At 41.6% G+C, this 72,089-nt stretch overlaps 2 protein-coding genes across 5 annotated transcripts in view; one reads left to right on the top strand and one right to left on the bottom strand.

The window, feature by feature from the left end:
- The window catches only part of jarid2b (jumonji and AT-rich interaction domain containing 2b), a 96,223-nt gene extending 76,411 nt beyond the window's left edge, over positions 1-19,812 (top strand). The window contains exons 5-17 of the mRNA XM_079655317.1: positions 1,248-1,489; positions 7,223-8,651; positions 9,709-10,256; positions 12,678-12,770; positions 12,936-13,054; positions 13,197-13,267; positions 13,467-13,581; positions 13,780-13,885; positions 13,974-14,156; positions 14,953-15,083; positions 15,616-15,802; positions 16,321-16,428; positions 17,323-19,812. Coding sequence (XP_079511443.1) covers positions 1,248-1,489; positions 7,223-8,651; positions 9,709-10,256; positions 12,678-12,770; positions 12,936-13,054; positions 13,197-13,267; positions 13,467-13,581; positions 13,780-13,885; positions 13,974-14,156; positions 14,953-15,083; positions 15,616-15,802; positions 16,321-16,428; positions 17,323-17,550 — 3,560 coding nt within the window. The 3' untranslated portion in view covers positions 17,551-19,812. The remainder of the gene's footprint in view (positions 1-1,247; positions 1,490-7,222; positions 8,652-9,708; positions 10,257-12,677; positions 12,771-12,935; positions 13,055-13,196; positions 13,268-13,466; positions 13,582-13,779; positions 13,886-13,973; positions 14,157-14,952; positions 15,084-15,615; positions 15,803-16,320; positions 16,429-17,322) is intronic.
- A 1,367-nt stretch (positions 19,813-21,179) lies between these two features.
- Positions 21,180-58,551, bottom strand: dtnbp1b (dystrobrevin binding protein 1b). 4 transcript variants are annotated; one of them, XM_079655314.1, is made up of 4 exons: positions 58,157-58,551; positions 28,607-28,774; positions 23,610-23,744; positions 21,180-22,475 (listed from the first exon to the last, which is right to left on the bottom strand). In XM_079655314.1, exons 1-4 carry the CDS (start codon positions 58,200-58,202, stop codon positions 22,156-22,158), a joined length of 669 nt encoding a protein of 222 aa, XP_079511440.1. In that variant the 5' UTR covers positions 58,203-58,551; the 3' UTR covers positions 21,180-22,155. The 4 variants fall into 4 exon arrangements, with proteins under 4 accessions (XP_079511440.1, XP_079511438.1, XP_079511441.1 ...); XM_079655312.1 differs by having other exon boundaries at positions 23,610-23,753; positions 58,157-58,550; XM_079655315.1 differs by lacking the exon at positions 58,157-58,551 and adding an exon at positions 34,001-34,158 and having other exon boundaries at positions 23,610-23,753.
- Positions 58,552-72,089: the final 13,538 nt, after the last annotated feature.

Below are 72,089 nucleotides of genomic sequence, written 5' to 3'. Positions count from 1 at the left end.
GAAGAGAGAGCTATTGAATATGTATGTTAATTGCGTCGCTCCCGTTTGACTCGTTTAGCATCATCCCAGGGGGCTCATGCAGTCCACCTCCATTTTGAACAGGTTCATTGACATGTAGTATAAAGACCTTTTCATCCACACCTTAAATCATGCATATTTCACTGATTGGTCTATATGTTAGCCAAAACCCTGTCGCTCCGATGTATGTGCGGGCCTTTCCACTTGGTGGTTGTGGTTCGGTGCTCAGGGGTAATATGACATTCTGCACTACAGGGGGGTATTGAGACCTATGTCTACATATTGGCACTAGCATAGGTGGACGGTAGCCTGACAAATCCTAAAAGATGTCCTAGAGTATGTTTGCCTTGATACCTGATAGGAACTTTCCACTCCTGCTTTCTCTACAGTGGCTTAATGTTTGCATTTATTTATTTATTTTGGACTTGTGTACATTAGGAACTAGTTTGCAGTACTTAAAAACAAATATATACACATATAAAATGTGTACATATACTAAATAATATATTCCTTAATCTCAACATTGACTTATGCAAAGCCTTACTTCACTAAAGTAAAAACAATTATATTTGCAGATTACTCCAGCTAACAAGTATTGGATATTCCCAGTATTACTTATATATGCATTTACTTTTTTCTTGCCCTAACTTTTATTTATTTTTATTTTTTTCAGTTTTCATTAGTTTTCTTTATTTCTTTGTACTCCTTAATTTCTATATGTTTTTGATTCAATAAATGCCATTATTATACTAATGATGATGCACGGGAGGGCTACTCCCCATAAGCTATGCTTCAGCCCTCCCGCTTCTACTCATTTTGTTCATTTGTGTGTATGAATTATACATTTTTGTTTTTGTATGATTTTAGTAGAATAAATAATTAATAAATTAAAAAAAGACTCTTCGCAGACACATAAACTAAGATCTCTTCTTTATCTTCAGGAAATACTTGAACACACACCTATTTTATATATTGAATGGAAAATGTAAGCCGTTAGCTTCAACATTGATTGCATTTTCAAGGAACATTACGATGTTCCAACCTCATCTATCTCTGAAAAGACTGTTGTGAAAAAAGAAAATTGTGTATGGAGCAACTTTCCTATTTTCTAATACATTTTCAAGCCTATTTCGAATCTAATTTCTTGTATACGAAAACCCACTTAAAGCTAATTAGAGATTCCGTAATAAAAAGCAACACACCCTAACTCCCCTGTTGTTCCTTTACAGTTTTCCACAGCCACGGTAAAGCAGGAACCAGGGAGAGTCCGAGGCCTAAGGGAGGATCTTACGGCAGGGAAGCGCCGGCCCCGCCACTGCCACCTCCTCCTCCACCACCCCCGCCCCTCCTGAGGGAGCGCAGTGAGCGGGCGGAGGCGCGGGAGCAGGCGCGGGAGCAGGCCCTGGCCAGCAGCAGAGGCTCCTCCAACGGGCTGTCGTCCAGGAGAGCTGCTGAGGAGCTGCGCAAACAGGTACTGTACCGGCAGCAGCACCTGTAACGGAGAGTTAAAGACCCAACATGCGATAATATTCAAAGATAAAGGGAATGGAAGAAAAGAAAACAGCTTCCCAAGGGGAGAGTGGGAGAAGCGACAGCAGGGAAACTCCAGTGGCTGGTGTGCATTAGCTGTGGTTCAACTGGAGATACCATGGAATATTCTTTAGAGATGGGCTCGAGGTGAAGCGTGCTTGTTGCCCGTTTTAAACCCTCCTCTCTCTTGGCTCTTATTTTCATAACCCACCCGTCACATCCTCTCTTTATCTTCTTCTCGATGATCTCTCCTAACTACTCCTGTGACTTTCTTGTCTTCCTCCTCTCCTTTCCCTTTATGGCTGGTTTCCTCCTCTGCTTTGCCTACTCTCTGCTCTTCCTTTGACTTTCCTCTCCTCTCCTTTCCTCCATCCAATGTGTCTGGGAGAGTAATGATTGTGTTTTGGCCTGCTGCGACTCCTGCTATATTTAGTAGTGCTGGCTAGGGGCTGTGAAAGCCTGCCTCCCTCTTCATGGCACTTAACCGGTTCCAAGCAACCCCACAAAGTGAAAAAAGATGAGGAGATGGAAGGGAGAGGGCAGAGGTGGCTTTAGTCGTCAGAAAGCTGGCATTTGTTTGATCACATTAGCTAGTCAGAAGCAGCTGTGTTCTGAGGCTCTTCATCTATGCCTTTTCCTCGATTTGCTTCCTTTCTGTCTTTTCTCCCATTTCCTCCCCTGCCTTTTCCTTCCTGTTGAATGCCAACCCTCTCTGCAGTAGGGCTGCTCAATTCATCGTATTTTAATCGCGACTACGATTATGGCTTGCAACGATTACGAAAACAACGTAATCGTAATAAAACGATTATTATTATTATTTTTTTTAAATAAATAATTTTTTTTCCTTTTTTTTTCAGTTGAATTATACTTAAAGTTCAGGGTAATCAACTGTTAAAAACATACTGTTCATAATCGAGCAGCCCTAGTCTGCAGTTTTGTTGTTGTTGTTGTTGTTGTTGTTGTTCTAATGCGCTGCTGCTGATGCAGACTCAGGCTTGTGCTTTGGGTTTTGAGAGTGGCTCGAATTGTCCAGTAAACCAACAATGAATCCCAATGAGAGTGACTGCCTGCCAATACGAACTTCAGCCTCACTTACTCACTAGTAGTGTTTGTTCTATCACTCTTCCTCTACTCTCCTCCTCATTCAATTCTCTGTTGGCATCCTGCATGCTTCCTTTGACTCCTCTCCCGCTGCGTTTTACTCCCTTTACCTTTCCTCTCGTTATACCTCTGTCTCCCTTTCACTCATTTTCTCTTCACGCTCCGCTCTCCCTGTCTTAGCTCCTGTGTCAAACAGACGGATCTTGCCCTTGACAACATGGCTCCAATCATTTGGAAGGATTAGTCCTTTTTTTTTTTTTTGCCTCCCTCTCGCTCTCCCTTCAATTAGCATGAACAGTGTGTGTGTTAACCGCGTGTGTTCAAGACTCACACACATTTATACACACTACCAACTGCGAAAATACAGGCTAAGCCATATAAAAGGTTAAGTGATTATGTAGCCGTAAAACCAGCTAGGGGTTGTGTGTGTAAAACCGAAGGGTAAGGGCATTATCATAATTCAATTCACCGTGATTCAGTTCTGCTTAATTCAATAGCGGCTTGTATCAACAAAATACATGCGGGACCTTTTTATAAAACAATATGATTCTATCCACTTTAATTAAATAACAAAAGAAGGTCTGTCAGCAAAGCAGCTGCACACATCAGCGAGCACAGGAGGAGTATCCAGGGCCAAAACATTTAGCCGACTCAGCAGCATTTAAAAAAAGGGCCCTGCACTTTCTTGTTTAGTTGCTTTAGACATCCTCAATTAAAGTGCTTGTTAAACAACATGTTAAAATGTACAACAAAGAAAGAAACAAGAACTAAATGAAGATAACATAGTGTGTTTCTCGTTCTCTTCCATCAGCTCCTGTATGTAGATCTTTCCCTGTTAGTTTATAAAAAGGGTTTTGCATTATGTGTGTGTTATTAGTACCAGGCCGTAGTGACCTTTCTCGAGCTGCTTAAAAATCAACCTGCCCAGGGCCGCATCGCATCGCTCCCTAATAAGACAGCAGAGGGGGGAAAAAAGGCTTAAGCCGGATTTATGCCTCTACATCAAGGTGTCCTGGCAGTCGCGCTGTAAATGACTCCGGCAAAATAATTGATTTATAGTTCGGCATAGGATTTAACCCGTCGATAGTCATTGTGCCGCTGTCACATTTGATGGATGTGTTGCACGCCACCAATCTGTGTCATGCGCTCATTTTACACCCAAAGTTATGGTGTTTACATTATGTCATGGCTCGGGTGATATAGGAGATCATGGGGCGGAGGAGGTGCGCGCTTTAAAATGTTTTTTCTAGAAAGAAACAAAAAGAACATCACGTATCTCTATTAGAAACATGTCAGAAAAAACACAAAATAACCAAAGCTGACCAATCACAGAGCTTTGTCTTTGTTGCCCTGTTGTGTAGTAACATCTTTATGGAGCTACTGCAGCAGGAAAAGGAATGTGACCATATGTGTTGAAAAACATCTCCTGCCTCTCCCTTCCTTTGTCAGTCAGCAGGGCTTTGCAAGGGTTAAACTTCCTCCTGTCTTCTTCTATCCTCTGGCTGGGCTTCTCTCCATGTCTGTCTTTCTCCCTCTCTCTCTCTCTCTCTCTTTATCCTTTCTCTCTCTCTCTCTTTATCCTTTCTCTCTCTCTCTCTCTCTTTATCCTTTATCTCTCTCTCTCTTTATCTCTCTCTCCCCCCCCCCCCCTCTTCTTCTCAGGGCCGGCTCCTGCAGATGTTGCCTGTTAAAAATCTTCCTGCCAGGCCTCAGCTGGGCTATAGCAACACATGATGTCATCAAGACCCACCTCCCTCTCCCTCCCCTTCCCCGCTCACTTGCGACCGAAATCCACTCGAGAAGTGTGTGTGTGTGTGTGTGTGTGTGTGTGTGTGTGTGTGTGTGTGTGTGTGTGTGTGTGTGTGTGTGTGTGTGTGTGTGTGTGTGTGTGTGTGTGTGTGTGTGTGTGTGTGTGTGTGTGTGTGTGTGTGTGTGTGTGTGTGTGTGTGTGTGTGTGTGTGTGTGTGTGTGTGTGTGTGTGTGTGTGTGTGTGTGTGTGTGTGTGTGTGTGTGTGTGTGTGTGTGTGTGTGTGTTCTTTTTTCCCCCTTGGCTTTATTGTCTTTCTTGTTCTGTTCATCGTCCTCCTCATTTCTGTCTGCCAGTGGCTGTTAGCACGAGCTGTTTCTGTCTGTCTTTTCCTGCAAAGTATCTAAACTAGCTCCTGCCTCTTTACTCTGCCTCCAATGTTCTCCTCTCATCGTCACTCTCTTGCCATCCTCCCTGCCACCAGACCGAATCATTAAAGAGAGAAAAGTGATGGAGACTTTCCGAGCTCCCCTGAAGAGAGCCGGTCGGCTGAGCCCTCCTGTGGCAGGAAGCTGTCATGACACTGTGTCTCACACATTCACTGCTTTGTCAGCAAACTGTGGCTGGATAAATACAGTAGCTATCTGGACAACTGCTTCTCAAGCAGTTGTCCAGCATCAGTGTTATATTGAATAAACAGCCTCATTGTGCCTTGTAGTGATTGTGAAACAATGTGAAACATGTTAGTTTAAGATTGGTCAATCATTCTTAGATCAAAAGTAACAATTATAACAATGGTGCAGAGCATATTTTCTTCAGGCAGTGTTTATGCTTGAGTTCTCTTTTAGTCTCTCTTTCTTCTCCTCACCCCTTCTTTCCTCCCTCTCTCCTTGTCACCCTTTGTTTTTCCATTGTGAGGAGGAGTGTGTGTGTTGGAGGAGAATGATTGACGGTGGCAGGCTTAGGTTTCAGTCCCCCCTTATCTTTTAATGGCCCGGTCTTTGTGTCGGCCCCCCCGCCACCTGAGACAAACACAATACAATACATTCACACACACACACACACACACACACACACACGCACACGCACACACACACGCACACACACACGCACACACGCACGCACACACACACACAGACACACACACACACACACACACACACACACACACACACACACACACACACACACACACACACACACACACACACACACACACACACACACACACACACACACACACACACACACACACACAAGTGTGATACGAGAGCCCTTCAAATGCAAACCTGTCAATGGGCCGGCTGTCACCTCCCTCCTGTGGCGCCCAGACTGTGATTGATAACTCCATCTCTCACATCCCTCCTCCTCCTCTCCTTCTTCGGGGGTTACCTTCCAGCTGGTCTGGACAGAAAGACGCACAGATACTGTAGAGGGATGGCAGTGAACATGATTGTACATTTTCTAATTACAATCATGGCTCTATGATGATGATATTGTTCAAAAATGTCAGTAAAAACATGGAAAAATAATATTTTCTAAGAGAATAAAATGATTATGTATGAGGTAGCCACTTTTCATGTTAAGACAACTACAACAACTTGACCCCAGCTCAACCCGCTGAGATATTGACGGCCAATTACTGAGCTTTAGAATATATCAATGCTGTAGCCCTCGCACATAAACAAAGACCAATCCGGGAGAGGGAAGAGAAGGAGAAAGAAAAGGGAGTGAGGAACTCTTGGCAGCACTGAAAGTGGGCCATGAAAACAACAAAGAGACGAAGAGGGAGAGGAGTAGATATTCTTAGAAATGCAAACAAGGGAAATATCATCTGAAGATACGGGATGGAGCGAAAGAGCTAGATGGTGTCCGATACACAATTTCATTTTACACAATGGATTTTTACACATACAGATCCAGCTGTGAAGGATTTTGCACTGAGTTTGGCCATGCTACTTCACCACAGCTGTAGCCGGTGAGTCAGGCATGGAACCAGACACCTCTGTACTCCAGCTGAGTGCTTCAAGACTTCACATTCATGCACAGATACACAGTCCCTTTCTCCAGCTCTCTCTCAAACACACACACACAAAGCAGCTTTATTCACAGCGCCAAAGATTTAATTATAGCATTTAAGGAAACCCATACCAAATAAAAGGCTGTTTTTATGTGCCCCGATGGGATTCTATTCCATCCCAATGACCCCACCTCCTACCTCATACTGTCCAGCCATCTGTTAGCAGAGACCATGTAGCCAACCCTGTTTTCCCTCATGTCATCGCTTTTTTCCCTATCCATTCCTAACTGTTGTTTATCTCGGGATGTTGTGGTTTTGGTTTTGGTTTGTGCATATCCTTTTCTAAATCTCAGCCGGCTGTGTTGACATCACTTTGAGCTGCAGTTTACAAAATCGCAAAGCATCTGAAAGTATAGTAATCAAGACAGTTGATCGGTTCTCGAATGAATAATGTAGGTTTCCACAAATACTTTTGGTCTATCGGACAAATGTTTTACTGCAGTGTTCTCAATCTGAATGTTTGGCATCTTCATTGTAGAGTGTGGGTGCACCCACACCCCTGCACATGTCTTGTGGTGCTTTCTTATTTATAGAATAATACATACATACATCAAGGGGAATGTGTTGCAATGGTATTTTTAACTTGAGCATGTAATTTTTTCAATATTCAGAGATCCGATCAATGATTCCGGTTTTCCCAATATTTCCTTCTTTTATATTCATGATTATCCCACATCATTCTGATCCTATTTGTTATCCGACTCCTTTAACATGTATTATCTCTCCCATCTTTTCTGTTGCCTCAGGTCTCTAAAGTGAACGGGTTGACGCGGGGGGGCTCGGCACAAGCTGTCGGTGGTGCCAAAAAGAGCCGCGACTTCCGACTGCCGTCCAAAACTGTGAAGAAGTACACAGCCACCGTGTCCAAGGGCCACGTCACCTACACCAAAGCCAAACAGAAAGAACTGGGCAAGAAAACCAAACTCAGCAGCAGCAACAAACACAACAGCGCCGCCTCGGCACCTTCGTCAGCGAACAATCACAATCACAATCAGCACAGCCAGCCAGCAGCCAGCAACGGGCTGGCCCACTCAGGAAAAGCAGCGTCACCAGCTCACCACAGCAATGCAAAAACCCGCAAACAGGTGCTACTATCCAATGGGCTGCACAACGCTGGCGTCCGCCTCAACGGCAGGCTGAACGGGCAGCGGCACAACTCCCTGGCCAAGGAGGACGAGCAGAGACAGAGCCAGCAGGGGGAGTGCATGGGTCGAGAGGGACTGCGTAACTCCAAGCGGCGTCTGGAGGTGGTCCTCAACCCTTTGGGGTCGGGGGTTGTTGAGCAGAAAGCCAAAAGCACTGTCGTCGAGGCCAAAAAGGCCAAGCTTCAACCCACGCCTCTGGAGACACGCAGCAGCAGCAAGAAGGCGGCCAATCAAGAGAGAGCTGCCACTCCAGTTTCTAATGGACATGAATCAGAAAAAGATCCTGAACAGTCTCCACCTGTTACCACTCTTCCACCTAACGCCTCTCCTCCTCAACACACCCAGCCTCCCTCTACACCAGCAGCCAAGGCCGAGCCGATGAACCAGCGACCCAAGCGGGCCTCGGCCGGTAAGCTGATGTTGATTCGACAAGCACAGCAGCAGCAGAGCAGGTCCCACGCCCGGAGCTCCTCCTATTCCTCCCCCTCATCAGGCCAGAATTACCCCCAGAACCCTAGCCGTGCCAGCACTACCTCAGACCCCCAACAGACCTCTGTGTCCTCCTCCACCTCCTCCTCTCCGCTTGCTTCCAGCAACAGCCCCGGACAGCTCAAACCGGCAGCTTTCCGGCCCGCTGACCGCGACAAGGAGTGGGAGCGCGAGAAAGAGATGTCCCGCCAGACGGAGCGAGGGCAGGAGAGGGAGGGGGACCGCCAGCGGAGCCGGCCAGAAGGCTGGACGGCGCTGGGTGAAGCCCCTGTCTTTCGGCCAGCGCCACGGGAGTTCCAGGACCCCCTGGTGTATTTGGATGCGGTGAGGGAACTGGCCGAGGGGGCTGGCATGTGCCGGGTGATCCCCCCGACAGACTGGAGGCCCGAGTGCAAGCTGAGCGAGGAGATGCGTTTCGTTACACAGGTGCAGAGGGTCCACATGCTGGGCCGGCGCTGGGGCCCCAACGTTCAGCGGCTAGCCTGCATCCGCAAACACCTCAAATCTCAGGGCATTACCATGGACGAGCCACCTGTCATTGGTAAGTGAGCCAGACGGACGGGCACACATGTATATCCTGAATTGATTGAATTAACCGAGCAATAAGCAACAGGTTTCTTCCTGCAGGCTGCCACAGAGGACCAGAGATATTGATTTGATGAGAGAAAATGAAACCCAGACACTCTTTGCCCGACTGAAGCTGTTTCTCTGTCAGAGCTTTTGTTGAATGTAAATGTAGGTATAAAGATAAATTAGATGCAGCAAGTTAAAACAAGAACACCTATTCAGTATCCTGCAGTTTTTAAACTGTTTTAGGTCGTGCTCTGAAAGATTCAGCGGTATTAACCCAATGTATCTACCTGTTTATATAAGTCAATAACAGTGTGGAACAACTTGGCAAAGAGCCTGATGAGCCACAAAAACTATATTTCCCACCTTCCCTTTCTCACAATGAAACAGTAGTTTTATGAGCCTCGACAGCCCTTTTTAAACTGCCCTGGTTCAGACAGAAACTCTACATAGGACTTCTCTGCAAGAACTGCATGCAAATGGTCGGGTTGAATTGCATTAATTGCGCTGATTTATGTTGTAAATGTGCCGAGTGTTGCTTCAACGTACAGCTGTATTCAGATCAGCCCAGTGTGAGTACAGTTGGTGTGCGGCTGCTGGCCAGAGAGCGCTGGCAGCCAGAGATTCAGTGAAGCGGCCTCAGCCTGCCAGGGGGCTCTGGTTCCAAATGACTTCCTTTACTGCGCCCAGCAGATCAGTCCTACATTAACACAATTTGTGTCTCTGTTTGGCACAACGATGGTTTAGATCATTGTGAAAGGTGATAGCTTAATTGTTCGATTCAAATCAAATGAACTGGGCTGGATTCAAAAGCATGATTAGCCAAAGGAGCAGATGCTACGAGATCTCTTTTTGATTTAATTAGTTTTTTCTTGTCTATTAAAAACATACATTTTTAGTGACAGCTCTGGTTCTAAAGATAACATTATAATGTGGGCGTTGAAGACGACATTTGTTTCACCTTCGATTAATGTTACAACAAAACAACAACATTTATTAATCTTCCTATTGTCCTTCTTCTCCCGCAGGTGGCTGTGAAGTGGACCTGTCACGTTTTTTCCAGCTCATCAATGACATGGGCGGCATGCAGCAGGTGATGGACCTAAAGAAGTGGACCAAGCTAGCGGACCTCCTGCGTATCCCCAAGTCAGCGCAGGACCGGCTGGCCAAGCTGCAGGAGGCGTACCTGCAGTACATCCTGTCCTACGACTCGCTCAGCGCAGAGGAGCGGCTGACACTGCAGGCCGAGGTTCTGCAGGAGAAAAAGACCCTGGAGTCTCGCCGGGGCCCTCTGGAGGGTCTCTCGGACTCCACGGCACCTAGTTCACTGGTGCTGCCGCGCTATGAGCCCAAGAATGGGCTAGCGGGGGGGATAGGGGGAGGGGCGACTGGGAACCACCGCACCAACGGAGTGTATCACCATCTGAAGGAACTGGAAGCTCAGGTCAAAGCGGGCCGGCGCCGGCTCTTCGCTCAGGAAAAACAAGGCAAAGAGGACAGGCAGCACGGAGAGGAGGAGCAGCCGGAGGAGCAGGGCAGCGGGGTCCTCAGTGACCAGCACAAGTGTATTAACAAGGTGAGGACAGAGGACACATGTTTGTACTGCACTGACAAGATGCACCTGAGTGTGTTTCTGTACTTTTTTAAAAAAGGTTTTTAGCTTTGAAATGCTCTTATTGATTCCAGCTTTGGGGGCCGCTTTATTGGAGCATTAGCTGCAAAGTGAATGTTTGCATTAGCAGCAGCACTAAGACATATGTTAATTTCTGAATGCTGCCTCCTCATTGGCCTGTCCTTTCCTCATCATAGGTGTGCTAGTTTCTATCATGGCAAAGACGTTTGTCTTCTTTTGTTTGTTTTCGTCCTTCAATTCTAACAAGCTGATAACGACTACTACAATATCCCAACGATATACTCATTGCTTTGTTTATCATTTAAAATCCAGGGGTTTTGCTGCTTGTTGTCCTTTGGAGAGTGCTCAGGTGCTGACCTGAGCACTCTCCAAAGGCCCCATTATTGCTCAGCTAGATGTCTGCCATCTTACTACTATCTGAATGTAAACTGATGTCACACATGTGCTGCAAACAGCCCACACCTTTTTATATTATCACCACTAAAAGTTGAGTGTTTGATATCATAATGCCAGTTAATGCACTCCCTGTTTTCAGAGGAAGCGAAGCTGTGCTGTAAATTGATGTAAAACACTTTAGGGAGAATGTTACTATGGTGTTTAGAGAGATGTTAATGTATTTTGAAATTCTTATTCAGGAGTCTTGGCAACATTATCCTCCTGTAATAGTGTGTGGTTTATTCAAAACATTAGAGGTTCGAACACCTGTTTACATTCAGCAGTGTGTGTAATTGTAAAATGTAGATACCTGTTTGTTGGTGTGAGAGCGAGGGACAGTACTTTACCATCTTGTGGTTTGGCTGAATATTTCTGTGCATGTCCATATTGGATGTATTCCCACCTCCACAGCCATCTCGCAGCTGTGTTGATTCTGGCTGGCTGAAATGTAGGTCAGAGAAAAGGCAGCCCTTCCCCTCACCCTTGTCCCGCCCTCCTTTTAAACCCCGCCCCCTCCAGCTCCTTTAATCTAGCCATCTCCCTCCATGGCTTCTCTCCTTCAGCCCATGCCCTTGCTCTCAGCTATTTTCCCAAATCTCCAGTCATCTCTCTTTCGTTCTCCTTCTCATCATCCTCTTGCCAATCCCTTCTCCTCTCAACACCTACGTCAGCGCAGAGGCTAGCAGTTCTTTGTGAGTGGAGAAATGTTCACTCATTGTACACTACGCAGCAGAGCGTATTCCCACTTCTCCTCATGACACAGTATCTTGATGAGTGAAGCAGTAATCATTTCTGTAATCACTGTGTCCTGTGGTTGCTCTCACTGCACAATACTCCCATCCCATTAGATGTTTCCCTCCCAGTTAATTTGGGTAACTAAATCCCTCTATATGGCCTCCATCTATAGAACTGAGATATTGTTATCAGACTTGACTCAGTACAGTGCATAAAGCTCTAAATTATAGAAGCTCTTTTCAACGCAGTGACATGTGAATGGCTTGTCTAAATACGACCCATCACTTCTCTCCACTGCTCAGATTTGTGTGCATTTTTCATCACGAGTGGCCCCCAAGAGGAGCTTACGTTTCCCTTTTTCTATCAAGAGAACAAAGTGCATGTCAAGCGTATAATTACCTCTAATTACGCCAGGAAAGGCCTCGCTAAGTGCTGCTACTGACTCGCCTAAAGAAAATTGTGCTTACTAGGTCAATAACTTCCTGCATTATTTTACAACCCTGTAGCTGTTCTAACTGGAAGGACACAGAGCTCCGCCAAAACCTTTGATCACACAATGCTTCTAACTTTGCCCATGCTACTCCCTTCAACCAAGTTTAATGAAAATCAAACAAATGGACCATCAGACACACCGAGCAAAAATAAATAACCACCTTGCTAACCTCTAGCCAACAATAGAAATAGAAATTAGGTCAGTTTGAAATCATCAAGAATGGGAAGAAAAAGAGAAACAAATTGTCAGTCTGAGGATGAGGAATCAGCAAGGTCATCTGCCGGCTCAGGGCCTGGTACGTCTCCAGGCCCTGAGCCGGCAGATTTACGGTAACCTTAAAAGCTTCTCTGTAGCAGGAGTGTCTTAGGAAGAAGGGGTCAAGTCCAGGGGAAACATATCTGTAAGGGAGGCCCAGAGGTGGAGCCTTATAGACACTGTACTGCTGTAACATATGTCTGTGTGTACACTGTACATTCCTTCCAGCATAATGCTTTCCCTCTGAGCTCTTCAGTCATGTGGTGGGATGTAGGAACATGTGCAGTTCATTGGTGTCCAGCGATATCTTTCTTTGCTCATGTTTTATTCACAGTCCACTCTCGGTTCACATTCCCTACCGTTGTTCTTTTAGCATGACAGAACACGTTTGTGAGTTGAAGTTTAGAGGACTCCCGTGACTCATGTTTAATGTCTCTTTGTTGCAGGGGAAATCGGTGTCTTTGACTAACTTCTTCAGGATAGCGCGGAACACCATGACCATGTGCTTTAACAAGGAGCCAGGGGCTGCTGAAGTGGAGGTGAGCATGCTAACGTCTTTATTCAACAACGTGTACATTTAATCTCTTCCAGATGAGGATTATGTTCCTTTTTATGTAACACAGGTTGTCAATTTAGGCACAACCTATACCTTGCTTCATGCGTTCTTCCACTCAGAATGTATTTTTCCTTTTTATTTCTTGCAGCAAGAGTTCTGGAGGATTGTGGAGCAGAGAGACAGCCATGCAGCGGTGCATTGTGGGAAGGTGGACACCAGTACACATGGCAGTGGATTCCCCACAGGAAAGTCAGAGCCATTTTCAAAGTAAGTAGCCCACGGGTCTTTTCACCACATGGAATATTTGACGTGTTTTGCAAGCCTGTAGTCCTGACCTCTCCAACCCGAAGGCCACTAACATCAATCTGGTATCCCTGGGAGTAACCCATTTCCTCTTATCTTCCTTCAGACATGGATGGAACCTCACTGTCCTCCCCAATAATCCTGGATCCATTCTGAGGCATCTGGGTGCTGTGCCTGGTAAGAACACATAGAGACGGCTCCCTATGATTGAAAGGCTGTAGCTGCTCTGTAGCAAACTGAAAGAAAGACACATTTTGCTGCCAATGCTCAAGAAAAAAACATTCATAAGCCATTAATATTAATATTATGTTATTGTTTCTGTGTCATTTGCAGTAAGTATTAACCTATGCTCTTGTTTCTCTCTCTGCCTCCCCAGGGGTGACCATTCCCTGGCTTAACATTGGCATGGTCTTTTCTACCTCATGCTGGTCTCGAGACCAAAATCGCCTTCCATATATTGATTATTTACACACTGGTGCTGACTGCATTTGGTGAGTTTCCCCTGGGCTCTTTTCCTCATCATCACTAGTGCAGTGTTCATGTGATAACACTGCAAACTGTCTTTTTAACATAAGTAGTTTGAAAATAAAAACAGAACTCTGTTCTAAACAAGTGGAAATTCATCTGATCCTTTTCATAGAGAATGTTCGTTATGGATGTGTGTTGATGTCTGTGTGTTGCTCCTGCAGGTATTCTGTCCCTGCTGAGGAGAAGGCAAAGCTGGACAAGGTGGTCCATACACTGCTTCAGGCCAATGGCACCCCAGGACTAGAAATGCTGGAGAAGAACATCATGGTCAGTGTTTTGTGAGCAGAACAGGTTCACTTTGTCACCGAACGTATACAGAAATGTAACCGTGTTCTCCTCCTTGCTGGTCTCCCAGATCTCTCCAGAGGTGCTGTGCCGTGAAGGCATCAAGGTTTCCCGTACGGTGCAGCGGAGCGGCCAGTTTGTGGTCTGCTTCCCCGGTGCCTTTGTCTCTAAAGTGTGCTGTGGCTACAGCGTGTCAGAGACGGTGCATTTTGCCACGCCGCACTGGATCAACCTGGGCTACCAGGCCGCAAAGGTACGCATAGACATCTGTGTGTACAGTACAAGAGCCATGTTGAATTATTAATGTCATATATCTACGAATAGAAAACAGAATCAGCAATAAGACAATATTTTTTTGAAACTATAAAAAAACTAAAAGTCTCTTATGTGTGTTTGGGAGGAATACTTTGCCTATGTATTAGTCTTTACTTGATGTATGTGTTTTATTTCCCTCTTGCTTTGTAATGCCTTCCAACACTGGCCCCCTGTGGCAGTGGCAGTTAAAGCTCTGATTTATGTAAAGGTGATTGAAACCGAAAGGGATAAATGATCTAAGAACCTAGAGCTTAGTTCTTTAATCAGCCGGGTGTGTTGAACTTTAAGGAGTCATTTTTAGCCGTAAGTCTCCCGAGGGTTGTATTTAGATTTTCTAGTGATCATGAGCAAGCCTTTGGATCCTTGGACCTCATTATAGCAGCAATAGAGGAGAAGAAAATGTTCCTTACTCTCATTATGGGCATTATGGTGATGGAATGGTACGTAGACCATCGGCAATACCATCATATTCACAGCCACAGCAAACTGCTCTCAAGGGTAATATGACATTCATACAATGGACCGTGTTGTGGCGCGCCGCCTGATGCATTTTCTCCCAAATGGTTAACCATTTTAACTTATGCATGAGGAACAGAAGAAGACACATTTATCTGTATGTAAATGTGTATACACCTGGAAAAAGAAATGAAACTGTTTGAATAAATGTTAGGGAAAAGGTGCTGTCTTTTTGATTTTGAGACATTAAAAATGACTTACCATGATTTTGTGTGCAGGAACTGAAATGTCGCCGTATAGCCAAACCCTTTTCCATGGAGAAGCTACTGTATCAGATCGCCACAGCCGAATCTAAGAGGGACAACGGCCTCCTGCTCACCACTATCTCCGCCCTACTCAAAGACCTCAGGTAGGATCCCAAATGATCAAAAGAGAGCATCATACTTTTACTTTTCTTAGCGAAATATGAACACAATCTTTCTGTTCCTTTATTTGTGGTATGTGATCCTAACAAGCAAATACACTCATTTTGCATTGGATCATTATTTTCACGTTCATGCTCAACTCTCTGACTGCTTTCTGCACATCTTTGCACACAGCCCTCTACTTTAAAATATAATACACTGTAGTTTTCCATATACTCATTTCCCCAAGTCTTTTTGTTTTCTTTAGCATCCTTTTTTAATGCTAAATTGTTTCTTTAAAATACTTATTTTTTATTATCCTTATATTTATTTGTTTACCTACTTTGCAACTTGATTTTTTTGATTGTTTATTTTCGCACCACCAGATACCAAAGCAAATTCCTTGTATGTGTAAACGTACCTGACAATAAACTTGATCCATTCTGTCCCACTACTCATATTTTTTCAGAGCAATAAAAGACATGATGCAGTTTTCGTCCTTCCCTTTCTTTAACATGTATCTCTCTTGTCCAACAGGAACCTAGAGATGCGCCAACGTCAGGAACTTTACAAGGCAGGTTTGCTCTCCTCCGCCCGCTACGGCACCCATGACGGAGGCCTGGGGCCCGGCGAGGGCCGCAAGAAGCCCCGCGGGAAGTGGCTGGCCCTGGAGTCCTCCGAGAGACGCTGCCAGATCTGTCAGCACCTCTGCTACCTGTCCATGGTGAGGGCTCAGATTAACACTGTTATAGAGATTTGTTCTAATGCTCACTATCATAGTGCTAGTTTGAGTATTCTAAAGCAAAAGTTATTTATTCATGAAACCCTCAATAATGCAACCGGGTATATCATTTTTCATTTGCATTGTGGCCTGCAAAACGCTTAGAGCTCATACTGTACTTACTAACTGCTGCTTTATATACAAATTAAATCAAATGTATTTATTCACGCACTGTTGTGAAACATTTTCTTGTGCTTTCAATGCCCAGTTTTTCCAAAGTAACTAAACCAAACTACGTAATCCAAATGATGAGACTTGCAATAATATTATCCAACTAAATGCCATAATATTGTAATATATTCCAACTGAGAGTTTGCCAGTGGCATCATACAGTAGAAGTGGAAGACATTTAAATGATTTATCAGGGTTCTCACTATTTCAGTAATGAGTGCTCTGAGCTGAGTGTAGTCTCTATAGTAAAGTGTGTGTGTGTGTGTGTGTGTGTGTGTGCGTGTGTGCAGGTGGTGCAGGAGACTGACAACGTGGTGTTCTGTCTGGAGTGTGCCCTGCGCTATGTGGAGAAGCACAAGTCCTGCAGAGGCCTTAAGATGATGTACCGCTACGATGAGGTGAGTCCTGTTTGGATCTGCTGTGTTCAGTTCTCTCTCCGTCCAGAAGGGGGAGACATCAGCTAGCTTTACACTGCAGTCTATCTATGCTGGGTTTACACTGCTCCAGGAAGTAGATGCAGGGAAGCTTTGGCGCTGTTCCGAGTTTGTTCTAATCAGTCAAAATGACGGACTGCTTTCAGATCTTTCCGTCATTGTTAAAAAAAATCCGTCATAGATGGAAAATATTGGGTTAACGCGACCTCTGGGCAGCATAGACAGGTCTTTTCTGTGTTTGAGTTTTACTCGCTACAGGGTGTACTTTGAGGGTTTGTGACTCTACAGACCGTTTACATGCAGAAAAAGCTACATAACACACAAGGGGACGGGTAATAACTGTAAAAGCATGACATGGGACCTTTTTAAGTAAAAGTAGCAATACGAAAATGTAAAAGATCTTTGTTACTAGTAAAAGTCCTGTATTCAAAATCTTAATTAAAAGTGCCAAAGTATAGGCATCATAAGTACTCCTTATGCGTAATGGCCTATTTCAGAATCACATATGTATTGAGTTACTGGGTTAATATTATGATTATGGATGTATAATAAATAATTGAACTTTATTTTCTGTTGGCTAATATTCTAAATTTCAAAGTAACAGGATTAAAATATGTCAAATTAAATAAAGTGGAGTAAAAAGTACAATATTGGCTTCTTTAATTTAGTAGAGTAGAAGTATAAAGTAGCATAAACTGAGAATACTAAGGTAAAGTAAAAGCACCTCAAGTACTTAAGTACCGTACTTGAGTAAATGTACTTTGTTAGTATCCTCCACTGTGTGGGAATAAGAGCCAGATGATTCACTTTGTTAAAGGGTTAAATGTGTAATCTGTATTATCTGTGCTTCTCCATCAGGAGCAAATCAACAGTCTGGTGAACCAGGTGTGTGGACGGGCGATGTTGAAGAATGGGGGGGGTGGAGGTGGTGTCGTCGTCAGTGCAGTGGGGGGGGACCCCTGCCACGGTTTAAGCACCGCCAAAGCATCGCCAGCCAAGCGAGGCCCCCGTAAGCGCGCCACAGTGGAGGTGTCCCTTGCCCGCCTGTCCTCCACCCACATACCCAAGGCCGCTGCTGTGTCCTGAGGGGACCACCACACCGGCCCACCCCCTCCAAAACTCCCCCTGTTGTTGTCTCACATCAAGCAGGGTCACTATCAAACCCTCCTCCACCACCCAATATTTAAGATTGATTGTTTTTGAGCTTTGAAATCCCCTCACCTGACCTCAGCCCCCCCCCTCCAAAAAATGATTCACCTTCCCCCCTTAGTACGACAGGCTTGTTTTATAAAAAAGAAAAGGAAAAAAAAGAAAAAGCAAGATGTCTTTTTTGCACTAGTGTGAAAGAAGAATTTGTTTTTATTCTGGATGATTTTAGAACGCCCCCCCCCCCCCCCCCCTGCTTCAGTCGTCCTTTACAACATTACAAGCATTAAGTGTAACGCTCACAAGAAGACTTGATGGTTATACCCTTTACCTCCATCCTCCCTCCACTAAAATGGGTTTCATGTGTTACCCTTCTCTTGCATCACTCTCTCCTGGCCTCATCTTGCCCCCTGAGACTCAAACCCCCCCCCCCCCTTCTCATCATGCGAACATGGGACAAATGAAAAGGCGTCTTTTTTTCCCCCTCTCCAGTTTTGTGAAATGAAATGGCATCAAGTAATTACCCAAAGTTTCCCTCTCTCCTTGCTTCGAGGAAGATTTTTTTTTATCGATGTTATCCTTTCTTGATGCAGCTCCTGCATTTTCTTTTAAAGGGGGGTTGGGGACACGAGGTTAAAACTTGAAAGACAGACGATGTTGTTTTATTGTTGGTTGGCTATGTTTTATCAAGTCCTTTTTTTGAATTTTTAGCTTTGTTTTTTGCTAGGTTTTTTTGCAAGAAGTCTTCTGTGTATTTTATTTTGTTGTCATTGTGGATGTTTCTGTTGGTTGGTGGATGTGAGAGGGGCAGAGCTACAGCTGCTTGACCTGAGAAGGGTCCCGCTCACCTCACTTCCTGGTAGTATGGAGGGATCCCTCCTTCGCTAGCAAGTGGAAACTGTGCCTGATACTTGGCGAGGAGATCCATTTTATTGGTGCTGTTGGTTATAATTACTGTATAACGACACAAAATAAAAAATCTGGGGGTTAGCGCCTGCTAGCAGCTAACAGCTAGCCGACGCGCCCCCACCCCACAGGGCAGAAAGGCTCTCAGGCTTTTCTGGTTCTAGATGTGCAATCGTGTTAACATTCCATTCCTCCAGTCCTCTTGTTTCATCTGTACCAGTAAACTTTAATTATTATATTATATTATTATTATTTTGTGTTTTTTACTTCTGTTGGTCTGACGTGTTATCTCAAGTAGAGCCACTAGTCAAAGAGTGTAAAATGTGAAATATCAAATCCAATTTTTTTTTGTTTTTAATTCTACTTTGTTTTTGGCATCATGAATTATTTTTCCCTTTTCCAGATATACGAGCGATTTTTAGAGAGAGGAAAAAGACAGACACAAACAAAACATCAACCTTTTTTTGTACATAATCCTGTAAATTTCTTTAAATACTTCAGCCTTTTCTGGGGTGAAGAAAGAAAGAAAGAAAGAAAGAAAGGAAGGAATAGAGGAGAGAGAAGAAGTTCCAGAGGAGAGTGGTTGATGAAGAAAAAGCCTTACATTTCCCTTTCTTCATTCGTGTGAGTTTGACGCTTACAGGGTTGCTCTGGTAAACGTGTATAAAAATTTAAAGTGCTGCTTAAATCACTAAGAAAGAAGATATTGAGTAGCCAACAACTGCCCCCCCCCCCTCCCTCCCCCAATCTAGTTTTGTTTGTTTAGCTTTACTTTTTTAAAGAAAAGGGAAAAAAAGATATGTTCACGAAAAAAAAATGGGTTTTTACATTTTCATTACTGAAAATTCAACAAAAATGTAGTAGCTACTCATGTTGCACTGAGCTTGCCAGTGGTGACTGTCAAGGAATATCCTATAATCCAGTTTGTTGGTTGTCGTCCCTCGCAGAAGACTGAACTGTTTTAGGACTATTTAATGAAATACCAAGTTGGGTGTTTTCAACATAAAAAAGTGGTTGTCAAGTTTTTATGGCCTTACGATATATTTTATTCTGATGGGATTTCTTTTGTTTGTTCTTCAGTTCATTTTGGTTTTTGTTTCTTCCATTTTCTACAGTATAAACTACTTGCTCACAGTGGGGTCTCTGGTGACTTAATTTATTAGTGCCGCATCTCGGCCTTTCCCTCCACTCGGAAAGAGAGTCTCATGTTGGTTATATTGACAGTTTTTTACTTTTGCAGTTTGTACTTAAGGTTTAATAAAAACTTACCGACAATTCACTGTCATTTCTTTCCAACCTTGTGTCTCTTTGTTTGGTTTCATTATTCAGATTTTAAGTGTGAAGCTAAAAGAGTCTGGTAAAGTAAAGAGCCATTGCACCCAAGATACAAATACATTTTGAAATGTACGGTAACTCTAGTGGAACATTGTTCTAATAAAAACTGTTGAGAGTGAGTCCTGTGAATTGTGTAGACAGCAACATCTTTGGAAAAACAAAACTTGAGCAAAAGGCACCATTTCTTTAGCTCCTTATCCTAGTAAAGTGAAGGCAAAATCCTGAAGGCATGTCAGCCTTGGGACAATAACACCCAAAGTGTATTCATGACCAATACTAGATGTAAGTGAGAAAACCTTCTGCTGCATTTTGGGTGAATTGACCCTTACAAACAATACAAATGCCAAAACACTCCATTGAGAGAGCATTACCATAGGCGAAGGTCTCAGTGACATTATCAAGCTCCACAGTCCGCAGCAGCAGGTGTGGAATAACACAAGTGCTATTATGTTCATATAACACACTATTCACACACAACACATTGTTGGAGGGCCCTGTAGTGTACCATGACCTTAAATAAAGTGCAGAGGAATGACCGCCATGCATCAAATCAGCTCCACTCGTAGTATAACACTATTGCTTATTTTCCTGTTGAGATATTTTATAACAAATTAAAGTTAACTTGTTAAAATCATCTTTCTCAATCCAAAACCGTTTCCACTCTTCATCCATTTTCTTGTTTCAGCTTTCCATCTCTAAAGAGCTGACAGGACCTTAAAGAGTGACCGTTAACATGCTCAAACCCTGACTCCTACTCAAAATTAATTATTCAACGTGTCAGAAATGCTTTAATGAAAATCAAACAATGTTGGGGAAGAAACATTTATTACCAACAAGTCAGACACTAGGCAGAGGGAAAGAGAGGAAGAAGTAATGCTGCCACATCGCACAAATGTCAACATTTCTGTACAAAAATGTGGATACAGTTTAACCTTCTGGGTGTTCTCCAATGCATAGCACTCAGTCCAAACAGGGATTTGGTCCTCGCTCAAAGGGAGGTGTGTGTGTGTGTGTGTGTGTGTGTGTGTGTGTGTGTGTGTGTGTGTGTGTGTGTGTGTGTGTGTGTGTGTGTGTGTGTGTGTGTGTGTGTGTGTGTGTGTGTGTGTGTGTGTGTGTGTGTGTGTGTGTGTGTGTGTGTGTGTGTGTGTGTGTGTGTGTGTGTGTGTGTGTGTGTGTGTGTGTGTGTGTGTGTGTGTGTGTGTGTGTGTGTGTGTGTGTGTGTGTGTGTGTGTGTGTGTGTGTGTGTGTGTGTGTGTGTGTGTGTGTGTGTGTGTGAGAGAGAGATCATTGACATAAAGGACCTGAACTCCATCTGTGGTCTGTCAGCTATACAGAACTATTTGGTTTAGAACCCACTGCCAATGATTGCCATGTTTTTTTTTTTTGACAAAGTACTTTCTAGTTTAGTAGTTTACATTTAAAATATTGCAGAATGTAGCTCATAAACCAGTTCAACAAATGCAACAAGCTTTGGGGTTCAGCGTATTCATGGGCCCCCTTGCAGATTATTTTCCATCGCTTTGTGCTAATCATGTAGCATTTGCTATATTAAGGTGGCATTTCACCCAAACTACCAAAAGGTAGTCAAGTTGATTTTCTAAGCATTGCCATAGGGCATTGCCAAAATCAGCAGAAAAAACCTTGAGAAAAGAAAACTTTGAATTACTACCCGTATTTTGTGTAATCATATATTCCAAAGAAAGAACACATTTCACTGTTGGCCTGCCAAAGCGGTTCAAAGCTTTTAAGAAATGGTAATCATTTGGGATAAACACCATAATTCAATTGTATTCATCAAAAGTACTGTTCTCCAACATATATTAATGCTTAATAGAAGATGGACCTTTATTGATACCCCAAAAGGGGAATTCAGTAATAATAATAATAGCTGAAGTTTAGAGAATATGTTAGCATTAGCATGGAGCAAGGATTCAAGGAAAACACTGCAAAAGGGCACATGGATCATTATAGTGTACACTTCTCTGTGTCCCATCACTAACCAGTATCAGACCTCTCCTGGTCTCAACACACAGAATCTGAATATTAAAGTCAAACCCTTCATGTGCATGTTAAGCCATTCAATGCTAAGATGCTAAAGGGAACACAAACCTATTTTACAGGATTCAATTAGAATTAAAAACTTGTTTTAAGGCAAGGTCATATGGCAGTTACAGTAGTGCAACCTCAGTGTATTTTCTTTTTTAATTTCTTCATCATGAACATTTGAGATGGAACCCAATATTATAACTTTTCTCCGTCTGCAGCTCGGTGTGTGTGTGTTGAAATCCAGTCCATGTGTCCTCCTCAAACCTTCGGCCTGCTGGCCTCACAGTCTTTGCTGCTCCGCTCCTCCCCCCCGTCCACCAGCGCCGTGTCGGGGTGCACCTCCTCTTCATCCAGGGTCACCACCAAGGGGGGCCGTCTCCTCCTCCTCGCTCCTCCCCCTGATCCCCCATCGCCTCCCTGCTCCGTCTCCTCGTCTTCCTCCTCGTCCTCGTCCTCCCCGGCCTCTGTGTCCTGGCTGGCTGAGTCGGTGCAGGTGGAGGAGAGGGAGGAGAGCTTGTGGCGCAGCTCCGCCTGGGTGGGCACCTGGAGACTGATCTCTGTGGTGAAGGACTCCACATCTGGGAAGAGGAGGAGGAGGAGGGGAGGAAGAGGAGGAGGAGGAGGGGAGGAGGAGGAGGGGGGGGGAGGAGGAGTCATAAAACAGGTAGGTGGATAAGTAAAGCTGTGGTGGTGTACTGCTTTAGTCATTGGGAATTTTAACCCTTTTATATTCGTTAAACACTATTCATTTGCTATCTTAGACCAATTACTGCCAATAAAGTCAGAGCACTAACTCCTGGTAGTACTTCACAGGTTTTTTTAAATGTGCTTGAATTTGCCCAGACTCGCTCTCTTACTAGAGGTGGGAAGTAGTGGAGTACAAATATTCCGTTACTGTACTTAAGTACATTTAGCTGGTATCTACGACTTTTTACTTTTACTTCTTACATTTTTAACACAAATACCTGTACTTTCTACTTCTTACATTTTCAAAACAGGTTTGTTACTTTAGTTTTAATCTGTGTTTGGTGGCGTGATCATTATTATTAAGAGTCATTGTGTGCCTATTGATTTGAACATGATCCGTGTATCCATCATTTCCTGGTCTTCTCTAAAGAAGAGGGACCAATGAAAACGTTGTCATGTTGCCGTTGTTCAGCATGGAAACATTCATTAGCTAACAATGACATTATTGTTCTATTAATATAAAGGGAGGTCAGTTACTCTTTAAAACAGCTGCTAGTTATGGGTACTTTTTACTTCAGTACGTTTTGAAGCCCATACTTCTTTACTTTTACTTGTTTAAAGAAGTTTAGTCAGTACTTCTACTTTTACCAGAGTATTTTTAAACACGAGTATCTGTACTTTTACTTGAGTAAAGGAAGTGTGTACTTTTGCCATCACTGTCTCCTACAGACATTTGAATGTATCAGAGATTTATTTGCATTACATAATCTTTCGACAGACCGAGCTCTCAGTGAGATGCTGGAGGCTGTTGACAGTGGAAGGAACTTTCTCCAGCAGATGTGAACAGATGGCGTTTGTGTATCGTGCTTAAACATTGTTCCTGTCAATCTTCTGAGTCACATATTTATGCTTCATCAAACTCTATGATGTGGATTAGATGTCAAAAATGAAATCCCTTCAGTAATCAAGCGCTTTTTGAGTTATTATAGTTTGAATACTTTAGAGGTGTGTTTATGGCTGCCTACCTGCGACAGGCGAGGTGCCGCTGTTGTCCTCTCCTCCAGAGTGCAGGAACACATCCAGGGCCTCGTGATCAGACATGTCCATCAGGTCCATCTGCTCCAGCATGTCCACGTTCACCTCCATGGACGACATGCTTCCTATTGGCCCTGCAGGTGAGACGGAGAAATATTAGCCTGGCACCAGACTGAAGAGGGCAGCAGCAAGGGGCTGAGTCCAGGAACACGGTGCTTTGAGTTCTGCGTTTCAAAATGTGCCAAGCAGAAAGCAAATGGGCACATTCAAGCTGGATGGCATTGAAATGGGTTAGCTTGTGTACATAAAACATTTAGTTTATGGTCAAATCAACGGCATTACCAAACAAAAAAATGGATTGCCAGGTGTCAGAACATGTAAGAAGCTGTATATGAAGGCGACAAGCAACAACATCATTAAAGGATAGGTTCACATTTCCTCAAAGGTATCTTAATTCAAATGCCCTTATTTACATTTTAATTGTTCATTTTAAGTCCTTCCATCTATTCATGTGAGCCAACAGAACATCCTTCACTCATGCAATCCCTTCAAACCTCCTTCAAGCTATCGCTCCTGATATTCTACCGTTTCTTACCCATTTCATCAACACTTCTCTAACTTGTGGTCACTTTCCAAACAGTCTCAAGGAGGCAAGAGTAAACCCTCTCCTAAAGAAACCCACTCTCAACCCATCTGATGTTATAAACTACAGGTCTGTCTCTCTCCTCCCGTTCCTGTCTAAAACACTTGAACGCGCTGTCTTTAAACAACTCTCCTGTTATCTCCATCAGAACAACCTTCTGGATCCGCACCAGTCTGGTTTCAAGGCAGGTCACTCAACAGAAACTGCTCTCCTTGCTGTCACTGAGGAACTGCACACGGCTAAAGCAGCCTCCCTCTCCTCTGTCATCATCCTTTTGGACCTGTCTGCTGCATTCGACACGGTGAACCATCAGATCCTCCTTCGCACTCTCCAAGAACTTGGAGTTTCAGGCTCTGCACTTTCTCTCCTTACCTCATACCTCAAAGACCGCACCTACAGGGTAACTTGGAGAGGGTCCGAGTCCGACCCTTGTCAATTAACTACAGGGGTCCCTCAGGGCTCTGTTCTTGGTCCCCTCCTCTTCTCTTTGTACACAAACTCGCTTGGATCAGTCATTAGCCCGCATGGTTTTTCAAACCACTGCTACGCTGACGACACCCAACTAATTCTGTCCTTTCCCCGCTCAGAGACCCAGGTCGTCGCACGCATCTCTGCTTGTCTAGCTGACATCTCTCAGTGGATGTCTGCTCACCACCTCAAGCTCAACCTTGACAAGACTGAACTGCTTTTCCTTCCGGGAAAAGATTGTCCCACTCTTGACCTAACAATCAACATCGGCACCTCTGTTGTTTCACCGACTCAGACTGCAAGGAATCTAGGTGTGACCCTAGATAACAAACTGTCCTTCACTGCAAATATAGCTGCTACAACCAGCTGCTGCAGATACACCCTTTACAACATCAGGAGATTACGTCCCCAGCTGACCCAGAAAGCGACGCAGGTTCTGGTCCAGGCTTTCGTCATCTCTCGCCTAGATTACTGCAACTCCCTCCTGGCTCCTTCCTGGCTGGTCTACCGGCATGTACCATCCGACCTCTGCAGCTCATCCAGAATGCAGCAGCTCGTTTGGTCTTCAACCTTCTTACATTCTCCCACACCACGCCGCTCCTCCGCTCCCTTCCGGTAACTGCTAGAATCCACTTCAAGACACTGGTACTTGCGTACCATGCTGCGAATGGATCTGGCCCTTCCTACATCCAGGACATGGTTAAACTGTACACCCCAGCATGTGCACTCCGCTCTGCATCAGCCAAACAGCTCGCTGCACCCGCACTGCGAGGGGGACCCAAGTTCCCATCAGCAAAAACACGTTTGTTTGCTATCCTGGCTCCAAAATGGTGGAATGAGCTCCCCATTGAAATCAGGACAGCAGAAAGCTTACACATCTTCCGGCGACGACTGAAAACTCATCTCTTTAGACTCCACGTCGAGCGATAGAATTACTAACAGAGCACTTATATACTAATAAAGGACTGGCTTATCTAAAGCCAGTTGAGTAGCACTTGAAATGTTTTAGCTCTATGAAACCTGATATGATTCTGTTTTCTTCAAGTTTGTACTTTGTTGATCGAACGCACTTATTGTAAGTCGCTTTGGATAAAAGCGTCAGCTAAATGCAATGTAATGTAATGTAATTTAAAAGATGTGGGACAATATCTACGGTCTAGGTTTTGCTTAAAAAGCTCTCTTGTATCTTTTTTGATCAACATGTGGGCATGGGAGCATAGCATAGAAAGAGTTGAAAAAACTTGATCTTATATACATAGACAGGCTTCAGTGGTTCAGAAGCAAAGAGCCTCCTGAAAGAGAATTGAAATGAACACTTTTACCAAGTTGAAGAATTGGAATCCATCTAGGAATACTGCTAATGATCATGGTACCCACATGTGCATGTTAGGGCTGGGTAAAGCATCTTAAAATTGAATTAATGTAAAATGAAATGAAAGATCGACCTGGCAACACGATGCAGTGAACCCAGCATCAGTCCTTTGAATGTACATTAAGTTAGAAACAATACAATACTTAAAGCAGATGAGAGCCAAACAGACTGGACATAACTGACCTTAATATTCAACATAATGTTATTTGTGGTTAGACCCTTTTTACACCCCCAGCGTTTACACACACTGCTCCAGTCCTGATTCACCGCCTTGCAGCGAAACAAACCCCCCTCTTCACTAGCATGATGTGCTGCATGCGTGACAAACAGCCAGTCAGTGCACTGTGGGGATGAGAGGGGAGAGGGGGGGGGGGGGGGCAGAGTTGCAAGCACAAGAGGGCGAAGGCGCACAGCAGTGAGAGAAGATGCCATTGGCTACTGTACCTCAAGGAAATGAGGAGAGCAGAGGAGGGCGGCACAGGGAGGGAGAGCAGAAGAGAGAGTGAAAAGAGAGAGAGAGAAGGGGGGAGTTATTTCCCGTGGACACCGCGCTCATAAAGTCTCTGCGTCCTTTGAATAGCAATGCAACATCACACACACACACACACACACACACACACACACACACACACACACACACACACACACACACACACACACACACACACACACACACACACACACACACACACACACACACACACACACACACACACACACACACACACACACACACCATGTTGTGACAGGCTTATCCAGAAAGCAGTGCATTGAGAACAGCATTTCCATGTGACTGCTTCTTACATGTTCTTCTTTTAGCCCTACTGTGACCTTGCCTAAAAGGTTCCCTGCTGGGAAGGAGTGTTTTTGCCTAGAGCGAGCTTGGGGGGTGTGTGTGTGTGTGTGTGTGTGTGTGTGTGTGTGTGTGTGTGTGTGTGTGTGTGTGTGTGTGTGTGTGTGTGTGTGTGTGTGTGTGTGTGTGTGTGTGTGTGTGTGTGTGTGTGTGTGTGTGTGTGTGTGTGTGTGTGTGTGTGTGTGTGTGTGTGTGTGTGTGTGTGTGTCCTAGCATTACTATACTTGTGGGGACCTGAATCTCTTTACAAAGTCACGTGTGGGGACTCGCTTCCCTTATGGGGTCAAATTGGAGGTCCCCATGAGGGGAATCATTAATTTTAAGGTGAAGACTTGGTTAGGTTTAGGATTAGGGTTAGTGTAAGGTTAAGGGTTAGGGTTAGGCATGTGTTGGTTATGGTTAAGGTTAGGATAAGTCTCCAGGAAATGTATGTAAGTCAATGTAATGTCCCCTGAAGTGAGTGTGTTAAGACATCTGCCACCCCCTCTCGCTTATTTTTGTCACTATCTCTTTTCATTTTTTCCTCCATATTTATCTCCCCTCTCATCTCCAGCTGGATTTCCGCTCTCGGGTGGCGCCGCCCTGCTGTAGAGATGTGTATTTGGAGAAGAATAATGAGTCTCAGTGTTATTGAGCTCACACACCAAGGCGTATTTTCAGATATATTTCACCAAAATTATAATGTGAGCCTCCGTTGTACGGATTAACACATATTCGTATCGCGAATATGATTGGTTGATTATTTCTCTGTTGTGGATTTTGTTCAAGCAGCCAAATTGCTAGCCTTTGTAATGGGAATCCCATCTTTTAACGTGTGAAACCAAATTTTAAACATCTCCTCTGTCTTTTTACCGTGAATGAATTTAGGGGATTCTGAATATGAGCTAATGAGCTGTGAATATTTCACTCAGTGAACCTCAAGCCTGGTCACTGTTTTTGTCATGGAGATTATGAAAAACAGCACTGACTTGAAAGCTGTTTCGAGTGACAGTAAAAATATAAGTCTTTCCTTCTCCTCTCCTTAAGACTCTTTCCTTTCACTCCCTCTCTCCTCCTTCCTTGCTGCTCCACAATCCTCTCTAATAAGCCATTTCCAGAGGATTAAGGAAGCAGGATTGATGAGTAAAAGAAGAAGAAAAAATCACATTGCAAACTCTGGGCCAGTAGATTCCAATACATCTTCAGCACAGGGTGCATATCTCATGCAATCCCTCATTTCAGCAAATCCTTTGGGTATTTTAGCACAGGCTTTTTTCCGTAATACATGAGGTAAACTGCAGCAGGATTCTATTACAATCCCAGTGGAAGCCTACAGTTATGAGGCACGGTGGCATTTTTCAACGTAATGGTTCTACTTGTGCGTTTAGCGACAGGCGCTCAGAGCCTCGCTGCAAAAAGCTATTATGGCTCAATCTTGTGATATGCTGTGGAAGTGTGAAGGTTTCAGCTGATGGCATCAGAGCTGGGGAATTAATACATTTGAATGCTCGATGGCTTTGCATTCGCCCTTGAATTTGTAACAGACACTAAAACGTATATTCATAAACATTTTTCCTGTGTAGGCCTCAGACCGAAATATATTTTAAATGTCAAGCTGTTTAAATATATTCAGAGAGGATGACTTTGAAATAAAGAACGCCTTCACACCCACCTCTTCTCTCAGCGATCTGCAGGTATCCGGTGGACAGGTACTGCTCCATGTCTTGCTGGAAGGCCTCCTCAAAGAACTTCTGTCTTTCTTTCAGCTTGACCTGGGGGGTGGGGGCTCCTCCCTGCTCGGCCCCGGGGACCCTCTGTGCGTGCTCCGTGTCTAGCTCCACTGGAAAGAAAGGGGAGAAGAACGTTTTTAAGGTTTGCAGGATGGTGTTAGGTGCTGGACACAGTTTTGAAAGAAGTACTCAGATGTTTTGCTTGAGTAAAAGTTGCAATAATACATTGTTAAAATACTTTGTTACAAGTTAAATAGATTCGTGCAAAAATATTGGATTGTGAGGTGTTAGTGTGCTGGTACATGTAGAGCTAATTTAAATTACTTAATATACTGCTGCTGGATATCTCATAACCTATAACCTATATATGTAATTGTTCATTAAATAATTGATTTATATTTTGTATTAGCTAATAATCTAAATAGCAACTCAAAGCTGTCAATGAAATGTAGTGGTGTGAAAAATAACAATATTGGCTCCTAAAATGTAGTGGAGTAGAAGTTTACAGTAGCATAAAGTGAAAATGCTCGGGTAAAGTTCAAGTACCTCAAAATTGTACTTGAGTACAGTACTTAAGTAAATTAACTTTGCTACTATCCACCACACATAGCACATGAGATGGAAAGGCTGAAACAGAAAGCAACAGAAGAGCATAAAACTCCAACAAAAATGTGCAGTTATGTCAAACATATCCATCGGTGATGCCTTAAATATTTCAGAGGTCTAATGCAGAGTATCTCAAACCTGAATAACCACCAGGGTACCCAATACATTTGAATGAAATTATATTCATGTTGTTTTTGTTTGTTCTCTTGACATACAGGAAGGGGAAAATATGTCTCACTTGTATATAAAGCCTAAACTTAAGTAACCTACAAAAAATCATACGAAAACTTTTTTATTGAAATGAATGAGGCTTATGGCAGATAGAAAAGCAGCCAAATTCAATCTCTACCGAAGCAGAACGATGTAGAGCGCAGCGCTCCACAGCATTCACATATTCTGCCGTTATACCCTCAGTGACTCAATACTCTGTCTCCTGTGGGTTTACACGGAGGGTACCTATCTCAGAAAAGTCTCACACATGCAACCCCCCCCCCTCCCTCTGCTGCACGCACTTCAGTCTCCTGCTGTCCGTATCCCCAGCCATTAAAGGGGATGAAAACATACAGTGCTGAAAACAATTGACTGCTGTTCCTGCATACTCTTTCTCGAATGTAAAGGGCATTCCGTTTTTATAAAGTCACTGAGTTTGACATACATTATGGGGTTAGACTGAAATGGTCTGTTGGTTGGTTTGCATTGTAGAATAACCCTGTATTTCCTCCTATCTAAAATATGCAATTTTGCCAAATGTCTACGAATCATCCTGTGTAGCATATGAAAATAACAGAATATTTAACATGCTGAACAGTGATTCTTGTATGTGCTTTGTATTGAGAAGGTTTTAACTGGATGGATTCTGATTGGTGCATGCAGGACTCTGGGGCAGATTGTGATTGGCCGGTGCATCAGGCCCTGTCCTGGCAGAGATGTCTGTGGGGACTGGAAGGAGAGCATTAAAGAGACTGGGTGACCCAAAGCATGACTCTGCAGATAGATAAACATTATTTTAGTGTGTGTGTGTGTGTGCGTGCGTGCGTGCGTGCGCGCGACAGCCTGTAGTCTCAGACAGTCTGTCTCTTTAGTTCACTTGTTTTTACTTTGATAGATGGCAGCATTATATAAGACCATGCTGTCACTAACTGATGCAACTGCCAGAGATGTACATATATCATGTCTGATGTTTCCCACATCTTCAAACAAGAACAACAACAAAAAAAAACACACACAAAAAAATCCTATTTAGGGAATTTTGTGTTTGTGCATTGCATATTTGAATTGACTTCTGTTCATTTAGTCTATTAGATATCAACCAATAACTTTGCCTCTACCTTTTGTAACTTCTTCTTAATAGTATCATCCACTGGCAAGACTTTAATCATTATGGTTGAAGTATACAGTATGTGATAACTATAATTCTGCTTAGGCCAAGTTTGACTCAAATGCAATAATCTGTTCTTGTTTCCATTGCTACCGCTGAACATTTTCTTTACTGCATGAATAGGGCTGTACTGTACAAAGGAAAATGTAACTTTATAATAATAGCAATTGTGAAGCATGACAACATGCAGACAGCAGCCCACTGTACAAAAAAGCCACGACATCAGCATAAAACCAGCAACACTCTGTTATCCTTAAAAGGAGCCAAAGATGTTGGCAGACTGACAAAGTCACAGTCACAGAGGTCTAAGGTCAGTGGTTGAACATTACCTCCTTATGAATATTTGCGTTCAATTGAATTAACATCCCAGGTCATATTAAGCTGCCTGTGTAAGCTCTGCGTCAGTCTCTGCTTCCTCTGTAAACACCAGCCCTCTAAAATCCAAACAGAGCTCCAGGAGTGTTTAGAGTCCTGCAGGAGCAGAGTGAGCACACGGACAAGAGTCCTGATGAAAGAGGGTGGGCTCTGGAGGGGCTCACAGCAGATGGACACACACAAAGAAAAGGACAATGATGTTCCACCAGAGCTCCCTGATGATGAACATCACACCAACAGCCCTTAGAGACTCGGAGGAGAAAAGCCGCCCCTCTCTCTCTACAGTATGTCATTCCTCACTCAGTGTCCAATTTATCTCCTTTATCTGACAAGACGTCTTTTTTCCCCATCACTCCCTCACTCTTCCCTCCGGACTCTATCATACCCTCTCTCGTGGCTTGTGTGTGTGTCTGTCTGTCTGTGTGTGTCTTGTAGAGACTGTTCTATTAGATTAGGGGCCTCGGGGAAGCTTTGTTTGGATTGTCGAGCATTGTGTGGGGTTAGTAACAGAGGACAGAGAGGGAGTGAGGGAGAAGGAGGGCAGTGTGTTTAGTTATAATTAGGGTTTGTGGTCAGACAGCACTAATGATGTAGCTAGGTCCGGTCTTTTTATCTCTCCGTCTCTAATCAAATTCTCAATCCATTATTACCAGCAGCGACAGCGACGCTGGTATTGTTTTCACCTTGTGGGTGTGTGTGTGTGTGTGTGTGTGTGTGTGTGTGTGTGTGTGTGTGTGTGTGTGTGTGTGTGTGTGTGTGTGTGTGTGTGTGTGTGTGTGTGTGTGTGTGTGTGTGTGTGTGTGTGTGTATATGTGTGTGTGTGTGTGTGTGTGTGTGTGTGTGTGTGTGTGTGTTCATCAAATGTCGTCCAATGGACACCTAGCTTGATCTACCACAGAGATGGTTTGCAGTACTTTGCCAGATATGTATTGTATGTCTGTAAACAGTTTTTGTGTCCCAACTGTAAGATGCATTTGTTAAACACATTTGTGTGGAGTTTAATTTTTGAAGATGGGTATTGTCCAAGCAAGTGAACCTGAATTATGAGAGTAAGAAGTGGGGAACGGGCAATAATCTCGATCCCTGACCCAGTTTGGCCCAGTTGATCCCATTCTAATGGCGCATTTCCACTGCAGGGCCTAGCACGGCTTAGTACGGTATAGTTAGGCCTTGGTAGGCCGGGCTCACTTTATGCTGCGTTTCCATTACAGTTTAGTAGCTGGAGCAGTAACTATAGTAACGCAGTGTAGGCGGAGCCGTGACGTAATTTCCAATGCAAACCACAAAACCAACATCAGCCGTTAGCTGTTAGCACTCAGAGCTCACAGCTCCTCATATCTATTCAGAAACTAGACAAGTACAAACCACTGACTGTCTGTGTCATGGCGAATACAGTCGCTGGTTTATTTATGTCTGTAGGCCGTTGTTGTGAGTGTGGACGGAGCATATACAGCGTTAGCTTAGCCGATCTCCATTTAGAAAACACGCATTTTAAAAGGTTTTTCACCTGCCCTCTTGTCTGCAGACTTGTCAAAGCATTAATTCATGGTTTTTACTAACCGGTATCAGTATGTTGTTACTTCGGCATCATTTTGAAACGTGTATTTCAATGAAATCACGGTCAAATATGTTCATTTTGTTGTAGTTGTAGCCCCCTTGCCAGCGATTCTCTCTGACCATTCAGCAGTCGAGTGTGTTTACATCACTAGTTTAGCATATTCAGCCCGGATGTTGGCCCGGTAAGAACCTCGATTTTGGAGGGCCAGAAAAAAGGTGAAAAAGTAGCCCTGAGCCGGAACTACTCGTAGTGGAAAAGTAAAAAAAAACGGGCCGGGTTTGACACGGCACGGCACGCTTAAACCACGCTTAAACCATCAGTCTTGAGAGTTGCCAAATAAGTGATATGCTTCCCAAATTATACAACTATTTAAAAAAGAAAGTAAAAGGATCAAACTCATCATAAATGCCACATTACTCCAAAAACAGTCTTAACCAAACCAAGACATTAAGCATAGATAGTGATGGTTTTTGTCAGTATTCCACTCAAATATTCAGATGAATGTCATTTTCTACGCTTAATGGGGCGCTTTCATATCTTTTCAGGCTCTTTCAAACATAAACCCACCGATCTTTCTTCTTATGCTACGTCTAATCTCTCCTTCCTCCCCCTCCATTCTCTTGGTCTTTTCTTCATCATCTACCAGACAACCATATCCTGCTACGCATGTTACTGTAGCTACGGCGACTATTTTTAGCTCCCGCTCATATTTAGCCTGCAGGATTAAGTTTGTGCTGATGACTTTAGTGTAGGAGCACAAGATGTTAGATCCAACAAATGATTTCTTTACTGTTGCTGCACATTCAAACAGACCTGCAGATTCATGTGAATGCACACGTAGAGTTGTAAAGGCACTACAACAACATAAATGCCCACTCAGCCTCAAAAGACATTACTACACACTACATAAGGACATGATTCATAAATGAGAAGATGCATGAGTGCTCACACAGATGTACACATCAGGTGATGATTCATAGGAGCTAGGGAAATAGCATATTTTCAAGTCACAGCAAATTATGTCAGTTGAAATGACATCATTTAATTCAATTACAAAAGTGTTTGGCACTTGAAATAGCTGCTACAACCCTCTTTAAAGTCAAAGAGTAATTTACTTCATAAGAAACATGTTAAATCAATGTGTGATGAGGGTCACAAAGTCTCTAGCAAGGCATTTATGTCATTTTCTGTCTTTCAATATAGAAAAATTAAGTATTTTTAACTAAATAACATTTTTAATTAGGAACAGAGATAGTCAAAATTGTAGTGGACTACCTGCTCTCGATCTGTTACTTGGCGTGTCTGTCCTCTCGATCATGACGCAGACCAAAACAGTGATACTACTCCCTCAGAGGCTTTTGCTCAGAAGCTCAGCAGGCAACACACACCATTTACTCACAAAGCTGCTCTTCTTCTCACCTCTCCACTGCGTCATTAAATAATCTTGTTCTGCTTGTTCAGGTGGTTAAGTGTGCAGATGGATCGTTATGAAATGAGACTTTATTGCAATTCCACTCATATCTCTTTTCAGTGGCATAAGAACGTCTGGTATGCGCTCTACAGAGGCAGGAAGCAGAAGCCGCAGGAAACAGGCTGGTGTGTCAGGATGTGTGTGTGTGTGTGTGTCAGCCTGCGTGTGTGTGTGTGTGTGTGTGTGTGTGTGTGTGTGTGTGTGTGTGTGTGTGTGTGTGTGTGTGTGTGTGTGTGTGTGTGTGTGTGTGTGTGTGTGTGTGTGTGTGTGTGTGTGTGTGTGTGTGTGTGTGTGTGTGTGTGTGTGTGTGTGTGTGTGTGTGTGTGTGTGTTTGCTTGTTGTTTGGATGTATGGGTGATCATGCACCTGTGTAATCATTTCTCATATACCCATTTCCTATACACACATAATGAACACCGGAAAAACATTTACCTGCTGATTTACTTCGCTATTTACTCACTTGACATGCAGTCTGTTTTTTTATTTGCTTTGTGTTTACGAGTGTGTGAGTTTGTGGCTGAAGCCTATGAATGTTCCTTTATGTCATGTGATGTGTATCTATATATAGAAGCGCAGAGACCAAACCTTACCAGCATTTCCCTTTATTCACAGCTAAACTGAGAGAAGAAGCTAAGAACCATAGCTGAGAAGTAGAGATGAAACGCCACTGAGGGCAATTCAAATCTTTAGGATTCAACTCAAGCTTTAGATTTGACTCAATGGAGTCATTTTCTCACAGCTTGGCTTGCAGAGCAAACATGCATATATAAGATTTAAGTGTTAATCAACAAGTTGGTCATCACATCTCTTTTGTACACTAGATGCTAATTTCGTCTCACTTTCAACAAGAACACATATTTCATTTTGGTGACATTTGAGAGTCCTTTTCAATATGAGGCACTCATTAGAGCTCTTTCAAAATGTTATTTAGGAAGATTTCTTAGTTTTATAATATTGAGTTGGAGCACAAGTGACCATACAAATACAAGTAACACTAATAGTCCTCTTTTCAGATGGAAATATCACTCTTTCGGGTCATCAACAGCCAATTCTCAAGACATGGCTGAGTCTGTTCACAGTCATTAACACTTTGTAGTGTACTTCACATATCTGCTGATAGAGAGACGTTTATGTTTGAAGCCTTAGTGGCCAAACGGACAACAGATGAAAGGCCAGTTTGCCTTTAATGTCTGCCACGCAGAGACTAGAGCCATATGTGTGTTCCTGTGAGCAGACAGTATTGGACATTTAACGTTCCTCTGAGGCTGTTTTTATACATGTATGTGGGCTAGAGAGACAGAAGCGTACACACACACACAGAGAGAGAGAGAGAGAGAGAGAGAGAGAGAGAGAGAGAGAGAGAGAGAGAGAGAGAGAGAGAGAGAGAGAGAGAGAGAGAGAGAGAGAGAAAGTACACACACACACACATGTGTAGGGGGTAAATGTTCCCATACACATGTCATTCTTGGCGAAGGAAAGGTTTGAAGGACATGGCCACACAGCCTGTGACCATGCAGCCAAATCTGTAAAGGTTACAACATTTTAAAAACATGCGGTAGCCTTATGTGATGTCAAGGTTGAATCCACTTTTAGATAACGACATTCATTTCTAAAACGGTGTCTTTTTCAGGCATGTATGACCCTCTGGAAGTCCTTCCTTGTGAGCTCTAATTATCTTTTTTCCCTAAAGGCCCAAAAATCCAGCCAAAATCTCATTATAGGTGTTTCATAGGGTTCACTTTACATCCCACTGACTCAACAATAGATCAATATGCTATATTAAAAGAAGATCCACTTGTTCTACCATACCCTTTCTTTAAATGAGCTGTCTGGTCTCAGATGGATTTGTTTGGGTTTGCTTATAAAGACCTAATGTTTCATGGTGAGACCGCAGAGCGCAGCCTGAAGACCAAGAGGACGAACTGACAGCAGAGAAAGCCACTCTTCCTCTTCTTCTTCTTCTTCTTCTTCTTCTTCTTCTTCTTAAGCCCTGCTCACTCAGCCGTGGTATTTTTAGATTCTGTCCGCCTCGCTATGTCTCTCAAGTGCTCAGGTTTTCGCCTAAGGCAGCCCTCTTGTCGTAAATAACACACACAATCACTCCTTTCTCTCCGTCCCATCAGAACGACTTGTATATTAATTGACAAAACATGCATGATACAGGAACCAGAGGGGCGGGATTCATTTCCTGTGTGAAACCTACTTAAGCGTGCACAGGTGACGAGGGGGAATCATCCAAAAACAGAGGAGTGAGTCCTTGTTGTTGTGAAAGGGTGATGTAACAGTACAGCCATTATCTGTGTGTCTGAGAAAATGATTTGTAATGTATTTTATTTGCTGCACATGGTCTAAGTAAATGTGCCTTTAGCTACTCAAACATCTACACAGCCTGCTGACTTTATAATGCTTTCAAATTCATCATCAAACTGATCACACACACACACACACACACACACACACACACACACACACACACACACACACACACACACACACACACACACACACACACACACACACACACACACACACACACACACACACACACACACACACACACACACACACACACACACACACACACGATACATCAGTACTCGTGGATCTTAGAACAGCAAACTCCTTTGAAATGTTTAAAAGCAAATGAAAGACCTATCTTTTTAATATGGCTTTTAATTTGGGTTAACCTTTTAATTCTCACTAGTATCATTGCCATCATTGGCCATTTCCACTGATCATAATTCCATTGTTGAGGTCTACTAGAATAGATTTACATTGTTCAATGTTCCAAAATCACAAATAAGGGCAATGGGACGCTACTCAAGATGGCGCAGACAAATCAACTTCCGGTGATACCGAGGAGCGAGGAGCGAGGAAATTAAAATAAGAGAAGTGAGAAGCAGCCTGTGTGTGAGTGAGGAGCTCCACGGATTGGTCCATTTGGACCTGGGTATCGTTACGTCACTATACTCAGGAAGAAAAAAATGGAGGAAGACATTCTGGGGCAGCATAGACACGTCTTTTCTGGGTTAGAGTTGTACTCGCTACAGGGTGTACTTTGAGGGTTTGTGACTTTGCAGACCGTATACATGCATAAAAAGCTACATAACACACAAGGGGACGGGTAATAACCAGAAAAGCATGACATGGGACCTTTAAAATCTTCTTTTTAATTTTTTTTAATTTTTATTTCTTGTCAGCTTTAATTCAAGGGAATTCATTAGGATCACTGTAGATGTTTTATCTGGTTCTGTATTTATTTGAATATTGTTGTTATGTTTTCTGTAAAGCACTTTGGGCTGCTTTGTGCATGAAAGGTCTATACAAACAAAGTGTATTATTATCTCTCCCACCAAACACTGAGCAGTTTCTCCTGTCCTTGCTTCACGGCTCACTTCTTCCTCCCTGTCGATAACACCTGTGTTGTCGCTCTGTCTGTTGAACAGCGGTGGCAGATCATGGGGTTTCTGTCCAGTCTTTGCTTTAAAACATCAGCTGCTGAGTTCATGGACTCACAGAATCACAGTCACCTGTGAAGCTGGAAGAGTGTGTATCAGAGTGTTTCATACTGTTTATTTTTTTAATAACACAGTGTCATCTGAATGAATATTTATGTCATATGAAATCGTTAGATTACTGTTTAGGCCTTCTTGTACATCACTAGCACATTTCAAATCTAATTTCCAGCCTCCGAGAGCATTTCAGTGTTTTTGTTATGCGTCATGGTATAAGTTGCTTTTCTTAAAAAACTGTAACCTTGGGGATCCCGGATTGAAATTGCAACTATAATTCTTCCTTTCTGTGTTGAATGCGGTGATATTTTTCTGAGCAACACCTTTATAGTGGGTTTCTGCCATATTGAAAAGAAATATTCAAAAATATTCCACACAAGCTGCAGGCTTTACTCTCTTATGATTTACATAAAGAAAAAAATGTCAACTTTCTTGTTAAAATTCCCTTTCAGACTCAACCATGTGCTAAATCAACCACTTCTGGTTACTGGAGGCGCCTAGAGACCAAGAGAAGATTGAGGAATATAACTGCCATCATGTTATCTCATATGTGGCTGTTGTGACACTTCAACATTTATTCTTACTATGTTCACATTGTGGTTGTTATTGAAATGGTTCGTCAGTTGTGTTTCAGACTGTAGCGTTTGTACAACTCAGTGTGGGTGTCGAGCAGAGTTTGCCACAGATTTTGTTTCAGTTCATGTTTTCTTTCACCTAAGACTGTGGCTGTGAGGGAGTGTGGTCGTCTTTCAACCAGAAGGTTGTGGGTTCGATCCCAGCCCATGCAGTCAACATGTCGATGTATCCTTGGGCAAGATACTTAACCCTGAGTTGCTCCCGATGGCATGGCCAACGGTGTGTGAATGTGTGTGAATGTTAGGTCCTAGAGTAAGGTACACTGCTCTGTATGAATGGGTGTGAATGGGTGAATGACATGTAGTATGTAAAGCGCTTTGAGGGGTCTTAAAGACTGGATAAAGCGCTATATAAGTACAGTCCATTTACCATTTACCTAACAACCACATAGAGCAATTGGTTTGTATTTTATTATTTTCCAAATAATACTAAACATGATTTGGAGGTGTTGTAGGCTAATCCCTGTAATGTATTACTTCTGCAATTTACAGTCCATCTAGTCAATTTATCTTTTGACAGACATCTTATTTCCAGCTGCCACCTTCCCCGTACTAAAAAATAAGTCTCCAAGGAACACATTTCAAACATTGACAGTGATTTTATGCCCACAAATGTGGCAGTGCAGTGGTGTACCACCACAATTGTTACTGCCAAGCATCCACAGCTGGCAAGCATGCAGAAATAGTTTTTACTGATTTGTAATAAAATAAGTCAACAAAGGAATGGGTGGAAATCTAAATACTCAAACTGGTGCAGTGACATGTATTATTTAAAAATAACTGGGACTGCTGCTGATGTATGATATGGATTATAAAATTATATTGAGTCATGTTTAAAAGCGGTGTGAGGTGATGTTAAAGTGATACTCTTTTCACTTTAAGCTGTGTTTTGAAGAAAAAGATGTGGGCCATTGTCATGAGCTTGTTAAGGTTCATATGAGTCATGACCGCATACTTCAAGGCTTATCTCCTCTGTCGGTACCCATCATCTGATTTGAGTGGGAGTGAAAACACACAATAAACAAGTTTTGATAACTACACATGTAACCAGGCAACTGAACACCAACATGTGAGCCAGCGCTCAGTGGGAGGGCTTCTTCCTGCCAAGTCATTCACAGCCTGAACACCACCGCCGGATAGAACATATTTCACTACAAATCATGACTTTTTATACGTTAAACGACATGCCATACAGCTTCAGAGACACGATGTAATATTCCATTACACGGCCCCCAAATGATGTGATTCATTCCTTTTGACCGACTGCACACATGAGCACTTTTAACTAATGTGCCTAAACAAGAAGCTGCCACTGTCATTTACCTGCTCTGCTGTCAATTAGTCACACAAAGACAATAAAATGATACACTGGCTCCATAAAATGCTCGGACACACACACACACACACACACACACACACAAACACACACACACACACACACACACACACACACACACACACACACACACACACACACACACACACACACACACACACACACACACACACACACACACACACACACACACACACACACACACACACACACACACACACACACACACACACACACACACACACACACAGAATGGATGTGTCACGACAAGGCCTGCTAGCAGCGAATCAGAGGTGTCAGCTAGCAGCACAAGCGTCCGCAGTAGAAGGCTGTACGGTCGGATTAGGGATGTACCAATTAGATGTGAGAGGGGTGAAGGAAAAGGTCCTACGGAAATGTCCTTATGCATTATTGTACCAGTTAAAACTTTGTGTGACTCTAAAATGTTGTAACTTGTAATCAGTGTAATTAAGGCTACTATTGAAACATTCATAATTACACAAAAACGTATATTCTTATACCCACCACCATATGACCTTCATTAATGAGCCCAGTGATAAAACATTTATGGTACCCTGTATTGCCCTGGCCTCTTTTCAGCTCTAAAGTTGCTGATGCTTGAATACCTGGCAATTTTACAGTGAATGCACCGCAGGGGATTTGAATGCAGCCTCAGTCAGTATCATCTGAAGAGCTTAAACCCCGATTTGATAAAACCCAGGCAGCTAACAGAGCATTTCTGCTTCTAAAGTAATCAAAACACCAGCAAAATCAACAGTTTGGGGCTTATTGGGTAGAAAATAGATACAGCTTAGGTGAGGAGAAAAAAATAAAGTCATGACCTGAATCTTAAAATGACCAAAGCAAATGTAGTCAAAGAAATATAATCTGACTGTGACGTAACTAACAGTAGAAAAATAATGTTGTTAAAAACCTAATTCACTGCTTTTAATGTTGCAAAAGCGCTAACAAAACATTCATATTACCTCATAGCCAGACCCTGTTACATGATAAGACACATTGTGATGTCTGTGTCCTGGATTTCAAGCTGCATTTTTTTTATTTTGTCACTTTAATCTGATTTGACACAACAGTGAAGCAAGAGGAGCTGTCTTATGATTTCAAATGAAGCGAGATATGAAATTGCTGCAGAGGCACACAGTGTGCACTCTCTGGGATGTGCGGCCAATCCCTGCCTGCGTATTCTGTTCTGAAGTGAATGAGTTCAAAATCTAAATATTGTGGGTAGGAAGGCCTGAAGCAGCGTCAATGGAGGGAGCACATGTACTCTGTGGAGCCAATGTGAAGATATGCATTTTTAGCTTTTTTTCTTTCCAGTGCCAGCTGACATTTGGCTCAACACATTTCCATAGCTGCAAGGCAGCTGGCCTTTTAAAATATATATATTTAATAGTACATGTGTATGTTGCTGCATGCAGTCACAACAGACAGGCTTGGCATGTTGGTACCAGCAGAGGCCAGATGGTTAAAAAGGTAAAGAGAAGAAGAGATGGAGGGTATGGGACATATGACAATGCATTCCTGTAGCTGGGTTTAAGAATGTATACACCATGCAGGGAAACGAGGAATACGATATATACGATATACTCTATTATGCTTATCTGCATATATATATAATCATGTTGCACTGTTGGAGGAGCCTGTGACTTCACTTTTTCATTGCCATATCTACACTGTAGCTAAAGTGCACATGACAATAAAGTCTTGAATTAAATTGAATATTGAATGCTTGACAAAAAGCCACTTTCAATTTATCAGAGTGAATAAATGGAGGCTTTGTACAACTCAAACAACTTAAAGTAAAATAAAAAAACTCAGTTTAGAAAGTAGATGTCATGAAAAATGAAAAATGAAATATATATAAATGTGCGCAACCAAAAATCTTATGGTCAAATCATTATATACATAATAGCTGACGGTAACATAAATACATGAATTATTTGCAACATGTTTATAAGATACGAGATGACAGCATGGTTACAATTATGACATTTAAATAAAACACCAACTTACATCTTAAGTCACGCGCAAATGACTCAACATGACGCTCATGTCTAACATGGTTCTGTGTCCTTGAACCCATTTATCTTGATAACCGGCGAGTTGTTTCATCTGGCAGCTCCTGACAGAACATTGTCAAATAGAGGGTCCATCCATCAAGGAGGACGAGGAGTAAAAAGGGAAAGTCTATCTGTTGTCAGAGGTCTGCCATTTCCTGTCCCACCTGTCAAACTGCCCAGCTCTCACTATCTGCTCAGAAACGTGTCATGTTTGCCAACAAAATGTCCTCCCTGTGTTCACTGACACTGCTTTAGCTAACTTCTTCTTCCTTCACTTTCTGAGTCCTATAAGGATATTGAAAATACACCATTTTACAATCCGAGAAGCCACTGCAACTTATGTTTGAGGCATGGGTGATAAATGGTGTTACCTAATATGTGGAAATTGAATTCTTGGGCTAATCAAAATGTTGCAGTTCCAGTCCTGCTTCATTTGCCATTCAAATGCTGCTAAACCCATCCTTTCAAACGGGGATTAAATGTGTCTTAATGAATAATGAAAAAATAAATGTTCCGTATCCATCCCTGCACTCAGAGATAAATATAGGAGGAAAATAATTTGTGAGCTGCCAAATAAATCAGCGTTCAGCCAATGGGCTCTAAGCACCTGACAACGAGGAATCGAACTAAAGCGGAGCTGGATGCAATTTATAACTTCACAAAGGCTTTAACAATAGCACGCATGGTACAGATGTGTCACGCTGTAAAGCTGGAAACAGATTTAACAAATTGCGCGGCTCCCCAAGACAATTCAAAATGCTCACATCATCAAAACCTCTGCGAACTGTTAATAGAGGTTGAGTGAGAGGTGAAAGGAGGAGGAGGGGGAGAACAAGTGAGGAAGAGAGGCAGTTCTAACAGGGTAATTGCTTGCATTGAATGAGCTTTACTCACAGATAACGGTGATGTCGTGTTTAATGATGGGCAACGTAATAATAAATGTGTGCTTGTGAATGATTAAACCTGGCCAATCCGATATGCACGAAAAGGAAGCAGGTAAATATAGGTACACAGGCACAATCTAAGGATCCAGTAGGTGAAAATAACAAATGTCAGAAAAGGAGAAACCATAGTGCACACATGCCTTCGGGTGTTTTGAGCATCTAACCCGAGTTTCAGGGTTATTCCTGCATCACATTTAAAGATTTCTGTTTCTGAAGATTCAAGGCTTTTATTATCATGCGTACATAGCTACAGTGTAGTTATGTCGAGGAAAATTGTAGGTCCCAGGCTCCTGCAACAGTGCAACACAATAACACACACAAAATAGTGCAAGTAAATACAATAACATATAATAGAAGTAGTGCCATAAGAGTCTAAGTGATACATAATGTGTAAGTTGCAAACAGGGTGAATGTTATGGATGTTCTTAGTTCAGGTGTTTAACAGTCTTATGGCCTGTGGTTCAAAGAGTGAAGCATGATCATCTCTAAGTGAACAAGCTGTTTGCAATTGAGTTTCATGCACATAGATATTCCCATCCAATGTTCACATTTATTTGAGACACGCACCAAACTGTTTATCTTTGCCGTTATACAGTAAGTGTGTGAGATTGCTAGAACATTCACACAGGCTTTGATGCATTATGCAGGAATCTCCTCTTATCTCCTAACCGCGAGAAATACAGCTTTACATCAGCAAAATCCTCAGTGAAGACGCCTCTCAACAACGACCCTTTCGCTTTTTCCTATATTTTTTTTATTCTACTAAGCAGTGAAGGAGGAGAGCTGCAGGAGACAGAGACGTGGGCTGATATGCATCTAAAGCTGTGAGACAAAACTTGAACTTCCAGCACAATAAAAACTCAGCTCCCTCACGTCAACACTGTCGAGTAGACCAGGAGGTAACCAGTATATGCTGTAGTGTGCTGTATGGTATAAATAATAACTGAGCCATGCAGAGTTTTCTAGACAACATATTATTGAAGACCAGGATTGGGGGCTTGCCTTGCTCCTCACCTGGTTAGTATAGCACAGTTAAGACAGCACAAAACAGAGCATGTTCAGTGAAGCGTGTGCACAGTGTGGGATGACAAAGGCATCCAAATATTGAAATCTCCTTGGGGAGAGCTGTAAGAGTGGAGCCGGTTCACATTTTAGTAACCTTGACAAAGTCAAATGTTTCCCATCTTTAAAACAGATGCCAGCTAGATCAACTTGATAGGAGGTGCTTCATTTAATAATGTGTGGGTCTAACATTTCATCAAAGAAAAAAAGACGCTAAGTCTCCTTCTGTACGTACAGGACTGTCTCAGAAAATTAAAATATTGTGATAAAGTTCTTTATTTTCTGTAATGCAATTAAAAAAACAAAAATGTCATACATTCTGGATTCATTACAAATCAACTGAAATATTGCAAGCCTTTTATTATTTTAATATTGCTGATTATGGCATACAGCTTAAGAAAACTCAAATATCCTATCTCTAAATATTAGAATATCATGAAAAAGTATACTAGTAGGGTGTTCAACGAATCACTTGAATCGTCTAATTAACTCGAAACACCTGCAAGGGTTTCCTGAGCCTTGAAAAACACTCAGCTTGGTTCAGTAAACTAAATCACAAGTATGGGGAAGACTGCTGATCTGACTGCTGTCCAGAGGACCGTCATTGACACCCTCCATCAGGAGGGTAAGACACAAAAATAAATTTCTCAAAGAGCAAGCTGTTCACAGAGTGCAGTTTCAAAGCACATCCACAAAAAGTCTGTTGGAAGGGGGAAATGTGGCAGGAAACGCTGCACAACCAAGAGAGATGACCGCAGCCTTAACAGCATTGTGAAGAAGAGTCGCTTGCAGAATTTGGGGGAGCTTCAAAGACAGTGGACTGAAGCTGGAGTCCAGGTATCAAAAGTCACTGTTCACAGACGTGTCCGGGAAATGGGCTACAATAGCCGTATTCCCATGGTCAAGCCACTTCTGAACTCAAGACAACGGAAGAGGCGTCTGACTTGGGCTAAGGAAAAGAAGCACTGGACAGTTGCACAGTGGTCCAAAGTCCTCTTTTCAGACGAAAGCAAGTTTTGTATTTCATTTGGAAGTCAAGGCGCCAGAGTCTGGAGAAAGGCTGGAGAGGAGCAAAATCCAAGTTGCTTGAAATCCAGTGTGAAGTTCCCACAGTCAGCGATGGTTTGGGGAGCCATGTCAGCTGCTGGTGTTGGTCCACTGTGTTTCATCAAGCCCAGAGTAAATGCAGCTGTGTACCAAGAGATTTTAGAGCACTACATGCTTCCGTCTGCTGAAAAGCTCTATGGAGATGAGGAATTCATTTTCCAGCATGATCTGGCACCTGCCCACAGTGCCAAAACCACCAGTAACTGGTGTACTGACCATGGCATTACTGTCCTCGATTGGCCTGCAAATTCCCCTGACCTGAACCCCATAGAGAATATGTGGGGTATTGTGAAGAAGAAGCTGAAAGACACCAGACCCAACAATGCTAATGAGCTAAAGGCCGCTATTGAAGCATCCTGGGCATCCATAACACCTCAGCAATGCCACAGGCTGATTGCCTCCATGCCACGCCGCATTGATGCAGTAATCCGTGCAAAAGGATTCCCAACCAAGTACTGAGTGCATTAATGGACATTTTCAAATGTTTGATTGTGTTTTGCTGTTATAAATCTTTTTTTTTTACTTGGTCTGAGGAACTATTCTAATTTTTTGAGATAGGATTTTTGAGTTTTCTTAAGCTGTATGCCATAATCAGCAATATTAAAATAATAAAAGGCTTGCAATATTTCAGTTGATTTGTAATGAATCCAGAATGTATGACATTTTTGTTTTTTTAATTGCATTACAGAAAATAAAGAACTTTATCACAATATTCTAATTTTCTGAGACAGTCCTGTATATCCCATCGTCTTGTTTTTTTTTATGCTGTACATTTACCACACTGTGCATTTGATGAATGTTTCATCAGTACTCATGTTAGAGTGAGAGCCAAAATACACTGAACAAAAATATAAATGCAACACTTTTGTTTTTGCTCCCATTTTTCATGGATGAACTCAAAGATCTAAAGCATTTTCTTTATACACAAAATAACCATTTCTCTCAAATATTGTTCACAAATCTGTGATAGTGAGCACTTCTCCTTTGCCGAGATAATCCATCCCACCTCACAGGAGTGGCATATCAAGATGCTGATTAGACAGCATGATTATTGCACAGGTGTGCCTTAGGCTGGCCACAATAAAAGGCCACTCTGAAACGTGCAGTTTTGCTTTATTGGGGGGGTCTGGGGGGGTCCGAAAACCCTAGGGTTAAACCCTAACCCTAACCCTAACATGTCACCCATTGAGCATGTTTGGGATGCTCTGGATCGGCGTATACGACAGCGTGTTCCAGTTCCTGCCAATATCCAGCAACTTTGCACAGCCATTGAAGAGGAGTGGACCAACATTCCACAGGCCACAATCAACCACCTGATCAACTCTATGCGAAGGAGATGTGCTGCACTGCGTGAGGCAAATGGTGGTCACACCAGATACTGACTGGTTTTCGGACCTCCCCAGACCCCCCCCAATAAAGCAAAACTGCACGTTTCAGAGTGGCCTTTTATTGTGGCCAGCCTAAGGCACAATAATCATGCTGTCTAATCAGCATCTTGATATGCCATACCTGTGAGGTGGGATGGATTATCTCTGCAAAGGAGAAGTGCTCACTATCACAGATTTTTTTCAGATTTGTGTAACAATATTTGAGAGAAATGGTTATTTTGTGTATATAGAAAATGTTTTAGATCTTTGAGTTCATCTCATGAAAAATGGGAGCAAAAACAAAAGTGTTGCGTTTATATTTTTGTTCAGTGTAGGTGCACAAGAACAGTATGCAGCTGTTTCATTTAGAGCATCTGATAAATAATAGATTGGTATATGAAAGGTGTCTTGCTGAAGTGAAAACCTCGAGCAGGTGGTTGGGCATATGTGCAACATGGCTGTTTTATTATTTAAAGTTAAATCAGGTAGGTTGGTACAGAGCAACAAATGTATTTTTGTTGGAGTTAACACTGAAATCTGTTGTTACTGTATGGTGCTTCTTTTTGGTAATCGTTTGTGTAAAATGTTATGGGTAATTTAAAGACAAATATGTCAACAATTGTTAACTAAGTTTAAATGTATGTTAAACCCATGGCTACTGCTGATATAGATATATGTATCTAACCCAATCATTTTGGCTCACTCCCCACATTTCTTTGAACTGTTTAACTGTCTGAAAACCTTAGTCATCTCTGAACTAGATTTCACAAAGACCTAGTTTGGTTTTTACAACAAAGTGAAAAGACTGAGAGATAGTGTCTGTGTTAAGTTTTGAAAAGAACAAGTTATAAGAGACATCATGTCTCGGAACACAGTGTGCAATATTGAGTGGTATTATTTGTAACACACTCATTGTATTTAAATTCAACTAAATTATACCCAAAACAAATATTACCTTGTTCCATTTTATTGTTTTGTTATCTTCAATTCCATAGCTCACTTTTTATTTTTCAGGCTTACCATCAATATTCATGTCACTCTCATCTCATAGAAGAAACATTTACATTTGTGTCTTTTTCTTGGACCTTTACCTCCCCTAACCTTTGCCTTTCTTTAACAACATCATTTCCTACTTGCGTGGCTCAGCATCAACAGAGGAGCTTCCAGCTATAGGTGGTAGGGGGTGGAAATGTGTGTAAGAGGCAGCCAAGTGGGACAATGGAGCTATTGTATGAATCTATAAATAAGATTCCTTCCTGTCCCTAAGAGCCGGCCTACTGTCATCCTGTGGAGAGTCAACGGGAGGGAGACACTGAGACATTCTGTGTGTGAGGAACACCTCATATTCTATTTACATCTACAACTTTTTGTTCATGACCTAGAGCAGGGGTGGGGAACCTCCGGCCCCCGGGCCGTATACGGCCCCTGAGACCATTTGCTACGGCCCTCGAGGTAATTTATAAACACACGCAAAAAAGAAAAAAATTAAAGAAATCTAGACCGCAAAAAAATTAAACAGGCACTTCCTGGCCAAGGTCAGGGTCCTTGAACACAACACGAGCCTAACGTGTCATCACGTGGTATATGTCTCGTCTGACAGGGGAGCATGGCAGGGGAGCACCAGAACGTCACTTCGGCACTTCCAAAAATTGTAGTACCCATAAGGAGCAGTACACATGCCGCAGTTTCTGCGTGGCTGTGTCTTTAGTTGAAAGCCCAGTGGCGATCTGTTCATCTGTCATACTGATCATACAGTCAATAACTTTGTTGTTATTAGCATCTGGTTAGCTAGCTATGCTAACGAATATAAGAAGCTTTTTCTCCAACCAGTGAGGTAAAGGCACATCTTTATATGATCATTATAGTTATAAAAAACAAGAGAATAAAGTAAACAGGTATAAAATACTATATGACAGCAAATAAAAGTTGTTATTAATAAACAAGAATACAGTTTGAAAGCTGAGTGATTTGTAAAATATCCATAAAGAAAAATACATCTGCTTCCAGTTCTGTTTCATATGGATGTTGAGAGATCTATCCATAGATCTCCTAATGTTGCTCTCAAAGTGCACCAGATTGATGCTTTTAACTTCAACATTTAAAAAAAAAAACTTCCCGGGGAGGTGAGGACCCCCCTAGAGGAGGTTAGGTCCCCCCCACCAGTAAATCACGTCAACATGGATAGGAAACGAAATACATTTGCACATATCTTGTGTCCAATATACTTTCTGTTTTGGTGGTCATGCCACAACCGTGCACGTGAATGCATGCATGAGTCATGGTAAAATATCTGGATTAAGAGTTTGCTTTTTCTTTGCACGGCATGAAAGAAAGGCGAAATGAATGGGCTGTGATTTGAGTATTTTTAAGCAGAGGTCAATAATTTGTACGGCCCTCAGAGGATGTTTAAAAAATTGAAATGGCCCTTGAGAGGAAAAAGGTTCCCCACCCCTGACCTAGAGTTATTACATAGTTTATAAACTTTAGGACATGCTTCTCTTTCAGTTCCTTTTAGAGAAAACATTCCAGCAGTCGTGGTGCATTTTCAAGCTTCTTTTTACACGGTGTGGTGCAAGTTCATGAAGCCTAAGAGTTTAAAAATAGTACTGTATTCCAAAAATGATGCAAGACAGCTGAACTCATCCGGTCGTCTGCGGTATTGTGGGTAAAAAATGCTTAAAGACAAAGGATACTACATAGAGCTGTTGGCGATAAGCTCAGTAAAGGTTCAGCACAACTGCTAACAATAAAAACATGAGGCTACAGTGGGCACACTTATCACACATGAAAACCCAAAGTCTCTAAAACGTTTTTACCTCGTATATAATTTGTGAAGCAAAGCATGGAAAAGGCCAGAAGTTTGAGAAACTGCATAAACCCCCTCCAGGATATCCATTTAAATTTAAACTTTTCTTCCAATGGCTACTGGCAGGGAAATGCACATCTTATCCAGGTGGTTCAAAGAACATAAGAATGGCTTTTATGTTTCTCCAACACAGCACAGTTTCTATATATCAATCAACAGATCGCCTTAAGGTGAGGCTGACAGGATGTTCACAACATTGTCCACATGGCTGACATTTGCACAAAACCTCCCACAACACCATGAAGATTTAGAAAACTCTAAGGCACAACAGAGAGCCAGAAAACCATTATGTTGCTACAATAAACGATATCATGCTCTGAGTTTTGTTGCCGTTCAAACTGAGGCCCTCATTGTCGTAAGTGCTCTACCTTACAGCAGAAATCATTAAGAAGCATGTCTTCTGTGCACTTAGCTGCAATTGACATGTCATAAGATAAAAGGAAAGGGCTGTGTTCCAAAGACAAATAACTCTTTGTTCAGCCTTATGACTGCTATACTTGAAAACGCTACACTCTACATTTCCAGTTATTGATTTGAAAGTGTCAGGGCAATAATGTGAAACTTCAAAAAGGAGACGTCCTGTCAGTCAACACTTTCAGCTCTCCAGGTGAACTCTTGGGCAGAGAGCTTGTTCTTCTCATCTGGCACTGAAGTCTTCCACTAAATATTTCAAGGGTGTTTTTGTTAGAACCTGACAGAGGTATCAAAAGCTATCAGCAACATCTCTTTGTTTGGCCAAGCTACACTTCTCTTCTCTGTCACTGCGTATTTATCACAAGTTCTCCTCATCCCTCTTCGGTTGCTTTCTTCCTTATTTATCTGCAGTCAAAGTGTGCCCTCTTGTTAGTCACAGTATGAATTGTGGAAAGCCTTGAACTTGGTTTGGGAGAGATAACCTCCCCGGGTCATGAAGTTCATCCTTACTGTACTCCTTTGTTTCATATGATATGATATTTTACTTTAATGCCATTGGGCGTGCTAAGTACTGTATGCCCTAGGCTAGGGCTACTGCTACTGCATCATGATCATGTGGTCCAATACTGCAGTCTGAAGAATTATACCTGAGTGCCCTTGCAGCTCCATGTTACGTCAGTCTCACCTCTAAATCAAAAGCAGTTTTTCACCGCACTGCTAAAACCTTGGAGCCAGTATTTAAGAAAGAAATGCTGCAATAATATGTATAATCTTATGTGGCGAGTCCAGTCAAATATGTGCATTATTTAAAGATACATATATGTTTTTTTCATTATGGCAATCTGAATATACTTTGGAAAATATTATACAGTCAATGTGAGGTAGTGTTTTTTCCAATCCTTCAAGGCAGGTGCATTTTAGTGAAAGCATTGCACCTAGGCCCGAAAAACTCGATTGTTGGCCCAGTGATGATGCTGTATTGGAAATCCATCTGTTGTTTTTGTTGTACCTGACTTCTAGTTTGACCGCACAGCATCACCTGGCCACACAGCGGGAAAGCCCCCGCTCCCCCCTGACAGCAACCTGTCCTACTGCATCTTTTGGTGTTGTTGTTTCCACACACACAGGTACACACAGCACTCACAAATCTGGGAATATGTGATGCCGGGAAATCAAAACAAACCCAGACGTTGATCATTTCATTAGAATATAATACATGCAGAGTCATAGTCACTCATACAGATGTGCACTAGGACTACGAGAGTCAGAGACAGAAAAAGGGAGAAGGGGGAGAAGGGAAAAGATGCGGTCTATCTACTGTATGACCTCGGTTCAAACGAGAGGTCCTTGAGGGGTTATCTGTGTCTGGCTGACTGGAGTTATTTACCCTTACATAAGGCAAGAGGCGGGGGGTAGAGGACAAAGGGAGAGTACAGGTAGAAGAGAGGCAGCCTGAGGGCACAGCAGTCCTGTCATGTAGACAAATCCATAAATAATGCTTAAGTAGGAATATGACAGAAGCACAAATGCAAAGAAACACGTGAGACAACATTAAACTCACAGAACACAACAGTATAACATCTTCACCAGACTCCCTCTCTGTCTGAGACTGTAAATACTGTCTGTTCAACCATGGACCCAATTAGTGCAACTTTCTGGCTGTCGGACCACACGATTACTTTTTTCTCCATTTCCCAAGAGTGAGAGGAGAGGAGAGAAAAATAAAGGATAGCCCACCTGCTGAGGTGCATCACACAGGGATGGAAAATGCAATTTCTCATCCGTCTGTGTCCAGGATTTGAAACAAAAGCACTGATTATATCTGCTTCTTTTTTCCATTTGCATTTTGATGGATAGACGTCTGTATGTGTTTGTGTGTGCAGTATATTGTATGTCAGTCTGTTTCATATCATCCCCAGGCATATTCCAGGGGGTGTTTGAAATCATCTGACAGATCTAAATTACGATGTATCCCTCTAACTTTATCACTGCAGTGACTGGGGCCACCCTTATAACAAAACAACTGCCATAACCCTGTGTGTAAAATGATACACCAGTCACTATTGTCCCTTTAATTACAATCATTACGCTCCTTGTGGAGTATTCATTCTTCTGTCATGCTGCACAGCTCGGAGCTTAATTTCCTCAGCGTGATGCGCAGTGGGAGTTTATTTGTAGCTGTGATACTGAAGACAAGGTTTTCCACCATTGTTGTTTAGTTAATTGATGTATGACCGGGTTAAAGTGATCTTCGGCATTTTGAACAAAAGCAACATAAGTCTTTCTCTAAGGGGCATGCGTATTTCTAATAATGTTCCAAGTCATGTGGACCCTGGGAGGACTTTATTCTGAATCAGGAAAAGACTGTCGCTAAGTCCCGCCCCCTTTATTACTGTTGCTTGTGCCAGTTCTCACACAGCACAATGACAGCAGGTGGCAGATTCACCACTTTTCAAACAATGAATCCTTGATTTCAGACGAAGGTAGGCAAAAGCAGGATTCATGTTCTCCAGAAACCATACATTTTACCAGCTGAAATCACAACAGTTGGTGATTTGATCAACACTAGCTAGGTAATTAAAGTCGGTTGAAAACAGACTTTCCGATTGACTTTTTCCCAGGTGATTCACATCTACAAAAAACCCTGAAAAGTTTCATACTAAACTTACTTGATGGATCCATGGTTTGTATCTTGCTTATATGCCAAGGCTCAAGCGAACAGGTAAACAAATCAGTCTCATCACCAGTGCTGTTCATAGTTCACAACATATTCTTTTCACAGGCCGGTAAAGCCTAGCTCCAATAGCTCCATTATTTTCTACTTATAGGTCAAGATATGATCAGTGTGTTTAGGCAAGGCAAGGCAAGTTTATTTATATAGCACTTTTCTGTACGCGACAATTCAAAGTGCTTTACAAAACAAATTAAAAGACTTTTTAGGAATAAATACATTAAAGACACATTATACAATTTTACAACAGACATTACAAAGCAAAGATAATAAAATAATAAAAATAAACAGAAGCCTTATTGCTGTCTTTAATGCCCCGGTTTCCCTGTCTGAAACGCTGGTTGATGACACTTTATTTTCACTGTGAAATATTTCACTTTACTGTGAAGTGAACTTGCCATGAAACGGGATGTAGTATTGAAAATCCCTTGAACATTTCTGAGCATGTAGAGCCAAAACCTCAAACAATGTGTAGCAGATCAAATAATTACAGCACATATTGTATTTGGCACAATCCTTCCTTTCTGTTTTTTAATTTCATTAATTAAAACAAATTGAACATTCTGTCTTCCAGATAGTAGAGGCTATTGATTCTCTGCTGCACAACAACAGCCCCCTACCAATTAGTAGACTCCCAGACAGACCCTCTCCTGTGTCTTTTTATTATTCTTTTCACCATCTGAAATGTGCTTTTCAGTTTGGCTTAGTCTTTTTAATTCTCCATCTTTACCAATATTCTCTTTTTATTATCCTCAAGTCACCCACTTTCAGTCTCTTCACCCATTCTCCTTCATCCAGCACCTGCTGTCTTTGCATTCTTCATGTTACCCCTCCTCTGATGCACTGCTCTCTAATTCTCTACTGGCTTTTTTCTTTGCTCTGCAGTCCTTTTTTACATCTCTCTCTTCTTTCTTTTATTCAACCACCTTCTCTTTCTCGTCGCCTTTCTCCCTCTTAGAGTCTTTAATCTTCTCTTCCTCTCTTTGTCGCTCCACTCTCTTTCTCCCTCCGTGGCACTCTTTGTAACATCCTGAATCCCAGAGCATCTTCTCCTAATCTAATTGAGCAGGGATGATCTTAGTGTAGCGATGGTTTGGAAACCCTGGCAGTAGTACAGATGAGTAAACAATGTGAACATTGAGAGAGGAGTCAACATACTCTGGGCTTTCCAACAACACCTGTCAGGCCAGGTGTGCTCTGCCTGCCGTACAGAGAGGAAGAAAGAGGTGGGCACAAGTTGGAGTGAGAGTCGGAAGGACAACCCCAAGGGGGGAGAACTAAAGGGAGAAAGGATGTGTCATCTGTCAACAAACTATAAATTGCCTGGCAGATTATTCCTGCAACTCTTAGGCACGAGTTGGTATCAAGAAATAGATAGATGGACATTATATATTTGAATAGAACATTATCCAATTATCCATGTTCCAAATTCGTGAAGCGTTCCTCATTTCTTTTTTTAGCAGATATCTCCTGAACTTCCCCACTCAATATATCAAGACCCGAGCAGTTCTATTAGAAGTCTAAGGTAAGGCACGGGTCGGCGCTTGTCGCTCAAAGGAATCCCTCGCCATATGAACTTTGACCCTTAGAAAGTAAAAGTGAAGAGGCACAACGTGTCAACTCCCTTAGGATAGGTCTGAGAAACAGGGGTAGGAAAAGAGAAGTAAGAAACAGAGGAAGAGAGGAACAACATGTCTACGTACATGCACTCTACTAAAATAGTAAAAGAGAAAGGGGTGAAGAAATACAAAGTAAGAAACTGAGATGAAAAGGCACCACATTGCGTAAATGCTTCCCCTTAGAATAGGGTGGAAATTGTGAAAAGGGGACAGGGACACAAGTGAAGAGGGACAACGTGTCTAACCCTGACATAATTGCACTCCCCAAAGGGAAAGAAAGTAAACAGTATAAGCAGAAAAGCATTGAAAAAGATTCCAGTAATAGGTTATGATAAATGTGTTTATACAGTATATCCTTTATTTAACCAGGTAAAGACTCATTGAGATTCAAATCTCTTTTCCAAGAGCGACCTGGCCAAGAAGGGCAGCATGAACAAAGTTACAACAGATGAACACAGACAATACAGGCAGAGAAATACAGCTGTGAAACACAAATGAAATGGCACATTAGCCAGTCAATATGCAAAATAAAAGAAATTATTAAAAATCATTAAAAACTGGCAAAATGTAAAACGACATCAATTTTGGGATGTAAGAGCACTCACATCTATATGGTTTCTTGTTCTCTGTCCTCTAAGATGGACTTGAATTCCCCCATAGTGATACAATCTGAGAGTTTCAGCTCCTTCTGTACATTACTCCAAGCAGAGGGGGCAGTATATTTAAAAGCTGTTTTACCAAGTTCTGTTCTTACTTTAGGAATCAGCATCTGAATAAAACCTTGTTTATGAACATGGCCAAAATTAACGGCATAAAGAAGCAACTTTTCTGTAACGGCACACATGTATTGCTTATGTAACAGTGTGAGCATGATTTTTATTTATTTTTATAGTGCACATGAAACTCAATTATGACTTTGCAGCATAAGTGTCGGATTACAATTCTGTGTCACTTGCAACAAAAAGAAAGTTACAAGCCGGGGTAAAATGTAATTATAAACATCAAGCCGTGCTCTGTCCTTGACTTTACCCTTTGACAACACAGATTCCTTCATCTCTCCAACAAAATCCATCTTTAGAGAAAATGAATGCCACAAATCCCAGTCTTACCCTCCGCCAGTGGCTTCAAAGGGAGCGTGACCTCCTTGAAAATGAACAGACAAATTAAGAATCGCCTGGTTACATAAACAGCGTCTGTGTTTACAGGCTGTGTGAGGGATGTTTCAATATGCTGACCGCATTGTGGTTATGTGTGAATGGATACATGTGTGAATGTTTGCTTACACACACATAAATTCTATCAGTCACAGGAGAAACTGGCTATAAAGTCAACATGCGAGTCACTTACTTATTTTGTATGTGTTTGCACTTATTAGCAAAAATTAGGTTGAACATTAAATAGGACGCACTTTGGTGCAATGTGCTACATGTCACATCTCAGAAATGGTTACCTTTTCTATTACTGCTGAATATTTCGAAACAGAATAAGCGGACTTATTACAATTGAAATACATGTAAAAAAGTGAAACACGCCTACCATTATACACATAAACTGCTGTAATGAGCACTTTTATAACCCATTGAATCATTCTAAAAGAATAGAGCTGCATATTTATACAGATTTGCATGCAGTGAGCAGAACTGCAAGAGGAATGAACTTTCAAAGAGCACACTCAGATTGTTCCGCTCAGCAATATTTTTTTCCTTTGCTTCATCCCTGAAAACTTAACTTCTTCAAGGAAAGATAAGCTTTCTTCTGGCAGCATTACAAGTTGAGTTTGCCTGTGGCTGAAGCCTACAGAGACAGTGCAGGAGCCAGCTACTGTACCATATTCCAATAGTCCAGCCCGCACTCATTAAAGCAGCACAAAAGACTAATCACATCTGCAGCGTTTTGATTTACATGCAATTAAAGTTTCATTTGAACCCAGATAAACCAGACAGGAGGAGAGCAGAGACGAGAAGGAGAAGAGAGGAGGAGGAGGAGGAGGGCTGTGGGATAAGAGAAGAGGAGATTAAGGAACAGATGAGATGCAAGAGAAGAGAGCAGATGTGTACAGAAACCAGGCGCAAAGGAGATGAAGGTGGGGACAAAAAAGAGAAGGGGAGTGGGGGGGAGTAGACAAGGAGAAGAGCAGAGAGGAGAGGTGAAGCAAGCCATCATTTGGCAGAAGTGATGACACAGCACATCCATCTCAGTGGCAGGTGCCTGCTGTTGCTCCTTTACAGAGGACACACAATAACTGAGCTCTGCACCAGCGTAACACTGTGGTAATACAGCGCTCAGAGACAACAGAGATAATAAAGACTGCTGATTGTCTCATCTAAAAATGTTAGTTCATAAATAGTCCATAACTTTGCTCTACTTTGTATCAATCAGTATAGCATTAAGTACAAATAAAATGAATTAGTTTGCCTTTTTTAATCAGCTAAATGAGCACCATCAGCCTTCTACTTGATGCTCTAATTAGTTTATATCATTACCTATTCTTGCTACCCTGGCGTTGTTCTGGCATGTTCCTTTGATATTGGCACCAGTATTAATCAACTCGTAAAATGGAAAAATGACAAAAAATATTGTTCTTCTTCTTGGTTAAATCATTCCTTATCTTTTGTTCAGTCTTCGACTTCTCCAGTCTGCTGTTGAGCCGAGATGAGAGTCGAGACTATGGACTTGTTTGCTCAGATGCTGCATTTGCTTATGTAACATAACGGTTAGAAAATCAGTAATCGTACTCTGCAGGCACTTGATATGTCCACTTGAATGCACTGCTATATATGAAGGTAATGTGATGGATGCGTCTTGACAAGGAACAAACTAGTCAAGCGCAAAGAGAAGCAGCAGAGATAAACATGTGAGAGTGAAAAGGGAATTATAAAACAACAAGCTGGCTAGTTAATCAGCCAAATAATTAAACAAACAATGATGTAATTATTTTTCAAAAAGCCCACAGTCATAAACACAAACAATATGTATCTACTGTGGGCGGGTTGATCAGTGTGTGATCATTAACTCATCACCCCAGACACACGAATGGTTTCTAAGCGAGTTATATGCAAGGTTGGGCAGTAAATAACATCCTGAAAGTAACAGAGGGGAGAAGGGGAATGAAGGCAAGAGGAGTGGGGATGGTGCAATAATAATGAAAGCAATAAAAGAGACACAATTTCCCAGATGTGATCTGTGCCTCAGTCTAGGTCGATTTGTGTGTGACTGTGTGTGTATATGAATGTGTGTGTGTGCAAGGTTTGCTTTGTGTATGTTCCCACAGAGCTCTCAGATGAGTCAAAATGAGTCAGATCATTCTATCAATCACCCACTTACAGTACAGCAATCCTTTCGTGTGTATGTGTGTGTGTGTGTGTGTGTGTGTGTGTGTGTGTGTGTGTGTGTGTGTGTGTGTGTGTGTGTGTGTGTGTGTGTGTGTGTGTGTGTGTGTGTGTGTGTGTGTGTGTGTGTGTGTGTGTGTGTGTGTGTGTGTGTGTGTGTGTGTTGCTTGAGGCCAGAATGTAGTCAAACATTAAAACTGCAGTCCTACACATTTTCGCCCACTGAATAACCAATGAACTCCAAACTATAACTTTATACTGAAGCAGTGCTTTATCTTAATCCCTGCAGTTTACCATGCCACGTTTCTGCTTCAGACACAGAGCAAGCATAAAGTAATTGGATACACAGTTACTTACAAAAAGCCGACCTGAATAATATTTCCTGTTCACTTCTTAATTGAGCTAAAAAGAAACAAAGAAATGAAATGAAGACGTAGCACTTCATTCTTCAATAACCTTTTTGTTTTGGGGTAATAGTTCAAATGGACATACGCTGTGCTGTAAATGAAGTACGCATCAGTTCATCAGCAGTGAAAAACATCAGCAAGTCACCTGCTCATCCCTCTCACTGAACAGATACAGCTGGTCTCATTGTCAATCAGAGCTCCTTTCAAATAGATCTACAGCTGGAGACGCTCCAGGGAATATGTAAACACACTCTGCAACGCATGCTCCCACAAACCGCGTTACACACTTCCCCGAGCTCTCTTTCCAACAACTAAACCAATATGCAAACACAAGCAGGCATTACCCCCGTTATTTATAAAGTAGATATCACCTTCCCTTGACCATACTGTGTTACACAATCAAACTCTTGGCATCTTCAATCCCACTCACTCTTTCCACTGTTACACACGCTTCACATTCCTACTGCTAATATGAAGTGCATTCTTTTATTTCTGTATTTGTTGTTAAACTGCCTTGAAAATAGATGTCCTCCTCCTGTCTTGGCCGGGGTCTTCCTTAAATATAAAAAGCCTATTTTGGAGTGACAAAAAAGGGTTGCTTTAAAACAATCCCTATGTCACACAGATATTTAACATACTGATCACACACAGATCACCACTCCCAAATACAAAAGAAGAACAAAAAGTCACTCACAAGAGTCCCTTTGGCTCCCGTCTGTTGCACCAGGCGTGGTGGACATCCCAGCAGGATGCTTGTTGCCCTCACTAGAGAACCAAAAGGGAGGGAGGGAGGGGAAGGCAGACGGCACGACGATAGTACACCGAAAACTCCACCGATCACAACAACACCTGCCCACCACGCATCCTCACGCTGTCTCTCACACTGCACACATGCTCCTCCATACAAAAGAGGCTCCAGAAAGGCTCACACACACATTCTCATGCAGATCAGCTGGCAGGCACACACACACACACTCGAAACGGTGAGCGTACTTAAGATCCCTGCACCCACGAAACACACACGTGCATGTATGTATGGGCGCTGCACCAATGTCTAGCTCCAGTGTGAGGACTGCTGAGGCTGACAGAGGAGAGAGAGAGAGATAGAGAGAGAGAGAGAGAGCGAGAGAGAGAGAGAGAGAGAGTGAGAGAGAGAGAGAGAGAGAAGACGAGTGGAGCGTACCACTGCTGCTGAGCGAGGGAGGAGGGGGACCAGAGAGAGGGGGGTGGGAGAGAGGGTGTGTGTGCTGGGAGGAAGGGAAATAAGGAGCACTGATGATTATGAGTGTGTGTGGCCGCACATGTTTTTATAACCCATGAACACGATTGCCTCTGACCTTTGAATAAACGGTGATGCCTCTTCACCCAGACTGCTTCTACATGACTCGTAAATAAGTACCTAATAAAGTGTAAACAGAGTTAAGATGGCAAAGCAACACAATAGAGTAACTTTCCAAAAGGTCAGGTTTTGTCTCTTCAGTTTAAGTACACGCACACAACACGGTCAGAAGTGAAACACATTCGCGGTCTCCCGCCCACGCCCACTCTGTCTGCCTCCACTGCCTGAGGGGGGGACATAATCATCTTCCTCATTAGCATGATGCTGTGAAGAGCATCTCAGCTCCACCTAGCCCTGTCACCTTCTCTTATGTCCTTCACTAACTTCTCCTTTCTCTATTTCCCTCTGGGTTGCCCCCTCTTTTTCATTGCATTTTAAGTGCAATTGCAACCACTAAAGACACATCATTGCTTTATCAATTTTGTAAATGTAGGAATCAGAGAAGGGGGGAAATATCAAAATAGGCTGGAATAATGCATATTTCCATCAAACAACATAAGACTTAAGAGAAAAAAAGGGGAGTGAGTCACTAAACCCTGAAGCTTAAGGACACACACACACACACACAACAAATCCACATAACGTCAACCCTGGCTTTCATCTTTATGACACATCATAGCCCTGAACGCCTGAGGGGCTTTTTGCAGGAGAAATAAGACACAAACACCACCAGCCACAATCAATAGTATTTGGATACAACTTCACAAGTCACACTGCAGGGAGCTCCTCAAAAATATCATAAGAGCCTTAATTAGCTCTGGGTGATTATAACTAAACCTCACAATGAGCTGGGGGGTGAAAAGTGCACCGGCTGGACTTTGGGAGGAACTCCTGAAACATGAAATCCTGCAGGGCAAGAAGAAGAAGTATTAAAAAGGTAATTGAGCCCTCAGATCACACATACATTCTTAATCAGCTAATTAGAAATAACAGTAAACAGCAGTTAATTCAGATATCACCGCACTGATCAACACAAATATGTGTTTCTTCGCAGCTACTTTCTTAAGCTGCTGTTCCAGAAGTAATTATTTAATGTTTTTTTAATTGTTGTTAAACAGAACACATTATCTTCACCTTTTAATATAAAAGTCTGTTGCTTCTGTTTTTGTTCATTAGCATTTAAAGTGGAATCTAAAGGGTTAAGAAAAGTAAGACTTCACCAACGTAGTTTGTTTTTAAAATGCTTTTTGACCATCCTGAATATCCTGATCCTTGACAATGACAAAGTCTGCAGAGAATTTGGACTGCACTTGCAGCTAGTTGCATAAGATACTATATGAAACCATGGGAACTTGATTAACATTTCGTATGTCTCTTCATACATGCAAGGCAGGCAACTTCTGACCATGACACTTACCACATTCATCGTCTTAATATTTCAATAAATGCAAAAGAAAATACTGCACTCCTTTGCTTTGCAGATGCGAGAGATGGCAGCATACACCCAAGTCCCTTGATCTGTAGCACTCCTAACCATTGACTAATGAGAATTGGGCTTAGAGATATCAAAATGTTAACCAGTACATTAACCATGATCCTCCAGCGAGGAAGTGGGTGGCAAATGTATGACTCATCGGCCATGTGAACGACCTCACAGCCCTTTTTCTAGTATAACAAAGATTCCTCAAAATAAATGTTTTTCATAGAAATCACAGCACTAGTTGAGTAATTCAAATCCACTAACAAGAATCACAGAAGTGTGCTAACATTACAGAATTATTTTTAAGATCTTAGAAAGTTGCATTTTCTTTCCAAGATATCTGAGATGACCAGTATCATCTAGTAGTGTCTTCCACAAAATCTCACTGTCACAGCTGCAGTATTTAGGGGCAAGCACTTATCTCCAAATGAACTCTGAGCACGTAATACCCAACAGAATGTGTATATATAACCAAGCCAATTTGGTTTATTAGCACTAACGGTGCAAACATTCATTGACCATTCACATTTTTCACTTTCAAATATAAGAGGCTGTTTTTAATGTTTGCAACTCCACAACAGTGTGGGTGTGAAAAGCTGTGGGTGTGCAGAGAAAATGAACATCACTGCATTGTAAACTTGTAACTAATTTGTGTTTAATGAGACAAATGTGACAAATGTTGAATAATTCCCTCCATGGCTATTCTATTAGTTAAGCAGCAACTAATACTAGCCATTGTTTAGTGTATAAAGCAAACAGGTATTTGAAGATGAGTTATTTTCTTTAAATCTCTTGAATTCAGTTTTTCTCCTCTCCTTCTGCATCAGTATCAACACGAGAGCCCTCCATCATCTCGTTGCTTTTCCCTCCATCATGTCTTCCTGTGCAATAACTTCCTTTGTTAAACACGTTTTTATATGACACTTCACCAACCATAACTAGTGCTTACAAACACACTGAGGCCTAAATTAATTTGATTAAGCTGCCAAGTGTATTGAGAGCAGAGGACTAACAGATGAGAATGAATAGACACAAAAATACAGTTGCCTTGGAAACAGAAATTCTGCAGTCCAGTCTTATGTAATCCATGCAGACACATGCCAAATTCTCCAGGCCGTCCACAAACTTGTCAACTCTCTTGTCCGAGAGTCCAAAAGGAACAGTGCTTTTCTCTTTTTCTGTATTATTGAAGTTACATAATTGCTGGGGAGCTTGCCAAATCTACTCTCTCAATACAAAACTGCAAATCCAAATCAAGACTTGGCACAATTTATTTGTGTAATTAAAAATAACATTACTTTCCCCAGTTAAGAGAACTTAAAATGTTCAGCAAACCAGCACTTTTCGGGTATCCTTCTATCTTTCATTTTTAACAAATTAAGGCTGATTACATTTCTATCTCATCTCACTCAATAGAGTCCATATTTTACCACTAATTTTAGCCTTCAGATTTAGGACCGAGCACCTAACCATTTCAAATCAATGTGAAACTGCCTATTCGTAACTATACTGGACACCCAGTGTGAATCTCAGAAACAGGACAGCAATGATGGGCTAAGTAATGTATATCTTCTTTTAAATGTCATGAATGAATTGTCTTAAGTGTTAATATTGGACCAAATGTAGCAGTAAATATATTTTCCAGTGATGGTGGCTGTGCAGCTGTTTTGTCAGCTGTCTGTTGAAAGATTTATACTTCTTCTCATCAAGTGGAAAATGTTGTAATTTTCAGAAATCCCTGATATCTCAGGGTGTTTCAAACTCAGTTACTCGTAATTCAGTCTGATGATTATATGACGTGCGTGCGTGCAGCACAATCTAGACTAATGTTACTAGCTAACACAGGTCAGCCAACAGGAGAATACTAGCTGCAATGTGCCTTGATAGCAGCTGATGTCAGAACCCAGCGTTATAATTCACCGAGCCTCACCATCTGCACCCCCCACCATCTGAGGGCAGAAATGCTGTTTCAGTGTTACAGGAATGTCGGCTTCGTACCAGAAAGCTGAGCTTCAAAGCAACTTCATATTTAGAGCCATTGATCCCTGCGTGTCAGGTGCCATTATTTTATCTTACTGATGCAAGTGGTTGATATGATAATCCTCCACAGGGGGTCCATCATCCCCTTTTGTCACCTATAAATGTCCAGCAATCAGGACAGACTTTTGTGGAAAGCTTCTGCTTTTCTGAGGGGAGCAGACTGATGCGGTTCCCCCCCCCCCCCCCCAGGTGCTTCTCTTTCAATTTCACGGCATGACTAAACTAAAAGAGCCCCTGGAGCAGAGCCGGAGGGATTACATTTCCCAGCTGCCCTGAGAATGTCAGAAGGAGCTGGGGGACATCAGTGGAAAAGTGGGCCTCATCGAGGCTGCTCAGCTTGATCTGCTGCCGCCACGACCCTGACCTGGATCTGCGACTTGAGTTTGGATGGATGGACCAATATAATCTTCGTTGGCTGACACTGTAGATTCAAGCTAGTGATGTTTTTTTCATCACAGGGACACATTTAAATAAAGATCTCTTTCTTTATATTTTCAAGCAGTTCATTTATAATTGTTTATTGCAGTGGCTTGTTTGGGTTTTGTAGGAACCAGCCTAAATCTAAATGTACTATTAAGCAGGCAACATACACTTTAAGTCTATGTCAACATGTCATCCTCTATAAATATATAGTCACATTCCGGGTCTAAATGGGTCACTTTTTAGTACATCCCCTCAGGGCCAATGGCTGAAATAAAGTGGCATGAGAGATTGTGTTTTTTGAAAAGTAGATAAATCAACTATTTACAGTGTAGTGCACCACTTCTGCATGATCACTAATTTGGTATAAAAAAAAGGAGAATCAGGTTTTCTTCAAATCCATTCAGTTGTGTTTGATATGTTGTACACAGTGTTGTGCCCAGTGGGATTGTGTTGGTAGGCCAACTCTTCATAAACAAAAAAATAGATATTTAAGGAAGAGACAGAGAGCAGAGAAGGCTACACTGGAAGAAATAAAGGGAAAGGCCATTGCCGTCTTTGTGCTGTAAAGTAGACCCAAACTGACTGCTTAAGTTTGTCATCCCATATGTTAATATGTATTTCTCAAGCAGTTCATTTTTCTAATTTATCTTTCTCTTATTCTAACTCTCACTATAGTGCGAGTGATTTTAAATGTCTATCCTGCAATCTGATGAAGGCCAACTCGTAAAAAGGTGGGAAATTGTTGCCAGGCAACTCTACACCTCAGGCACTTCTCTTTATCTTGTTTTCCTCATTTGGATCACACTTTTTTTGACATCACCACAAAATAAGAGCAGTTGAAAGTGGGCTATTTTCCCAAACTATCTTATTGCAGGTGAAGTCAAACATTTAAAAAATAGAGATGATATCCAGGAAAATGTTGAAAGACCTGAGAGGATTGGATCAGGAAAAAGTGGTACAGCATGTAGGAGAGGAAAAGGTAAGGAGAGGACCTTGATAGATTCTTTTTTAAAACAGAACTACATGTGAATACCAATGTCTTGTTTAAAAACCAAGGTCATATCAGATTAGATATTTCAAGCTTCACCAGCTTTCTTCGAGTTTGGCATTGTGGGTAGGGAGTCAGAATCTACTCTGTGAATGTTAATTGATATAGTCCAAGTCTTTCTTATCCTCTGAAATGTCTTAGTTATTTCTCTTTCATCTATTTTCTTATCACACTGATGTCCATGTGACATAGGGATCCTCTTTTCAAATACAAAAAGATACCTTCTGGATGGGCTTCAAATCATTTGTTAAACATTATCTAATTATCTAATTTAGGGTTACTGGAGCTGGTACTAGGATTATATGTTGTTTAACTGTATTGTATACTTTTTACCTCACTTCATTATGTTTTTAACTATTCAACATATATTTATATTCATATTATTACATTAGGTAAAGAAACTGCTGATGAAAACTGTAAACCTCAACAGACATAAAAGAAAGTAGGTAAGATATGATTTAGATCATTTTATAATTTAGCAAGAGCTGTTGTTTATTTTCTTGATTATTTGTATGGTCTATTAAATGTCAGAAATGTGTGTCCAGGAAAGTCTAAAGTGATGTATCCAAATGTCTTGTTTTCTGCAATTTAAGCACCAACAGTTACTAACGATTATCCTACCTAGTAGATAGCATTCATTTTCATATTGAATTGTAATCGATTAGTTGACTCCATGATGACCAGTTATAGAAATGTTGATGTGTACTAATACAGGCCAACAAATGTGTGTGCTTGACAGAGTTAAAAATACATGTAGGAGGCTATCTTCAGATGTCATAATTTCAGCTTCTGTCCTAATCTTGTCTGACATCCCTCATGTCAACAAGTCTCTCATCTTAGAGGTTGGGGGTTTGAGCTAAAGCTTGAAAGACAACTTGTAAAACACCTGTAGCTGTTTGTACTGCTCACAGTCCTGTCAAACATAGGAGGGCAACTAGCAGTTGTGAACAAACATCTAGAGCAGTGTTTCTCAAAGTTGGGGGTGACAGGGGAGAGACCAAAAATAAATAAATCATAATTGGAAAATTATTGATTCGGAAATAATATGATACAGTACAGAACAAGTACGTCTGGGTCTCTGTGTTTTGTGTGCGTGTGCGAGAGAGAGAGAGAGAGAGAGAGAGAGAGAGAGAGAGAGAGAGAGAGAGAGAGAGAGAGAGAGAGAGAGAGAGAGAGAGAGAGAGAGAGCGCACCGGTACCGGAGATTGTTGTTGTTAGCTTCTGGTGCTAGCGAGATACGCTAACGGATATACATTACATTACATTACATTGCATTGCATTGCATTGCATTGCATTACATTACATTACATTGCATTTAGCTGACGCTTTTATCCAAAGCAACTTACAATAAGTGCATTCGACCAAGAAGATACAACCTTGAAGAAAACAGAATCATATAAGTACATAGGGTTTCATAGAGCCAAAACATTTCAAGTGCTACTCAACCAACGTTAGATAAGCCAGTCCTTTATTAGTATATAAGTGCTTTGATAGTAATTCTATCGCTCGAAGTGGAGCTTTTTCAACAACAAGGTGGAGGAGGGTCCTCTCCTGTCAGACTGAGAGGCTCAGTGAACTAAAGGACTCTCTGAGTGTTTAGATAGTTCACTTTAGTCTAAGTTATCTCAGTCTCAATTGTTTTGGTCACGATTAATGTAAACAATTAATGGGAAACCCTACATGTTTGAGCACCCTCTATGAAAACGTCAAGCTACCCCACAGCACCCCCAAAATAAATCTCTGGCGCCGCCAGTGAACCTGCAACCCTGTTTTGAAGAAATGTGCAGTGCAAAACAGGCTCATTGCAGCCATCTGTGATAAGACATGCTTTTTTGCCAAATATCAGCATTTTCTTTCTTTTCATTTTTTGGCACGGATTTCAAAGTAGCAAAGTATTATAACTTATTGTTCTAGAAAAGGGATTGCACAATTGTATTATGTATTTATTTTTTTGACCACACAGACTTATGGAGCATTGTTTTATTATCACTGTTCTAGCAAAGTGATTTTTTTTTTTTTTGAAAGGAATGCTCACGTTCATATTGATGTATTTTAATAAATGTTAACTTGGCCCATTACGTGACTATTTGTGTTGGGGGGGGCCCGACTTATTTTTTTCTCCACAGGGGGGGCTTGACAGAAAAAGTTTGAGAACCACTGATCTAGAGGAAGTGATATAGATAGAGACTATATGTCCCCGTTTCCTGAAGATGTAAAACAAACCCGCTCACAGGAAGTGTACACATCCTCCCAAGACTCATGGTAAGCTCAGCAGGCATGCTTTAACAGAGGCAAGGCATGTAGACATACAAATAAATCAAATAAACTTAAAACATGCAAACACACAGTTTTCTCTTATTTTTATATAACCACACTGGCTGACTAAGAGCACGTTCTTATTGAGAGCAATAGCCCGCAGAAGCAAATGTTGGAAAATAAATACATATAAATACACATTCACATAAACACCAACGTTCATGCATAAACTGACTCACACACACTTAGTTTTCAAAGTTGTCACAGGCACCCGTGGGGCCATCTTTTCCTGCCTTGGCCAATTCGAAGAGACATAAACTCAGGAATCCTTAAGGATGCAATATGGCTCCTATGTTAATCACAAGTCCTTTCCATTGACAATGAGCCACTGGGCTACGGGGATGTAGGGACGGTTTGTTATTCACAATCTGTTCAAGGAAGCAACATTTTATAGGTCATTTTCAGAAGAGTCGGATAAACTGGAGACTGTGAGCAGGCTTTTACAATTTTCCAAATGACAACGCTGTAATATATTATGAGCTCTACTTCTACCGTAAAGGAGATGTTCATAAACCGATCTGACATTTCATTTTAAACAGTTCAACTGCATTTCTATTAGAGCTGTGCAGCAACATGAAACAACCTGATGAGAGCACTCTACCCAATGGACAATAGGGCACTTATTTCTTTACCCGACACTCTTTTAGAACATTGATAAACATTATCATTTTCGTTGTCTGGCTGAGATACTTGTGCCCCTTATTTTAAGCACTATTATTCAATAACATTAGCATTGTATGTCTAGGAAATATGTCTAGAAAAGCTATGGTAAAAGCTTGAAATTCAAAACATGGTCGTACAATTGTTGCTTCGGAAGGTAGAACTTTGTAGTGTAGAGAAAACGTTAACTATGTTGTCCAATAAATATAATATATGCAAATGTCTTTTTGGGCCCATACACACAGGCAAGCACGTTTAACGTTTTTTTAAATGTGAGTGGCTCCCTCTCGACACCTCCTTGCTGACGTCTCCCTTCAAAACCACATCCCTAAACTCAATCCTACACATCCAAAGTATTCCTCGCATGTTTCTAAAGTGCCGCGACCCCCCATCTCTCTGTTCTGTTACCACAGCTGCTATTGGCTGACCTGTGCCTCAACCTTTGTTATCATTTTTTAATTTCCCCCCATTTCATGCCACAGGAAGTCTTTTGGATAGACTACCTTTGACAATAAAAATCCAGCTTTTCAGAACTGACATGATTTTCCTCTTCACTCATGTTGTGGCCCAGTAGCTGCCATGGTTGATGGCTTCTCTGCCAGAAAGAGACTTGTTTTTTTGTGTGACTAATACTTGATAGCATAGTACTGCTCCCAATGACATAATACAGTATTAATATATAATATACAATACATAAAATCTGAGTAAAACCAGCTGAGTTATTACAGAAAAAACCTGAATCTGGACGGTTTATGCATTGCAGGTGTTACCATGCAAGTATAACATTTTCCCTCGGCTCAGCAGGGACCAGCAATTTATCATATCATAAACAAAACTGTCCCGTTAGCTCAGCTCAGAAAGGTGACTTTCAACACAGAGCTGCAACTAGGCCTATTTCTTTATCTGAAAGTAATAAGTAATGCAGATCACAACACAAAATGCTATTTCATCTGAATTTATTTCAAGGATAAACAGAGCGTGGATAAAAATGCGACCCTATAAATGAGAGGAAAAGATAATAGCTGATGTAAAATGCATGAGCTGCATTGTATTCTTTGTCCCGACATCTGATAAAACCTGAATAGGCAAATTAAATCAATATCACAATTCAAACAATGTTGTGTGGAACAATAAAAGTTACTCTTTAACGCGGGTCCCAGGTCCTTTGGTAAAAGGATTTGGTAATTACTCTCATTGCACAGCTCACTGCACACAGCCCTCGAGGTCGACTGCAAATTTCAAGGTTTCCATTAAAAAACTGAATGTGAGGATTATCTCCCTTAATTACTTTACTTGTTCTACCTGATGCGTATGTGATGCAACCCAAACAATATTCAGGCCGCCAGCACAAATCTTATGAGGAAACCTTTTTGACGAATTGGTAGAAAAAGTTTCTTTTTGCTTTCCCTTAGTTATGTAATATCACTCTGAAGCACCGCACAATTGAGAACAAGGTGTGTGTGTGTGTGTGTGTGTGTGTGTGTGTGTGTGTGTGTGTGTGTGTGTGTGTGTGTGTGTGTGTGTGTGTGTGTGTGTGTGTGTGTGTGTGTGTGTGTGTGTGTGTGTGTGTGTGTGTGTGTGTGTGTGAGAAACTCAGTATGAAAATAAACTTGCAGAACCTTGAAGCTTTGCTTTGGTTGAATGAGTTAAATAAGTGACTGTTGTTGTACACTGTCTGTCGTAGGATAGCCCCATCTAGTGTGTACAACAAGTATATATATGTAACAATAATGAAGGGAAGGGTGCATCTTCTCTGTATATTGTATCCCTGATTGGGCTGCCAGTATTGTTAAAGAGCTTCAAATACTATGATATCCATATAAAAATACATTATATTATCTGAAGTTTAATTTAGTCTAAATCTAAAACGTATCATTTAATGCCAAAATGTTTCTATTCATGTATAGGAAGAAATATCAGGTTGATTGGCATAAGAATAACGTCCGTTTCAAAAGCACCAAAACAGACTGCACAAGTGTTTGCTCTAAAATGTAAAAGATTCCAACAATCTACCGTGGAATTGTTAAATGATAGTGTGATGAGAACTGAAATACATTTGACAGAAGATGCCGACAGCAAGAGAGACAATTGTGGGAAGATGTGGCATGAATACAAAACAGAGCGACTGATTGGCTCTCTCTGCTGTTGTCTTGAAATGCAGCATTGTCATTCAGGCAAAGTTGCCAGTAGCTCAGTCAAAAAAAGGATTAGATAACGACTGGCTTTCTGGCTTCAGAGAAACTTTACCACATAATTGGTACACAGCTGTTCCTTTCTAACACAAATATGAATTATTTCTGTATTCTAGGGAATCAATGTATTGTGACATAGAGGTATGTTGGCCCTTATTGGAGCATAGCTGTTATTACACTGCACATTTCTAAGGTACACAAATTCTCCCAGACTAGATTAAGTTGTATGCATGATATTCAAAACATTTTATTTTGTTTTGAGGCATTGTTGGATCCAGGCTCAGCACAATAGTCTTGCGTGGACACCAGCACCTCATTTATTCAGAACTATGGACAGTGTGAGATTTTGGCAGCAGTTTGCAGGTGTAGATAACGTACGTTTAGTCCTGAACTAAAACCATATGCTCCCTTTTTCTAAATTCAGAAATGAAAGGTAGCGAATTCAAAATAATCTGTTTTATTTCTGCCGAGTCTCCACTTGTGCGTCTAAACTTGATAGAAGCTCATGTCAAACATTGTGACATTGTTTCTGTACAGGGCATCTGATTAGACACTCAGTGACGGGTCAGATCTGGTGTCAATCACATGTTGCTGGTTAGACTTCTCAAAGATAATTAGGGTCAAACCGCTTTGAAAGTCGTTTTAATTTGATCTTTCAGTATATTGTTGTATACCAATAAAATATAATGAGGTTCCATTTGTCTCTTTCCTGACATATCTGACATTTCACGCATTCGTTTAGACCAAAGGTATTCCATTTCGCTTGTTAAAAAAAAGAAAAAGAAAGCACTTGGAAAATAAAGCCTGGAAATGATTGCTGTAAAATCAAAGATCGGCTATAGATAGTTAGTCCAAAAAAAAGAAATTGAACATGTTGAAATAACACGACTGGGATAAATGTCCTCTTTGAGATGTTCTTAAGCGATGCAATTAGGAGAGAATTGACTGAACAGCTCCCGATAGAGGATCATTTTGCGTAAAGGGTGAATGACATTGACAAAGAACAAATGATGAGGAAAACTGTCAAGAAGAGGTATGAGCACATATAGCAAAGTAAAATGCTAACAGGAAAATGGAGCTAGGATAAAAAAGGGGGATCAGATCCAAATACTCCTGTCTATGATTTATTGAAGCATTTTACCCACAGACAGCATATTCCCCATACACTCCTACTACTGTTACAGAAAGCTCATGGGAAGTCCCCAAAGACATAGTGAAGAGAAGCTGTCAGTCAGATGCGATAACGTTAGTGTTCAAACCAGTAGATATTAGGATAAAGTCATGTGGATATTTTCCCTTGCACATGCATATATTCTCTATTATTAGGAGAGGAGAAAATGTTGTTATTCAACAGACTCCAGCTGTGTGTTAGCAATATGACGAAGCAAAAAAGATAACCGAGAGAGAGAAAGTGAAGAGTGGGAAAAATGTATCCCTCGGGCCTTCTTTGTGAGCAGAGGCAGCCACAGAGGCTCTGTCACAGGATATTCCACTGAGACCGCCCCCCCCCCCCCCCCCCCCACAGTCCCAGTCAGAAACCCTGTCCTATCCACAGGGTGTCACGCAAGGCACCGCTCACACAATACAGATAAATAACAAAGGAGGAATTTGGAGGATACATAACCACATGTAGCATGGTTGTTGTTGGTCTTATCTGTGAAACATACAGGTTTTATTTATGTCTTAGTGTGTGCATATGTATACATGTGTCTGTTGATTGTGTATATATAAGATATATGTTATACATATTTTTATATATATTTGTATTTTTGTATCCAGGATTGTGGGAAACGGTATTTCGATCTCTCTGTCTGTACACACAAACTGAAAGATTGAAAATAAAGTTGACTTTGACTTTTGACTTTGACTACTTATAGAGTATTTTCCTGTCATGCCACTTTATACTTGAGCTCCACTACATCTTGCCATCAGATATTGTATTTATTACTCACTACATTTATTTGACCAAAAGTTATTGGTCCTTTACCAACTGCAATATTACAATTATAGACTCCTGAATGCATCAATAATTTTAAACATTTAATATAAAATAAATGAGTACTAATAGATACTAGATGGTACTTTGGTACTTGAGTACATTATTCTGCTAATACTTTTGCTACTAGCTATGCTATTCAGTAGCATTTTGAATGCATGACTTTTAAATACTTTCTACACTGTGGTATTATTACTTTTACGTAAGTATAAGATCTGAGTTCTTCTTCCACCACTGCAGGTCAGGAAGAAAAATAGTTCTGGTGATACTTTTATATTTTTTAATCTGATGACATTCAAACTTTTCTCTATTTATTCTTTATTGCATTACATACGCTCCCCCTAATTACACCAAGTTGGATTTTAACACATCTCAAGCAGTAAAAGAGAGTTAATTCAATCCATAATTCATCATTCATTCTTGAGAGGAACATTAATATTTGACATTTTAATTGGCACAATGCAATAACAGTAATGGGGAAAATGCAACTTGATTATAATCTCATATTCTAAATGTTACCTAATATTATTTCATGTCAAGCTTCATCCGTAGCATCGCTTATATAAATGAATTAATGTATTAGTTTTCCAATCTTTATTAAACTTAGTCAATTATATTTAGATTGTATTTCCCTGTCAGAACTCATAGCATCAAAAGTTTAAGCTACACTTCATTCTGAAAGATAGACATTATACATAAATGCATCACCACTATACATTTCCATTTCATTATACATTTGTGACAATAATTGTATAAACTAAGCCATAAGCCTTAAGTGGTTATTATCATTTTTGTATGTGCTTTTAGCAATCATTTCTGAAACATCTCGGTAAATGAATAAACGTGAAAAACCCCTGACTCTAATCTTATTTCCTAATTTTTATATTTAAAAGCTTATTTTGAAGTCACTACATTTGACATGTTACCATGACAAAAAGAGATCTAATGTTGGATCACTGGATATAAATGGATCAATGTCTCCATCTAGTGGCTTGATGTTGTAGTAGGAAGTAGTTCTGACAGCGTACTGTAAGGTTTCAGCAGCAAATGTGTAAAAGGTTCAATGGATTCTAACATATGATTAGTTTGAACAAGCTGAGGGTTGATCTTGTCTAATGTGGAATACATATCTCATCTACACTCATAGATTGTGACTCTAAACTATGCAGATACAAAGCCGTGCGTGTCTTATG

The sequence above is a fragment of the Notothenia rossii genome (genome assembly GCF_949606895.1).
Source record: "Notothenia rossii genome assembly, chromosome: 10".
Lineage (NCBI taxonomy): Eukaryota > Metazoa > Chordata > Actinopteri > Perciformes > Nototheniidae > Notothenia > Notothenia rossii.
The sequence above is the reverse complement of the archived record's forward strand: the minus strand, read 5'-3'. Positions and strand labels throughout refer to the sequence as shown.

Excerpts from the sequence above, each read along its gene's own strand:
- dtnbp1b (XM_079655312.1), bottom strand. The coding sequence starts at position 58,202 with ATGTCCACCACGCCTGGTGCAACAGACGGGAGCCAAAGGGACTCTT. Across the intron at positions 23,754-28,606 it reads GCAGATCGCTGAGAGAAGAG|GGCCAATAGGAAGCATGTCG; the intron begins GTGGGTGTGAAG and ends TCTCACCTGCAG. Across the intron at positions 22,476-23,609 it reads CGGCACCTCGCCTGTCGCAG|ATGTGGAGTCCTTCACCACA; the intron begins GTAGGCAGCCAT and ends TCCTCTTCCCAG.